Source organism: Schistocerca americana, chromosome X (genome assembly GCF_021461395.2).
Source record: "Schistocerca americana isolate TAMUIC-IGC-003095 chromosome X, iqSchAmer2.1, whole genome shotgun sequence".
In the NCBI taxonomy this organism is placed as follows: domain Eukaryota; kingdom Metazoa; phylum Arthropoda; class Insecta; order Orthoptera; family Acrididae; genus Schistocerca; species Schistocerca americana.
The window spans coordinates 312,948,131-313,020,219 of NC_060130.1; positions in this window are offsets into that span (position 1 = coordinate 312,948,131).

Sequence of the window (72,089 nt, forward strand, 5' to 3'; positions counted from 1 at the left end):
GTGTATCCTTGATGACTGCACGACACAAAGCTTTACGCCACGCCTGGGCCCTTCAACACCGACATTGGTCTGTTGATGACTGGAAACATGTTGCCTGGTCGGACAAGTCTCATTTCAAATTGTATCGAGCGTATAGACGTGTACGGGTATGAAGACTACCTCATGAATCCATGGACCCTGCGTGTCAGCAGAAGACTGTTCAAACTGGTGGAGTCTCTGTAATGGCATGATGCTTGTGCAGTTGGAGTGATACGGGACCACTGATACGTCAAGATGCGACTCTGACAGGTGACACGTTCGTAAGCTTCCTGTCTGATCACCTACACCCATACATGTCCATTGTGCATTCCGACGGACTTGGGCAATTCCAGAAGGACAATGCGACACCCCACACTTCTATAATTGCTACAGAGTGGCTTCAGGAACACTCTTCTGAGTTTAAACACTTCCGCTGTCCACCAAACGCCCCAGACATGAACATTATTGAGCATATCTGCGATGCCTTGCAACGTGCTGTTCAGAAGAGATCTCCACACCCTCGTACTCTAACGGATTTATGGACAGCCCTGCAGAATTCATGGTGTTAATTCCCTCCAGCACTACGTCAGACGTTAGTGGAGTCTATGCCACGTCGTGTTGTGGCACTTCTCCGTGATCGCGGGGGCCCTACACGATATTAGGCAGGGGTAACAGTTTCTTTGGCTCTTTAGTGTATAAACTCTGCTCGATGTATTGCAAGGCTCTCGCCAGTGATTCAGTTTGACATCTCTACAAAAACGTAAAGCAAGAACAAAGCCTTTTGAAGCAATTAAAGTGTTTCAGTCGAAGCACGACATCAAAACACCTCGATTCCAACGACGTTTTTTGCTGAAAAGATGATGTTTTAATTACTATTAACTACCTAAAATGTCGATAAATATCTATCAATAACTTTCGTAATACTTTGGCTAGTCAATGTCTAATATCAGTTTCGTACTCTTCTGATAAAGTGGAATAGTTTGACATACATCGCGATAACATTCTGTTTGGTATTTATTTTGTATTTTTCTAGTTATTGGTGTTTTTCTATGTTTCTAGTCATTAAAATAAAAACAACAGCCTCTGCTGAAGAGGGGGGTAGGGCAGATGGACAGTTGTGATGACTATCTTGACACGATGGCTGGCAGAAGCTTTGACAGCTGCAGAGTTCACGTTGCCGAGATGGTGCTGTGAAGCTGGCAACACTGAGGCAGCGAGATCTGTCAGTGCGTCGTACTCGTGTTGTTATACTGATCAATAATAAACAAATATTACTCAAAGTTTTTGTTTGTTATTTACAAAGGTAAGATCACGTTAGACATACACTCCTGGAAATTGAAATAAGAACACCGTGAATTCATTGTCCCAGGAAGGGGAAACTTTATTGACACATTCCTGGGGGCAGATACATCACATGATCACACTGACAGAACCATAGGCACATAGACACAGGCAACAGAGCATGCACAATGTCGGCACTAGTACAGTGTATATCCACCTTTCACAGCAATGCAGGCTGCTATTCTCCCATGGAGACGATCGTAGAGATGCTGGATGTAGTCCTGTGGAACGGCTTGCCATGCCATTTCCACCTGGCGCCTCAGTTGGACCAGTGTTCGTGCTGGACGTGCAGACCGCGTGAGACGACGCTTCATCCAGTCCCAAACATGCTCAATGGGGGACAGATCCGGAGATCTTGGTGGCCAGGGTAGTTGACTTACACCTTCTAGAGCACGTTGGATGGCACGGGATACATGCAGACGTGCATTGTCCTGTTGGAACAGCAAGTTCCCTTGCCGGTCTAGGAATGGTAGAACGATGGGTTCGATAACGGTTTGGATGTACCGTCCACTATTCAGTGTCCCCTCGACGATCACCAGTGGTGTACGGCCAGTGTAGGAGATCGCTCCCCACACCATGATGCCGGGTGTTGGCCCCGTGTGCCTCGGTCGTATGCAGTCCTGATTGTGGCGCTCACCTGCACGGCGCCAAACACGCATACGACCATCATTGGCACCAAGGCAGAAGCGACTCTCATCGCTGAAGGCGACACGTCTCCATTCGTCCCTCCATTCACGCCTGTCGCGACACCACTGGAGGCGGGCTGCACGATGTTGGGGCGTGAGCGGAAGACAGCCTAACGGTGTGCGGGACCGTAGCCCAGCTTCATGGAGACCGTTGCGAATGGTCCTCGCCGATACCCCAGGAGCAACAGTGTCCCTAATTTGCTGGGAAGTGGCGGTGCGGTCCCCTACGGCACTGCGTAGGATCCTACGGTCTTGGCGTGCATCCGTGCGTCGCTGCGGTCCGGTCCCAGGTCGACGGGCACGTGCACCTTCCGCCGACCACTGGCGACAACATCGATGTACTGTGGAGACCTCACGCCCCACGTGTTGAGCAATTCGGCGGTACGTCCACCCGGCCTCCCGCATGCCCACTATACGCCCTCGCTCAAAGTCCGTCAACTGCACATACGGTTCACGTCCACGCTGTCGCGGCATGCTACCAGTGTTAAAGACTGCGATGGAGCTCCGTATGCCACGGCAAACTGGCTGACACTGACGGCGGCGGTGCACAAATGCTGCGCAGCTAGCGCCATTCGACGGCCAACACCGCGGTTCCTGGTGTGTCCGCTGTGCCGTGCGTGTGATCATTGCTTGTACAGCCCTCTCGCAGTGTCCGGAGCAAGTATGGTGAGTCTGACACACCGGTGTCAATGTGTTCTTTTTTCCATTTCCAGGAGTGTATAATGGAACCGTAGAAAATGGTTCAAATGGCTCTGAGTACTATGGGACTCAACTGCTGAGGTCATTAGTCCCCTAGAACTTAGAACTAGTTAAACCTAACTAACCTAAGGACATCACAAACATCCATGCCCGAGGCAGGATTCGAACCTGCGACCGTAGCGGTCTTACGGTTCCAGACTGCAGCGCCTTTAACCGCACGGCCACTTCGGCCGGCAATGGAACCGTAGACCTGCAACCCTGGACGACCAATGACCACGAAATGTAGTATATCCACAGGAGTTGTGTATTTGAGAATATGCCCTTTAGATGCCACTGTTTCCTCAGCAATGATAAAAAAGAATTAGCCAGGCAGGAAAGTGCTGCTTGATATTTTCTTCTTCTTGATGCCCACACAACGAGGAGGTAGCTAAACTAACGTGACGAAGGTCCTTTCTTAATTGCACGTGACTGAAGCTAAAATTTTTAGTCGTCTCTGTAAAATTTAATGACTGTGACATGTCAATATACTAACAACGCATCGCAAGCGGGTGATATACCGAACGTGTATTGCTACATACGCACATCGTCGGCTAGGCGCAGATACTTAACCGCTCCTTGGCCAAGGCGTCACACTTTTTCGATTGTAGAGTTCCTAGTAATACCACCGTGGATCTTTATCTCATCACGAACTGCCGCTTTCGCCAAAGTGTCTGCCATTTCGTTGTCTGGAATGTCACAATGTGCTGTACTCTAATCACAGCAACGAGGCTCACTTCCTCGTGGTCCAAACTTCCTGAGAAGTACTAGTTAGGTATTGGGCGATTTAGCCCTTCTTGATCCTGAGCGAACATTGTAGTCATTGACAGGTTTTGCCTTCTTGCAAATCGCATTTATATTGTTTCAAGCGTCATAATTCTCATGAAGCCATCACCCTTAATGCGAGGGTTGGAACTTTAATAGTGGCAACTATTTATTTACAGCTCGTACAAAATAGATACGTGTTTCAAAGTTTTACTGATCTTCAGAGTAGTCACCTGTATTGTGTATAGCCCGTTGCCAGCGATGTGGAGGTCGAAGGATACTCTTAGCAGTGCCAGTTGTGTTGAAATTTCGAGAGGCGCGATCTGTTGCCAGCTCCGAAGCGAATGCCGTGAAGTGTTTCCTTCAATTTACAAACCGAGTTGAACTTACGAGGACTTAAGTCAGGGGAGTGCAGTAGATGGTACAGCACTTAGCAGCCCCATCAGTCAAACAAATCAGTAACAGTTGGCGCTGTACGTGCTTGAACATTGTCCTGCAGAATGATGGTCAGGTCCTGCAAAAAGTGTCATCACGTATGTCTCTATGCTGTTCATTTTTGGAACACAACCTGCGACCAGCTTAGAGACAGAAGTGATGACTCTTGAGTGAGGTATGCTCACAAGTCGCAATGGATAAATATTAAGGCTCACACTATACACCACATCTATAACGGAGGACTTTACTCGTTATCCAAGAGCACTTCAGCAGCTGTACGAAAAGGTAACAAAATGTACCACTGTCACGATCGTTGTAGATGTTTAAGATCTCTGCCCGGTCTTGCACAAAACATGATTAATAACGTGTCCTTTCTAGCAACACAATTATATGTGCTTAGCTCAGAGCAGGTCAATAACGGCAAAATAAGATGTCAATGATAATAGATACCAACATTTGCTGCCTCAGTATACATTTTCCTGATCTTACAAAGTACTATTCTTATAGGTGTATCATGTTAGCACGCATGTGTCTTAGCTGGCACGCTGTACTTATCAGAGATCAGTGACTGAATGACAGCAAAAGGAAAAACAGCTGTAAGATAAGATTCAATAGGCCTAAAAACAGCAATAACCTAGAGTCCAAATATTCCAAACTCTCATAAATAAATAAATAAATAAAAGATCACTGACAAGGTCACAACTATAGTGAAATATGTTTGAGTGAAGACAAACACGAACTGCTCAAAAGACATTTTCCACCACCCGCATACCTTGCACTGTCTTTTTTTTTCTTATCTTAAACCTCTTTCTCAGTACTTCTTTGACCACAGGAAATCGTTACATACAACCTCCTGGATTCTCAGTGTAGTGTAGTAGAGCGTACTGTATCTCTAACCGTAAACGGGACACTGTAGCTTGTGTCCACTATTCAGTCTGTCACGTACCGTGAAGATGCATATCAAGCCTATCGTTTAGGGGCATGAACGAATGTCAGCATGAAAAGTTGCCTCCCGGTTCAGAGCACACCACATCGATGTCATTCGAACACTCGGCTACTCTGTTGAGCCACAAAACAACGAACAACTGTCGTGCAGTGTTCGACCGCGGTGGACAACACCAGTTGACATCCTCTACGTAAAAATTATGTCTCCCTGTTACCTCGAGGAGAATGCAACACAACTGCTTGATACCTAGGGCGAGGGGGGGGGGGGGGGGGGGAGGGCGTTGTGTCGACACAGACAGTACGCAACTGTGGAAACACGACCAGTTTGGCCTCTAGGCATCCATTGCGAATGATAATACATCCCCCCATGGCACCGAGCTACACCGAGAAGATAGCCAAGGGAACATCTGGAATCAAACCTGGATTAACGGCGCCTGGTTTTCTTCACCGACGACTGCAGGATTTGTCTGACTCCTCGTATAAAGGTATGGAGTCGACCAGCTATCACTGTATCACTGCACGTCTCAGATGTACAGTACCACGTGTTAAGATGGGAAGTGGGTCAGTGGGTCAGTACTGTTTCGTGCTGCCATCATATACTTATGTCGAGCGCCTCTCATCGCTATCGAGGATAATTTGCGAGATGTGGAGGACAGGGTCTTTCAACCTATTCTCGACCCCTACAGTCAACATTTCGACGATAGGTTCGTCCTTCAAGACGATAATACACCGGCAATAATACAGCAAGCAATGGTCAACTGGATGGAATGGCCTCCAGTATCAGCTGACATGAACACATTTCACTGTGCTTGGGACCAGTTGTAGTGTGTCGTCACAGAACTGTCCTCAAACAATGAGTGGCCTCAGGAGGACCACTGTCAACGAGTGAGTCCGGCTTGTGCAGCAACGTCTCTACCACAGTATGGAATCCACGGCAAGGTGGATCGAAGCATCTCAAAATGCACGGAATGGAGCAACAACACTTTGAATCTTACCAGATAGCAAATTTGATTTCCCAGATGTACAAAGATGAGTACTTCCGAATAAGCTATCTTTGTTTGATTTTTGTTACCCTTGTGGTCTTCAGTCTAAAGACTAGTTTGATGCAGCTCACTAGACTAATCTATTCTGCACAAGCCTGTTCATCTGTGCATAACTACTCCAACCTACATCAGTTTGAACTTGATAACTATATTCGATCCTTTGTCTCCTTCTGCAAATTTTACCCCCCCCCCCCCCCATCCCTCCCTCATCCTACCATTACCGAACTGACTATTCCCGACGCTTTGGGATGTGTTCTATCAATCTATCCCCTTTTTTTGTTGCGTTGTACCATAATATTTTTTCTCCCCAATTCGATTCAGTACCTCCTCATTAGTTGTTCGATCTAAATACCTAATCTTCAGCATTCATCTGTAGCAAACACAATTCAAAAATTCCTATTCTCTTCTTGCCTACGCTGTTAGTCGCCCATGTTCCACGTCCGTACAACACTACACTCCAGACAAATACCTTCAGAAAAGATTTCCTAAAATTTAGATTTGTGTTCAATGTTAACAAATTTCTCTTTTTTCTTACTATTTCCAATCTCCCTAGTTCGGCCAACATCTGTCACTTTGCTGCCTAAATGATAAAACTCATCGACTGCTTATACTGTCTCATTTCCTAATCTAATACCCTCAGCATCGCCAGATTTAATTCCTATACATTCCATTACCACTGTTTTATTTTTTTATGTTCCTCTTATAACCTCATTTAACACTCTATTCATTCCGTTCAACTGCTCTTTCGCGTCCTTTTATATCTCGGATAAAATTGCAATGTCATCCGCAAACCTCAAAGTGGCTATTTCTTTTCCCTAAACTTTAATTGTCTTTCCAAATTTCGCCTTGGTCTCCTTTACTGCTTGCTTTATGTACAAATTGAATAACATCAGGGAAGGACTACAACTCTTCCTTTACTCCCTTCTCAATCACTGCTTGTCTTTCATGACTTCCACTTCTATAACTGCATTCTGGCTACTGTACAAGTTGTAGGCAACCCCTCCGTCCCTGTATTTTATCCCTGGTAGCTCCATAATTTCAGAGAATGTATTATAGTCAAAAATTTCGAAAGCTTTTTCTAAATCTACAAATGTTGACTGCCTTTCTTCAACCTATCTTCTGTGATAAGTCGCAGGATTAGTATTGCCTCACATGTTCCAACATTTCTCTGGAACCCAAACCGATCTTCCCGACGCCAGCTTCCGCCAGTCTTTCCAGTCCTCTGCAAATATTTCGTATCGTAAATTACCAACTATTACTTATGCCTCTATAATAATTACACCTACAAGCACTTGCCTTCACGCTTATTGCGAAGATTAAATTTCGCCTGAAGTCTGTGGGTATTTGGCCTGTCTCATATATCTTTCACGCCAGCTGGGATTATTTTGTCGTAGTTGGGGCTCCCAAGGTTTTCAAAGATTCTAAGGGAATGTCGTCTACTCCAATGGCCTTGATTCGTCTTATGTCTTTCAGTGATTCGGCAAATTCTTCTCACAATATCATATCTCCTATCTCATATTTAGCATTTTATGTCAACCTCATTTTTTAGGCGTACATATAGCCTTCTGTTTGCTTCATTTGTTGCATTTTTAAAGTTTCTTCTTACATCAAATGAATTCAGTATCTCATGTGTCATCCAAGAAATTGTGCTGGGCCTGGTCTTTTTGTCTATTTTATTCTATCGTGCCTTCACGTTTTCATTTCTTAAAGCTACCTACTTGTCTTCAGTTGTATTCATTTCCCCTGTTTCAGACAATCGTTGCCTAATGCTCCCTTTGAAACTCTCAACAAACGCTGTTTGTTTCAACTTATCCAGGTCCCAGCTCATTAATTTCCTAACTTTGTGCAATTCAGCTGTTTTAAACTGCAGTCCATAAGCAATAAATTTTGGTCACAGTCCACATCTGCCCTGGAAGTATTTCGCAATGTACAATCTCATTTCGAAATCTTAGTCTCATCATTATATAAACAATGTGAAACCTTCCCGTGTCTTAAGGTGTTTCCGACGATGAAATTATGCTCTGTGAAAAATTTTACTAGGTAGACACCTCTTTCATTCCTTTCCCCAACTTCTCATACTACATCTCCTTCTCTTTCTTCTCCTAATATCACATTACAGCCTCTCATCACAACGTTTCGTCTCCTTTCACTATCAGAATAATTTGTTTTATCTCATCATGCATTCTGTCAACCTCTTCATCATTTGTCGAGCTAATTGACATATAAACTTGCACTGTGGAGAGTATTGACTTCGTGTCTTCCTCGACTACGATAACACTTTCACTACGCTTTTTATAGTAGCTTTTGACCGGAATTCATTCTGTTCTTATTCATTATCCTGCGTTACCCCTATCTGATTGTGCATTTATAATCATTTTACTCAGCAGAAGCTGAACTTAGTGGTCCAGTAGAAAAGCGCGTGCCTGGAAACCCAGAGGTAGCGAGATCAAATCCCGGTAGGACCACAGAAATTTTCAGTCCACCTTTAAATTATCCTTCTTCTCTCAACGGTGTGAGCAGCCGCTAAAACCTACACGTGGTTTGGATTCCACGTTAATCTGCAGGTCCAATTACCTCGGCTGGATAACTGGGGTAGATTAGGGAGACGCAAGTCGCCGAAGTGGTGTCCAATTGAAAGACTTGCAAACGGCAACTGAGCCATACGAAATTACCTCATCAGAAATGCTGTTCCTCTTGCCACTACACTTTCATTATTATCACTATACACAACTTCAGCCTATCCATTTTCCTTTTTAAGTTCTCTAATCTGTCTGTCTCATGACGGAAACTATTAATTCACGCTCTGACGTGCAAAGCGCCAGTTTTATTTATCCTGATGACAGCATCCTCCTGAGTAGTTCCCCCTCGGAAATCCGAATAAGGGACTATTTTACCTCTGGAAAATTTTTTGCAAGAGGATGCCATCACCATTAAGCCACACAGTAGAGCTGAATACCCTCAGGAAACATAACGTCTGTAGTTAACCTTGCGTTACCCTTGCAACTACTGAAAAGGCTGCTGCCCACTTCAGGAACCACAGGTTAATCTGGCCTCTTCGCATATACCTCTCCGCTGTGATTGCACCTACGGGTCGGCCACCCGTATCGCTGAGGTATGCGAGCCATCTCACCTCGCCGTTGTCTGTAGTTCAAGGAGGGTTGGCTACTTTGGCTATTGTTTTGTTTTTATTTCATAACGAAGTTCTCTTTTACCGTTTCATAAAGCCTGTTATTTCATTTCCAGCTCCTCTTGAATCTAATCCTACATACTTTCGCACATTAGCAGGTTCTGGGGCACTTTCTTTTGCGCAGTTAACATTAAAAATTATTGGTATTGAAATAAACAGTAGATTACAAAAAAATCTTTTGTTGTAGTTTACAGAGTATGTTATGTTACATCAGAACAAACTTCTGTTACGAGTAAATTTATGTTAAAAAGCCAGAGAGCACTTTGTTTGAAGGAGCTTATCAGTTATCGATTGCATGCTTGCTATGAATATTCGAATACGAGAGTTGGAACTTTAATAGTGGCAACTACACTCCTGGAAATTGAAATAAGAACACCGTGAATTCATTGTCCCAGAAAGGGGAAACTTTATTGACACATTCCTGGGGTCAGATACATCACATGATCACACTGACAGAACCACAGGCACATAGACACAGGCAACAGAGCATGCACAATGTCGGCACTAGTACAGTGTATATCCACCTTTCGCAGCAATGCAGGCTGCTATTCTCCCATGGAGACGATCGTAGAGATGCTGGATGTAATCCTGTGGAACGGCTTGCCATGCCATTTCCACCTGGTGCCTCAGTTGGACCAGCGTTCGTGCTGGACGTGCAGACTGCGTGAGACGACGCTTCATCCAGTCCCAAACATGCTCAATGGGGGACAGATCCGGAGATCTTGCTGGCCAGGGTAGTTGACTTACACCTTCTAGAGCATGTTGGGTGGCACGGGATACATGCGGACGTGCACTGTTCTGTTGGAACAGCAAGTTCCCTTGCCGGTCTAGGAATGGTAGAACGATGGGTTCGATGACGGTTTGGATGTACCGTGCACTATTCAGTGTCCCCTCGACGATCACCAGTGGTGTACGGCCAGTGTAGGAGATCGCTCCCCACACCATGATGCCGGGTGTTGGCCCTGTGTGCCTCGGTCGTATGCAGTCCTGATTGTGGCGCTCACCTACACGGCGCCAAACACGCATACGACCATCATTGGCACCAAGGCAGAAGCGACTCTCATCGCTGAAGACGACACGTCTCCATTCGTCCCTCCATTCACGCCTGTCGCGACACCACTGGAGGCGGGCTGCACGATGTTGGGGCGTGAGCGGAAGACGGCCTAACGGTGTGCGGGACCGTAGCCCAGCTTCATGGAGACGGTTGCGAATGGTCCTCGCCGATACCCCAGGAGCAACAGTGTCCCTAATTTGCTGGGAAGTGGCGGTGCGGTCCCCTACGGCACTGCGTAGGATCCTACGGTCTTGGCGTGCATCCGTGCGTCGCTGCGGTCCGGTCCCAGGTCGACGGGCACGTGCACCTTCCGCCGACCACTGGCGACAACATCGATGTACTGTGGAGACCGCACGCCCTACGTGTTGAGCAATTCGGCGGTACGTCCACCCGGCCTCCCGCATGCCCACTATACGCCCTCGCTCAAAGTCCGTCAACTGCACATACGGTTCACGTCCACGCTGTCGCGGCATGCTACCAGTGTTAAAGACTGCGATGGAGCTCCGTATGCCGCGGCAAACTGGCTGACACTGACGGTGGCGGTGCACAAATGCTGCGCAGCTAGCGCCATTCGACGGCCAACACCGCGGTTCCTGGTGTGTCCGCTGTGCCGTGCGTGTGATCATTGCTTGTACAGTCCTCTCGCAGTGTCCGAAGCAAGTATGGTGGGTCTGACACACCGGTGTCAATGTGTTCTTTTTTCCATTTCCAGGAGTGTATTTATTTACAGCTCGTACAAAATAGATACGTGTTTCAAAGTTTTACTGTCCTTCAAAGTAGTCACCAGCAGTGTGTAAAACCCGTTGCCAGCGATGTGGAAGTCGTAAGATACTCTTAGCAGTGCCAGATGAGTTGGCAGTTCGAGCGGCGCGGTCTGTTGCCAGCTCCGAAGCGAATGCCGTGAAGTGTTTCCTTCAATTTAGAAATCGAGTTGAACTTACGAGGGCTTAAGTCAGGGGAGTGCAGTAGGTGGAATAGCACTTAGCAGCCCCACCAGTCAAACAAATCAGTGAGAGCTTGCACTGTACGTGCTTGAGCATTGTCCTGCAAAATGATGGTCAGGTCCTGCAGAAAGTGTTATCACTTCTGTCTCTAAGCTGGTCGTAGGTTGTGTTCCAAAAACGACCAGCATAGAGACATAAGTGATGACACTTTCTGCAGGACCTGACCATTTTGTAATCTCAAGAATTTATCACTGTCAACCTCTTCTATATGTTTGTCCTCATATTTTCATCGTATACGGGTGGGGGGGGGGGGGGGGGCAGGAGGGACTCTTACAAGTTCTGAACAGTGTATAGCGTGTCTTTTCAAAGCTTCGTGACAAAGAATTGGCTATGGCCAATTTATTAATGCCCGTGAAAATTTCATTAGTCGATCTTTCTAAAACTATAATTAGTTTTCTATTTATTGCAATGTTTGTACTATCTTCAAAGAAAACAAATTAGGTATCTGGTAGTGTCGCTGATGAAAGTTTATCGATATACGCAAGAAAAAGTGAGGGACCTGAGATGTAACCTTCTGGGACACCACATGAAGTTAATTCCCATTTGGATGATGACTGATAACTTAATACAGGACTCCTTCCTATTGACATCCTTTGTTTTTTGTCACAGAGATACAATCTGAACCATGTAGCATTTCCTTGCACACCCTTATATTCTAATTTACTTAAAAGAACACAATCAAATGCTTTTGAGAGATTGTGAAATATACCAGTAGCCTATAACTAGTCGAAGATGTGGCACCACGTCGAACGTCTTTGGAAAATCTAGGAAGACTGGATCTATCTACTCACCCGCATATGTTAGTTTTGTATTTCAGCGTGTACAGGATGAACGAGGAATTCATCCCTCGTTTGCACCGGTTGCCAGTACACGTCGGACCTTAGTGAACCTCCCGAACTATACCAGTAATCTAGAGATGAAAGTTGGGATGACCCTCGAGCCCATGCGACACCACAGCGCTGACAAATCTATTGTCTTGGATAGAAAGCACTAAAAGAGATTCCCAACGCCTTGGTTGTCAATTAAAACTATTTCTTCCACTTTGAGTAGAACTGGTCTGAAGGTCAAAGGATTTACATGCACAGAATTAAAACTTCCGTATTAGTATTCATGCCAATATATTGATGCCAATGGGAAAATATTCGCGATATGCATGTGAAAAATTCACGGAAGTCTGGCACACATACTTATCACGAAGATGCCACAGGCGTGGAAGTGTTTCTAAAGCATTCTTGTCGGCTGTCAATCCCTGTTCTTTTCGTCATTTTATAGATTTCTTTCGACTTTTACAGCTTACGTTTCTATAGTCACAGTACCGGGCCACAGCAATCTCGGTTATCCTCGTTGCTGACATTTACTGCTCGTGCCAGGACGGAACGTCTGTGTTCCAAGGTCGTGACGCAACCTACTGTTGATGCTTCTAGCGATTCATTTCCAGTTCAGGGAAAATGTAAATCCTCTCCTCATATTCTGAGATCCTTCTGCAGCTAACACGTGTGAAACACGGGGATCGTTAGCAAAGTAATACGAAGGCTCGACCAAAATAGTTTAATCTGCTTCGATTACTATCAACATGTCGCACAGTTATGACTCTGTATTGGTGAACAGATGCAGATTTTCAGTTGCTTACAAAGGAAGTTTCTTCCCGTTCATCGAGCAGTATAAGGTTTAGGTCTCAACAGATGACAAGAGAGGGAACCTGCGACTCACTTCATACTATAAAGTCATCTGCAGATGTTTTATAATGTTGACGTCAGGTTGTAAACATCTAGTTTTGTCAATAGATGACATGGGAGAAAAACTGCCATCCACTTGCCGCTGTAAAACGACTCACAGAAATTTCATAATGTTGATGTCAAATTGTAAAAGTTACTGCCACGTTGTTGATTTTATCTATTTATTTTAGTTTCTGTAGAGTGTCCTAAGTGTCTTAGAGGATAACATAGGCGCCACCCCACTTCAGCTCTGAACCATAAGTTGGAAATTTCTTCACGCGACCCCACATATCTTATACACAGATCAGCCAGAATGCTATAACCACCTTCCCAATAGCCGGTACGTGCATCTTTGCACGGATAACAGCGGCGACTCGTCGTGGCATGGAAGCAATGAGACCTTTGGTGGTCGCTGGAGGGAACTGGCACCACATCTGCATACACAAGTCACCTAATTACCGTGAAATCCGAGGAGAAGGCGATGAACTCTGATGCCACGTTCAATCGCATCCCAGATGTGTTCGATTGGGTTCAGATCTGGCGAGTTGGAAGGCCAGCACACCAATTGGAACTCGCCATTGTGTTTCTCGAACCACACCGTCACACTTCTGACCCTGTGACGTGGCACATTATATTGCTGAAAGGAGCATGATCGTCATGAGGGTCATGAGAGGCATACCTGGTCTGCAAGCATTATACTATACTCCTTGGCCGTCATGGTCCCTTGCTCGAGCTCCACTGGACCCATGGATACCGACGTGAATGTTCCCCAGAGCATGATGGAGTCACTGCCGTCTTGTCGCCGTCCCGCAGTGCATATGTCGAGGAGCTGTTCCCCTGGACGATTACGGATTCGCGCACTCCCATCGGTTTGATGAATAACGTATCGGGATTCATCAGACTATGCAACGCTCTGCCACTGCGCCTGCGTCCAGTGCCGATGATCATGGGCCCATTTCAGTCGTTGTTGCCGAAGTCGTGGTGCTGACACGTGCACGTGCATGGGTCGTCGATTGCAGAAGTCCATCGTTAGGTGTGTTCGGCGCACTGTGTGTTCAGAAACACTTGTACTCTGCCCAACATTAAAGTCTAATGTTAGTTCCGCTACAGTGCGCCGCTAGTCCTGGTTTACCAGTCTACCCAGTTTATGACGTCCGACATCTGTAATGTGGGGTGCCTACCCAACTCCACGATGCTTGGACGTAGTTTCACCTTGATTTCGTCACGTGTTGAATACACTCACAACAGCACTCCTCGAACACTCGACAAGTCGTGCAGTTTCTGAACTGTTCGTGCCGAGCCTCGGAGACATCACAATCTGTCCTCGGTCAAACTCAGGTAGATCGTGCGCCTTCCCCGTTCTACACACAGACAGCACGCTCACTGATGCTACATCGGCTGTGCGTAGTCAATTCTCGCCAGCTGACGCCGCTGTCGCCTGTACGGGTTTATATCGATAATAGATCGGCGGTCATAATGTTCTGGCTGATCAGGATATGAGAGAAGCTAAGTAAGGTGACGAACGTGATCACCGGTCGTAGCAGAAGCAAACTACCGCACTCTCGTCTATGAGTAGATATGATAAAACGGGCACAACGCCACGCAGGTCACACATATTTCTTCTACATCTAGGAAGAACTACTTATAAATGGTACTGCGGAAGCTGTAATTGATGTAATTTTGTCTTCGTGGTCTTTACGGGAGCAATGCATAGGGGGCGGTAGTATATCCCTACATTCCTCTTTTAATACTGCCTCCTGAAACTATACGTGACGCTCTGTGAGGACCTTCGTAACCTGTGATCATTTGTGAGTCTATTCTTTGTACACATTTAGTATTCTCAAGTAGTTAATTCGGCATGGGTCGCACACTTTTGAGCAATATTCGACGATAGGTCATGTAACGACACAATTAAGTCAAGACGTGAATGTAAGTTTAAAGATACTCACTTTCAGAATATAAAGGAAAAGTGTAATTTTGATTGGTGCATTTATTGATTTTAATTGATAATGTAGTTTGAGTATTTTAAGGTGTGCGCCAATGTTCTGTAAATGTAACAAGTAACGCCACGTTATTAAGTGATTCACTGATATAGTATATTAGGTCAATGCCAAACCTACGTCTACCCCCCTATCGTCGTAAATGTTTTATTTATTTCTGATTTTTAAATTATCAGTATGTGCACATAAAAGTGAAGTATTATTAGAGCGTTTACTTGAAATTTTGCTATAATACGACGTTTGGTAGTCAGATGCATTCACGTAATAATTTTAATAGATCAACACAATTAAATAGTAAATCCCGACTGCCACGGTATACGTGACGATCATAGGGCACGGGACAATACTTAACTTTGTCAGGGACAAGTGATGATGGGACGCAGAAAATTTGAACTGGCAGCGGGTTTCGAGGCGCCCTGTCACGGATTGCGCGACCCCTCCCGCTGGAAGTTCGAATCCTCCCTCGTGCATGGGTGTGTGTGTTGTTCTTATAAAAAAGTATGTTAGTTTAAGTAGTGTTTAAGTCTAGGGACCTATGACCTCAGCAGTTTGGTTCCTTAGGAATCCACACAGATTTGAACATCTTTTGAACCAGTGATGACAATTGTGTCTAGCGTGTTGACAATGGTGTCTCTGCGGAAGAACGGCACAGAAGGAACTGAACAGCTAGATGGGAACTACATACTAATAAATACTGAATTTAAACAGAAGTTGTCGATGAAACAGAAAAGCATACTGAGATAGATTACGAAACAGGTATGCTTGCAGACGTAAAAAGGGAACAGGAGAATCACTATTTTGATCAAGGAGAGGTAAAGTTTTCATTGACGGATCAAAAACGTGAAATTAACGTGAAGCCGGAATTTGAATCGAGCCAAAACAATGAAATCGGTGATCTGGTGAAAGTAATGTTAGCAGTAAGATCTGAGATAAGTAAGAAAATATACACACACAGATCTTAAATGCAATCAGTGAACAGCAATTTACTATCTTTGTTAAACAAAAACACGGAAGTTTTACATGGGGAGAGAGCTACATTAAAGGGAAGTGTGAATAATATGGACGAACGGGTGGACACATTGGGAGAGAGAGTCGATCGCGAAATAAAAGCTGCCGTTGATCGATTGAAAAAAGATAAGAATCGAAGTTCTTACAGTGCTTGTTCAGCCAGTAAACAAATTCCAGAGACAGAATGAGCTGGCTAAAAGTAGTACTAATGAAAGTAAACAGAATTTACAAACGCGAATTAACGAAAAGATAGACAACAAGGCATCTGAAGTTAGAACAGACGTTAATGGGAGAAATAAATCATTGGAGGCTTCCATCAAGAAGCAACTATCCGAACTGAAGGTACAAGAGACAGAAAAATGAAAAACCGTTACTTCAAAAATTTCAGTTAAAGTAGATATCTTAAAGAAATGTCATCAAGGGAAGAGTATTTCTCGGTTTACAGAGGCATGTTATGCGAGTATAGGAATTGATGATGAAAAATTTTGTTCGAAGGGAACCCATCATCATATAGAAAGATGATTCCATAAGCATCTACTGAAGTTGACAAAATCAGAATTGCAAAGCCGAGGCTTACAGGAGATATGCGAAGTTGGGTGATTAAAGCTGTTGTAGGGTATAATACTTTGGAAGAATTTTTGGAAAATTTTTTAGAAAAATTTTAGCCACAGAGTAGGCAAATGGAATTGTGTAGAATATTGCCGTGGGAGAAGGTATATTAGTGTGGGAGATTGTAATTTGGAAATCATTTTGAGAAATGTGGGGGAAAGAGACAGCTGGAACAGAGAAGTGATAGAAATTTACATAGTAATCCAAGGTGGCATAGTCAAGGGAACCAGCACCATAAATATAGTGCACAAATGACAAGGATAGATAGAGGGAGAAGAGGAGGAATAGGTACGAGGCCTTGGAGGGGCACAGATAGACAATTTCATGGTTGAGGTCATGAGAAAACTCTGGCCCAGAACAGTGAGTGGCTTAGCTGGTGCAGGTAATAAGCAGAGTTCCAGTGGTTACAGGTACAGGCAATCAACTGATGATAGTAAAAGGTTTTAAATAAATACTAGATATGAAGGGAACAGTGGGAATAAAGGTGGAAGTTTTCAGTTTGGGATAATAACATAAAAAGTGGCAGTAGCAAACAAAGGATTTATAATTTGAAAAAGATTCAGTCTCCAGTAAGAGAAGATTAAAAGTAGGAAAACAAACAGATTCTGTATTATGGAAGAATGCTGCCAAGTTGATGAGAGAGTTAATCGGCAGGAAGATAGAAGTAGGGAGAATAGATTGGTCTACAGCAATACAGAAAATGAGGATGAAGGTATAATGATTTGCAATCTAGATTAAATAAATAATGATTATGATACAAATGTTTGCAACACCAGTGTAAATATTTCCTCTTATCAGATGGTATGTGATCAGTTTGTGGAAGAGATGAAAAGTAGTGGTCTTAAGGAATATTTGGAAGAAATGGGAGTAGTGACAAAAGGGAGGTTTGAAAGATGTGTAGTGGACAATCGTGAAGGGAATATAGAGAATAAGGTATAGTATAGTGGTCATGATAGTCAGTCGAGTGGCAATTGAGAAGAATAAGAAGATGATGTTGAAGAAGAAGGTGGGAAGGACAGTAACGTTGGGTGTTAGGTTGGCACTGGTGGAAATAGTGAAAGACAGATTACAGCAAATACAAAAGTAGTTCAAGTTGCAAATGAGAGACAGGAAAAAGAGAGCAATCTATTATACGTTATGAAGAGAACAGATGAGTTGGGCACTAAAGATTGTCAGTGTATAGAATCTATGGAAAAGTAGGAAGTGGGAGATGAACCAAGACAAGGGAAACCGACCATATCTCACAGGAAACTGTAAACAATTCTGTGCAAACTAATATTTTAATGAAACCCGATTGGACAGCAGAGGCTATTGAACAAAATTTATTGACAGAAGAAAATGAAGGCGAACTGTATAAAAAGTAGTATACCATGATAATTATTAACATTTATAGCTTAAAGGAAAGGGTTTTGTTGAGCAATAAGAGTGAAATCACGTATTTGTCAGGAGCATATTAAAGCTTTAGGGATGGCTGTATCTGGTGTGAGTGTGGCAGGTTCCACAGGTAGGTTGAGAAAGAAAAATAACGATAATAATAAAACGAATTTTAGTGTTAGCTGTTTTATATTTCATTTGGATCATTGGATTGTACTTTATGAATAGGTGAATGTCAAAATTGATTGTGAAAAGGAGATGATTAAATTTTTGTGCAATGGTGTTGAGGTACTGGTAGGATTCAGTGAAAAAGTGATGGATAAGGATGGTCAAACAGGGTGTATGAGGATGACTATGACACCACTGGATATCTGTTATGATAATAATATATTAGAGCTTATGAAGACTATACTGAATCAAATATTGACAGAATGGAATAGATCAAGAGGAAGTTAGACGAAATTCAATTTATTAGTAAAGGTCAAAGAGTTGAGTTACGTAATACGGTGGTTAACAATAACAAAATTACTTCTGATGAACCAAGAAGAGTGAAGAATTTTGAATATCACCTGAATATAAAACCAAATACTCTATTTTTTGCAAAATGTTACCACATACCTTCGGCTAGAAGGAAAGCTGTAGAAGAATAACTGACTCACGTAGAAGTGTGGGGTATTACTGAAAGGAGCAACGGTGGATATAATAATTCCTTATTGAATGTGGATATGAAGAATGGAAGTGAACGGGTAGTAATAGACACTAGGAAACTGAATAGCATAGTGTGGAGAGAATGTGATAAACCGGAGAGTATAGAAATAGAAGATATAGTACAAGGGTTTGACGGTGTTAAATTTAAGACAAATCTTTACCTAAAGGAAGGTTACTGCTAAATACCATTAGCTAAGGAGTCACGTAAGCACGCCACATTTTTGTTTGCTGGGGAAGGTTACTAGTACTGTGTTGTCCTTTTTGGGGTAAATCTTTTTTTTTTTTTTATTTACACGACAAGTTCCGTAGGACCAAATTGAGGAGCAAATCTCCAAGGTCATGGAACGTATCAGTACATGAAATTACAACATAAAAGTAATAACAGATAAAAATAAAATGTTTATCAACCCGAAAAAGTCAATCCATAAGTTTAAGTAAATGCAGTCAACATTTTAAGGAACTCATGGACAGAATAGAAGGAGTGACCCATGAGGAATCTCTTCAGTTTCGATTTGAAAGTGCGTGGATTACTGCTTAAATTTTTGAATTCGAGTGGCACCTTATTGAAAATGGATGCAGCAGTATACAGCACACCTTTCTGCGCAAGAGTTAAGGAAGTCCGATCCAAATTCAGGATTGATTTCTGCCGAGTATTAACTGAGCGAAAGCTGCTTATTCTTTGGAATAAGCTAATATTGTTAACAAGAAATGACAGTAAGGAATATATATACATTGAGAGGGCAATGTCAAAATACCGAGACTAGTGAACAGGGGTCGACAAGAGGTTCATAAACTTACACCACTTATTGCCCGAACAGCCCGTTTATGAGCCAAAAACATCCTTTCAGAAAGGGAAGAGTTACCCCAAAATATAATACCATACGACATAAGCGAATGAAAATAAGCAAAGTAGATTAATTTTCCCCGTATTCAGTAATGGTCCAACTTCTGGAGCTATATATTGTGATCAACACAACCATATGCCTTAGTTAAGTCCAAAAATATGCCAAGCGTTCAAAACCTTTTGTTTAGCCCATCCAGTACCTCACAGAGAAAAGAGAATATAGCATTTTCAGTTTAAACAATTTCTAAAGCCGAACTGTACATTTGATAGCAAATTGTGTGATATAAAATGATCAATTATCCTTACATACACAGCCTTTTCAATAACTTTTGCAAACACTGATGGCATAGAAATAAGTCTAAAATTATCTACATTATCCCTTTCTCCCTTTTTGATGAAGGAGCTTTACTACTGAATACTTTAATCACTCAGGAAACTGACCATTCCTAAAGGAAAAATTAAAAATATGGCTAACTACAGGGCTAACATGTGCAGCACAGTACTTTAACATTCTGCTAGACACAACATCGTAACCATGAGAGTCCTTAGTCTTCAGTGATTTAATTATTGACTCAGTCTCCCTATTGTCTGTATCACAGAGGAGTATTTCAGACATCAATCTCGGAAAGGTATTTGCCAAGAAAGTTATACGATTTCCTGTAGAAACTAAATTTTTATTTAATTCACCAGCAATGGTCATAAAATGATTGTTAAATACTTTACATATATCTGATTTATCAGTAACAGAAATATTTTTACTGCGAACTGACTTTATATCGTCGACCTTGTGCTGCTGACCAGAAACTTCCTTCACAACTGACCATATGGTTTTAATTTTATCATGTGAATTAACTATTTTTTTGCATACCACATACATTCCTGGGCGCTATATGCATCACCAGTGTGAGGAATAAGTGCTGTGCGTCTCTTCGAAAAACGGAACACCGAGCGAGCTGCTAACCCGTCACTGTGGAAGATGAGGTTAAGTGTGGAGGACAGCTATTTGGAAACGCTCCACAATGCCGCAAACTCTTCCAGTTTCCATATGTGCGATGTCTTCCACAGTTTTGTCAATAAGAAACACCGCCTCTGTGATTTATTTCAACCATCCTGTGTGCTGTGAGAGCAGCATAATTTAACCATGCGGCTTTCTGTGAGAACCTACGGGTGGAAACATGTTACTGTCACAGATCTCGAAGTCATGGCAGAAAAACAAAATGTATGGCTGGGTACACAGCTGTAGTCATACGCTACTTCGATGTGTTACAGCAAAACACAATGTATCAGATACAAGAAACCTCTCCTTGTGATTAATAGTCTGTAGGATATAGTCTTCCTGCAGTACAGGCAACGAACTTTACAGAAGCGACTTCGATCACTGGCCACCTTCAACGTGACGGTATTTCGCGAGAAGTAGCAGGAGTTTGTGACTTGGCTTGGCGTATCACTTCTTCCTGCTCTGGCAAACTCCGACTATTGTGAAAGAATGTACGGAACTTCAGACGCCATACACCCATAAATGATAGTCAGAAATGTTATGCTGGTTCAACATAAAGCTACTGTGGCTTGTGTTCCGACATACCACCAGACGTCTGTTGGAAGCGATCAGACAACTGTTCATTTAAAAAAATCACGTATGTCTAGTCGTAAATGGGAGGATAGATTTGATATAGGGAACTGTGATTTCAACGCATTGACGAGTACATGCGACCCCTAAGGGGTGACAGATTCATTTTGTAAACACCTGCACAACACGCCAATGCAAGGGTTCAACTGAATCTGCTATAGAGTACAAACAGGATGGGCAATAGGACTTTAACAAAACAGACACACAGAACGTCAGAAGTGGGACAACCTGCATGTCACCCCACTCTGAATTGTTGCCAAATTTATTCAAGACGGCGGATCCAAGATGGCGGCGATATATGTGGGAACATCGCAATGACGTCATGGTGAGAAGTTCATATTTTGGCTGGAAAATAGGTCAATTGGGTTACCTCCACTAATCTAACCCACTCCTCCCCCCTCCCCCAGAAAATGGCGAGAAGCTCAAATTTTGGTGGAAAAAAGGTCACTTGGGCTACCTTTACTAACCTAAGTCATCCAACCGCCACCTCTTCCTTGGAATTGGCAGGGAAAGGACTCAACCTGCGCTGGGCTGCTGGATAGGATGGACATAAGTCTTTCTTTTGCAGGCAGTCTTTATTTAAACAATTTGAGGCAGTAGCTCCATCCGCTGTGTTCACTACGAGGTCCGGAATCCAACTGACCTAGTACACAGTACCGCCACCAGAGGGCACTGTTGTCCTATGGCGGTCTTGGGGGGGGGGGGGGGAGGCGGGGAAATGGGGAAATGGTGGGGAAAGCACTCAGCCTGTGCTGGGCTGGTGGAGAGAGGATGGAGTGTACTTTATTTATTTTCGAACAATTTATTTAGGGATGGATTTCACGTAGTTTACTTATTACACTGATTCAAAACACTCGCCTTGATGTGCTTGGGATCATGCTACATAGCCTACAGACCTGCAAAATACTCGTAAATTATCGAAATAATGCAGTTCACTGATATACAGACAAGCAAACAACTCGTAAACTACCGAAATAATGCATTGAACACCCTACAGAGCTGCAAACTACTCGTAGATCACCGAAATAGTGCGTGTGAAACGCTCTGCAGACACGCTCATTGTCGAAATAATGCATTGCAAAGTCTACAGACATGAAAACAACTCGAAAATTATCAAAAATAATGCATGTAAAAGGCTCTGCAAACATGCTCACAACGCTTAAACAACCGAAAGTAATGGAGTGTACAAACACTCATTGCACAAAAAAAACGCTTTTGAACTATCGTCAACTGCAATGTATCAGAGGCTACAATGTGTGCACGCGACGATGCCACAGCGAGCCACCGCCAGACAGACGAATGCAGGAGTGCGATCTATTGCTCTCAGGCAGCTACTACATACAGCTAGTAGGTGAAAGTCATGTCTATTTTCGGGTATACAGTTAGAATTCTTCGAGTGTGTTACTGGCATCACATGTCTATGTAAATAAGAGTCAAGTCACCCTCTCGACGCACAGGTATTTACTGTTGCTGGCGCGAATCCTCTCTACCTGCGGTCTAGTGAAGACCTAACTGCCGAGTGACTCACCCTTCTAGACACAGCTAAAAGGTTGGCAATGTTATACTGACATCACAGGTCGCGGTATAGAAATCTGATGCAATGCTTCCCAGAATAGCACAGGGTGCATTGTTTCTAGCAACCCTAACAGGACATGTGAGATGCCTCCAGACATGCACATGTTTACTGTGACTGACATGAATCTGCAAGTCCAGTTTCAAGCGAGAGATGTCTGCATAGTGGCTCACCTGCACAGGCACAGCTAAATGGTTCTCAATGTTATACTAATGTCACATGTCTATGTAAATAAAAGCCAAGTCTACCTCTTGGAAATAGTAAAGTGCTGCAGAAATAGTTAACAGCCGCTTTTGTAGGAGCTTTTGTGATGTCTCAGCTTGTCTGCATGGAAATACTTGTCCTAACAGGAGCTGTTTACGAAAATAGCCCATAATAATACCTGTTGAATTCTTCTTGATGGTCCTAATTAGGCACCCCATCCATCACGTGTTACTCTTTCTTCCTGGAAACAATGCTTTCAACATACATCTCAGAAATGGTAAACGTTCTCGCTGCCATGTAGAGGGTCTTATGTCCCAGCACAAAGGAGTCTTGTGAATGAATGGGGCATTCTAATCGGCTCTTACTGAATTTACCCTCAAAATTACTGATGCTGCCAGTGCGGAAGCACTGTGTGCATTTTTCTTTCTTTCTGCAGGCGAGACTTTCAGTGCCAACACTATTTTGCACAGATCGCCATATTGCACAGACAGTTAAACCCTGAAAAAGTGTCCTAAAGTGTCCTACAGATCATCAAATATGGAAAGACACTTGCTCAATTACGCTTCTCTGCCACTGAGACCAGAAGCTTGAATATTAGAGCATGAAACCAATCTCCAACCCGGCAATATATCACCATGTACGGTGTCGACGTAGCAAACTTACAATTTGTATCCTGCGCCATACAAAATCGCCCCTTTTGCATCAAGCATATAGCTATCGACCGCTAGACACTCCTACATAAGCCGCGAAGACAGACAGCATAAGCACATGCTCTGTAGGTATACTCCTCACTGCACTAGATACTTCCCGCAAGCCGGCCGAAGTGGCCGAGCTTTCTAGGCACTTCAGTCTGGAACCGCACAACCGCTACAGTCGCAGGTTCGAATCCTGCCTCGATCATGGATGTGTGTGATGTCCTTAGGTTAGTTAGGTTTAAGTAGTTCTAAGTTCTAGAGGACTGATGACCTCAGAAGTTAGTCCCATAGTCCTCAGAGCAATTTGAACATGTGTTTTCACATGGTTTGCCAGAACATTATACCATTCACGTAATACTTCTTGATATCAAGCACACAACAATATTGCTTGCATATTTCTCTAGAAACCCAAAACTTTAGCGAGGTGCATCATGCTGTAAACCACTGAGTAACTAGAAACTTATCCCATCTGCGAAGACCTTTACATGAAAACTCGAAAAAAATTAGAGGAAACTGATATTTCCACTCGCGAATACTGATGTTGGTGATGTACCAGATTCCAAATCATTCCTATGATTTACAAAGTCAGCTAAGGTGTTTCTCATGTCTAGAGAAACAGCAAACATGTCTTACACCTCTCTTTCACCTGCTAGATGCGCACACCACAATCGATGTTCTCACAACTAAATGAAGACGGAAATGTGAAGAAGCAGTCAATGGGACAATTTACACGGAAGGGGATAATGGTCAAGTGCAAACACATGTCCATATTGAATATTCTCAAATTTCCGCGTGATGACGAAAGCTGTCCAACACACACTAAGTATTAGTTCGCTATTCGGCTGTCTAGAGAACGACACGCTTAAGTCAGCTACATTCCTGTATCCCAACAGGCCTCTCTATTCGGACAGCTCCTACCGTTGGCTGAAACATGAATCATGCCACCGCCAACACGCCACACACCCCTAGACAGAATTATCCTTGGAAACCAGTCGCATACATATTTGATCGCTATACTTTCAATTAAATGTTACGATCAGTGTCTCAATTGGACGACATTCGACAATAAGTGAAGTATCAGAAATACACCCTGCTGACAGCTGTGGTCCTGGAAATAGAAATATCTGTACCATTCTTATGACCTGACATACTTTTCCCTTTGCTATAACAGTATTTCACATTAAATCCATACCTTCATTACGACTGGACAGAGTCATTTCCTTTGCACATATCGGTACACGCTCGCACACACACACACAGGCACACACACACACTCAAACACACACACACACACACATTTTATAAGCCTGATTCTCAAGGCGAACCTATCACACACCCCCTACTACTAAGTGTAATACTTCGTCAATAACTGATTCCCAGCGATACGAAAAAATATTGACCGAAAATCGGCGATGGGTGGACAAGTGTCATAAGTTTTTCTTGCTAGTGGTACCACTGTGTCTTAGAAAGAGAGGCATAATCGTCTTACAAACCGCCAGATGTTAAAAAAAAAATACGATCGCAACGACCATATTACTATCACAGTCGGTCTTGGTTCTACAGGTGCACTCAAGTATCTGTGTTAAAAGCTATACCAGATTTATAAATCGAGGTATGGCATTACCTCCGAATGAAGTGGTTTTTTCCAGACAAATACCGCAACATTGAATATAGACGGTGATCGCCTTAGTGTATATTATCAGACCAACAGTGTGGTTACACGTCGCCAAAGGTGCAACCTCGTGATAAAATCACCGAATTCAGAAAGTGATTTGGCTAAGGAACATGGTATGAAGCCTCACGCCGCCGCTAGATATTTGTCCAGTATTTTTAATGCACTCTGTCTCGATGCCACGTCAGAGCTTCAGTGATATATCGACTGGGTTGTAGGCGATGGTTGATTGAGAAGGATCCAAACAGTAGATGGTGTGCTGATTGGGGTCGTAAGAAATGTACACTAGCTTTTCAGATCTCTAGTGCTACGCTTTATAGTAGAAATAATGTCTATGATTTGGAATCAAGTCTTTCCACTCAACCACATATCTGCGTTGTATCCAATGGAGAAGTCCTTTAATGATTACAGCCACTAGTGAATCATATTTCTGGCACTCTCATATCTCGAAACGAGTCACTTTTTTAGAACCTATCTGCTACAGCAAAATTTCAGATAGTTCCTATGCTTCTTGCAACTGCTGTCATTTCTGCAGATTTGAGCATGTGATCGTTCCAATTTAAGTAGAAACTGAGCAGAAGTCGGAGAGAGCCGTATCTACCACCTTCTGCAACCCATGTAGAAACAGAGTGACCTGAGTTAGTGCGACAGGACTGTGTTTTGACCATCCGCTGGAAATGGGAACAAGTTGTTGTAGCTCCACCAACAGTGTACGGTATGTAAGGTCAGCGCCAAACGAAGCCTGCTCCTGCAACATGAGGTAGTAGAAAAAACAGTACAGGAACTGGGCAAAGGACGAGATTTTGCTACAGCATTGTGGTACGTCCCCAAACTGCATACAGGTACTGTTGTCCAAAGCATATCTGCGTCCCTCAGGGCCCATTAATGCCTATCACCCCAACATGCTATCATCATTATTCTGAACCATCCAACAGAGAAAAATTACAAACTATAAAAGCTTCACTAACTTCATCCAATAGAACACTCGATAAGATTTTTTCAGCATCTCTCTCATCCCATATATCGAAAACAAATACCATTTGCATGCAGGCATCGAGCACATGTGACGATCCTATTGAATATACAGGTATTGATCCATTGCACAGACCAGTGTAAAGTTGCATCGCCTGTGCCGTAGGAGGATGACCGCATCCTTCAAACTCTACTGTAAGGCACAATAGATGCTCCCTGTGACCATGTGTCGTGGTTTGAAACATCGTTTTTTCTGCTGAACATCTTCACAGCTGATAGTGCGAACAATTTTAGCAATTTTACAGTAATTTCAACACCGACCAATGATGCAACAGCATGTTTCCCAATTGCAGTATCATAGCTGAACCGGCCCTTCTCTACTTTGCGAGTACTTGTGCAGTACATTCATTCAGTGTTAATTCTGGAACACATACATCATCAAAGTATGCCAGACAGCGCTCTGCATATTTCTAGCACCTCGAGCATAGTGCATAATTTTCGATCTATCTCTATGCAGATGGGAGTCTAAGAGCATTCTCGCAGTCTTAGGATAAAATTAGAGACTGAAAGACCCCTTCGCACTATCTTTGACCAGCCCGCCCTGCACCACCGATTTAATATGCAGCTGACCAGAAGTAGACCGCTATATTCCGCGTGTCGTGAATGAATGCAGCTAGACGAGTCCAAGTCCATCGCAGTACACAAGATTTCTGCAGATGCACTCATGTCGAAGAGGTTAGCACCCCTTATCGGTGTATAGTAACATATTTGAAAGTGTTGTGATGTAATAGCAGACGGTTAAGAATAACAAGAAACGGCTGGTTTGGTAATTCATTTACTGTTTTCGTGGTGTCAAGTAGTGTGTACCCATATTATCCTGAATAGCTTTTATAAGTGCTAAAAATGTTATTTTGAATTGTGTAAGTACATTTTTCGTTTAGGATACGAAAGGTTATATTTAATCGTGTTTTAGGGCGCACAACAACGAGGTTATCCGCGTTATATTTAATTTTTTTATTTAATCCAAGTAAATGTTTCTGTTCCCTCAGTACTCCAATAATTTCCTCTTTTGGTTTGTTAATTTGAGAGATCGTTATTGCCAAGAACAAACGCTTTCAGCACAATTTCATTTCCACGCGGCCTGTGTTAACATTAAAGATGATTACGGGATGATACAGCAGTGTAGGAGCGTCGTATTCTCCGACGAGTGAGTTATTGATGCCTTATTTTTTCATTTCTCAACTTTTGAGTTGTTCCGAAAAGTACTACAGAAAACGGAGGTGAATTTCGTGTTACATTAAATGTGAAGTGAACAGTAAGAATCAGTTTATATCTGGATCATTACGGGACTAGCAACTGGAAATAAAAAAAGCATTTCAGTCTGTTGACGAGAAGTTGCGGCATATGTAATGTGAACTATTGCTGTCTTTGTTGGTTAATAAGTATTTTATTTGACTAATTTGTACGAGTGGACTTAAAAAGTAAATTACATATTATTATGGCAGGCGAAGTAACTTTTATCGAAAGTATACAACACTTTAAAGAAACAAAGACACATGACACTCTCTTTCAACATAGTCACTGTGAATAACAGACGGACTGTTCTACCAATCGTTAGATTTCTCGACGACTGAAATCCGCTCATCGGTAACGGAGCCATTCGAGAACCGCCGTGTGAACGTCATCGTAGTTTAAAAATCTGCGATTGCTACGAATCAGTTCCCCGACTATCTGGACATTGTTGTCTGTGGACGATGTGATGGCCATCCTTCCAATCAGCATCACCCACGTCTTTGCGGCCTTAGACACATTGTTGGAACCACTTCACTGCGGCTGGAAGGGACGTAGCATTTGGTCCATATACCGCCAGAATTCCTCCGTGATCTGTGTGCAATTTAGACGTTTTGCTCATAAGAATCATACTGTCCCTCTCACTACAACTTTGGAGTACGTTTTCAGCTATCTCATCATTTCATTCACATAGTGTGGTGCACCGTACTGCAGCACCAATTTCTCTGCAGGAAACCCAGAACATGTACTCTCTTCTGAGAGGTGCCACGCTTGTTGTGCAATGGTCAATGGTCTTAGCGTGGGACGACATGTTTAACTTACTTTTTGCAATCCACTCTTATTCTCATATTTACACCATCTATAAACTGACAGTTTAACGTCGATGTTAAAAACATCGATGTTTTGGGGTCGAGCATTATTGGCTATCGATACCAAGACGTCTATGATGAAAAGGAAATCAGCATCGATGATTTGCCAACATCGCACGTCTCTACAGTCAGGCAATGGATAACATCATCGCTGTCTAATTGCGTCCAAATTCTTAGAAGAACGCTCCTCGTCTGAAAAAGTGCTTCATGGGGATTATACCACGATACGTCCTCGTTGTCATCAGAGCGAAAGCTCTTACTGCGCGATAGTAGGTTCTGAGACACAGGTTAGTCATTGGCTACTGAATCCTCTACTGTACATTTGTCCTCCTACATTCACGGCACAAATGGGTCCCTAACGCCTCAGATTCAAGTCGCCACCGATCTGACTCCGAGCGAGTAGAATGAAGTAAACTGTCGATCGCCTCGTATGACAGCGGAGGGACGTGGCGTCGTTTCGTCAAACTTCTGTGGTCGACCTTTGCAGCGCTTTACGCGTGTGGATACATTTCTACCATACTGAAGATACACCCTAGTAGCTGTTGTCCTTGGGTAACAGGATTCCTCGGTGATCTTCGATATGTTATGACAAAGCGGTTCACTTGCGACGTGCTGCCATATCACCATACCCCTGTCGACCGGTCAGTCGTCCTGTATACTCTCGCGCCATACGCCGCTTCTAGCCGCAACATTCGGCCGTCGTACACGGTACATCTTCAAAGGGGACAACCCTTTCCATGATATTTGGTCACTCAATCTAAGTATCGCTGATATAGTCAATCACAAGTGTATCTACAGGCTTCTATTCCATAGTGACTTGTCGAGACAAAGCACCCCTGTGCTGTGTTCTTGTTAGTGGAAATCTGATGGCCTTCTCTGCTACTAAACTGCCGGAAAAAAATGCGACACCCTCAAGGACAAGGTCATTTTACTGACAAGTGAGGTGTCAGGTAATTCACGGTTGTAGGAATATATGATAATAAATTCAGACCAAATGAAATACATATGTCACAGTAAACGGTGCCCAGACAGTTGCATCGTTACACAGTTTATCCCACTCTGGCTGCAGTATAGGTGTGTATTCTCGCATGCAAACGATCATAAAGATGCAGAATGGCATCCTGCGATAGGTTGTCCCTAGCACCTTGGGCGTTTTGTTTCATTTCAGTAATATTTATTGCAGGCCCTGGAGAACGAGTAAGTTCCCCCTTCATCATGTCTCATTTGGCGAGAGAGCTAGTGATCTTGCTGACCAGGGTAGTTGTTGTACACCACGAAGAGCATGTGCAGCCGCAGCAGCTATATGTGGATGTGCGTTGTCCTCCTGAAAAGCGCATCATCTTCCTGTCGAAGAAAGGCGAGTAGCACGGGGATAACAGCCTGTGCACTGTAGCGGACACTGGTTACTTTACCTTGCAGAAACACCAGATTTGGCCGTGAGTTGTAACTGATGGCCACCACACCACGAAACCTGGGATGAGATCTATGTGTCGTGGGCGAATGCATTCTGGAAAAGGCAGCTGACCAGGTCTGCGCCATACAAGTGTTCGTCCTTCACTCGCAGAGAGGCAGAACCTGCTCTCATCACTGAACACAACAGAGCGATATTCCACTTTCCACTCAACTCTTTGATGACACCAGAGTAGTCATGATTGGCGGTGTTGGAGTGTCGATGGTGACCTGGCCAGACTCACACGTGCTCTTAGTCCTGCTGCAAGCAGATGGTCCCTGATGGCACAGCGGGTGCAACATGTGCCCAGATTTTGTCCTTGGATGATGTTCGGTCGATCAGCGCTGCTCGTAACATCGCGTCGATTTTGACGTGCGTCTGTACTAATTGGACGTCCAGAATCTGGTCTATAGCTATGGGAATGTTCAAGAGGCCACTGTTGAAAACAACGACACATCAACGATACAGCGTACGCAGTACACAGGGTGTTACAAAAAGATACGGTCAAACATTCAGGAAACATTCCTCACACACAAAGAAAGAAAATATGTTATGTGGACATGTGTCCGGAAACGCTTACTCTCCATGTTAGAGCTCATTTTATTACTTCTCTTCAAACCACATTAATCATGGAATGGAAACACACAGCAACAGAACGTACCAGCGTGACTTCAAACACTTTGTTACAGGAAATGTTCAAAATGTCCTCCGTTAGCGAGGATACATGCATCCACCCTCCGTCGCATGGAATCCCTGATGGGCTGGGGCAGCCCCGGAGAATGGCGTATTGGATCACAGCCGTCCACAATACGAGTACGAAGAGCCTCTACATTTGGTACTGGGGTTGCGTAGACAAGAGCTTTCAAATGCCCCCATAAATGAAAGTCAAGAGGGTTGAGGTCAGGAGAGCGTGGAGGCCATGGAATTGGTCCGCCTCTACCAATCCATCGGTCACCGAACCTGTTGTTGAGAAGCGTACGAACACTTCGACTGAAATGTGCAGGAGCTCCATCGTGCATGAACCACATGTTGTGCCGTACTTGTAAAGGCACATGTTCTAGCAGCACAGGTAGAGTATCCCGTATGAAATCGTGATGACGTGCTCCATTGATCGTAGGTGGAAGAACATGGGGCCCAATCAAGACATCACCAACAATGCCTGCCCAAACGTTCACAGAAAATTTGTGTTGATGACGTGATTGCACAATTGCGTGCGGATTCTCGTCAGCCCACACATGTTGATTGTGAAAATTTACAATTTGATCACGTTGGAATGAAGCCTCATCCGTAAAGAGAACATTTGCACTGAAATGAGGATTGACACATTGTTGGATGAACCATTCGCAGAAGTGTACCCGTGGAGGCCAATCAGCTGCTGATAGTGCCTGCACACGCTGTACATGGTACGGAAACAACTGGTTCTCTCGTAGCACTCTCCATACAGTGACGTGGTCAACGTTACCTTGTACAGCAGCAACTTCTCTGACGCTGACCTTAGGGTTATCGTCAACTGCACGAAGAATTGCGTCGTCCATTGCAGGTGTCCTCGTCGTTCTAGGTCTTCCTCAGTCGCGAGTCATAGGCTGGAATGTTCCGTGCTCCCTAAGACGCCGATCAATTGCTTCGAACGTCTTCCTGTCGGGACACCTTCGTTCTGGAAATCTGTCTCGATACAAACGTACCGCGCCACGGCTATTGCCCCGTGCTAATCCATACATCAAATGGGCATCTGCCAACTCCGCATTTGTACACATTGCACTGATTGCAAAACCACGTTCGTGATGAACACTAACCTGTTGATGCTACGTACTAATGTGCTTGATGCTAGTACTGTAGAGCAATGAGTCACATGTCAACAAAAGCACCGAAGTCAATATTACCTTCCTTCAATTGGGCCAACTGGCGGTGAATCGAGGAAGTACAGTACATACTGACGAAACTAAAATGGGCTCTAACATGGAAATTAAGCGTTTCCGGACACATGTCCATATAACATCTTTTCTTTATTTGTGTATGAGGAATGTTTCCTGAAAGTTTGGCCGTACCTTTTTGTAACACCCTGTATACAGCAATCCATCGATATATCCATCCAGCTTCCCGCAGGCTCACAATGCGACCATGTTCAAATGAATGAAGCTGTTCAACAGGAGTATGAATTCGTCGGTGGGGCATGGTTGTACCCTAGAATGAATGTTTCAAACACCATTCACCTCAAAGCAGAATATGCACAAACAGACCTCCTGGGCACTCTTTGATCGCCAATGACCGTAAGAAATGAATCAGTAACACTGAAACCCCTCAGTATGCACGTATAATTACCCTGGTGCCACTGAACACAGACTTTCAATGTGTTGCATTTTTATCCGGTAGTATATGTTGTCTGAAATGCACGAAATGAGTACGTGCTGTACTCTCGGAATGAGCCTCGTAGTCGTAACATGATGATGTCATGCCAGCTAATACGCCTTTCTATTGTCTCACAGAATTCTCGATAGCCGTCCTCCGTCATCGGTCACGTTCGTGGAGCAGGTGTGAGCAATCCTTGCGTCGCCCACGGCGCGTTTCAGCATCTTCCTCCTTCGTTGTAGTATTCCCAGTAAACACTCGGGACTATGCAGCGGCCACTGTCAAACGTTGGCACTCACACTTGGCCCGTATCCGTTCACTAATTTCACGTAGTCTCTTAGAACTTACTAATTGATGATTCGTTGTATGTAACCACTATTTAGCCCACACATGAAACTGAAATTAATTTGAAGTTCCACTTTTTTCAAGATGACTGTTACGGAATATTATAAATTTTATTATTAGGGTGTACCTTCTTACAAGCGCACTGAACATCAAGAACCTCACACGTAACGTTGCCAAAAGAAATCATGTAATTGCTATCTGTCTTATCTAAAAGAATAAAGAAGAAAGTATCTCACAATATTTAACACTGCTAAAATAATAAAAAAATCATGTGGATACTATCATGAATAAGGCACTAGGTGCCACAGAGTCAGTGAGTTTTTTCATGAATACATTAAAGATACGAAACCTAACTACATAAACATCTTCTGTGTCCTTTTTGATCTGCTCTAACTACTCTACTCACTTGCAACTGTTGTAACTGCATGACTCGTACAAGCGTCCTCCAGTAACACAAACCACAATGTTTAGAAATTATGTCTTTTTCAGACATTAATAATTAAATGAAGAAAGAAGAGATGCTTCCATTTACAATGATTCAAAAAGATTAAACTTTATAGTTGAATGATTAACGGGATTGTCAAGGAGAAGTGATGTAGCCAACACCGAAACGGTTTTGTTAATATCAATATATTTAATAACATCCTACGCAATATCACTGATGGTACGTGGATCTCTTGACCACAAACCCTGAGACCGACGGTACTAGTAACATGTTACAGTGCTGCAGAGTATGCGTGCCCAGTCTGGTGCAAATCTACGCACTCAAACAAAATTGACAAGAGACTGAACGAAACGTATATTCTTACTACAGCAGGTTTGAAACCTACGCCACTTGCAAAGCTCTATCAGCTCACAGGCTTAGCGCCACCTGATATTCGTCGTAAAGTAGCTGCCCATGCGGAGAGAACAAATCAGACTTAGCTGGAAAACCATTCATCATATGGGCAGATTACAGAAGCCCTAAGGTTCAGGTCCAGAGAAGTTTCCTCAAGAACATTTCGGAGTGGCCAACAACACCCAGTGTGGCCAACAACAGCAGCTACAGCAACGAAACAACTATGGATTTCCCGACTTGAGAATACCTCTACTTGGCCACCCCTGTCGGAAACCCTCTCATCTGGGCAGAATTGGATAGTGTCGAGATCACAGCCGATTTCTATCTGGAGTTGGAATATTCAGGAGCAACATCCAGAAATGGCACTTCGCTGTGGATATCACCAACCGTGACTGCAGAGAACTCGCCATGGAACACCTACGGGTATGTCAACTGTGGTGTCACTACCAGACACCACACTTGCTAGGTAGTAGCCTTTAAATCGGCCGCGGCCCGTTAGTATACGTCGGACCCGCGTGTAGCCACTATCAGAGATCGCAGACCGAGCGCCGCCACACGGCAGGTCTAATCTAGGGCGACTCCCTAACACTCGCCCCAGTGGTACAGCCGACTTTGCTAGCGATGGTTTACTGACTACCTACGTTCTCATTTGCCGAGAAGACAGTTTAGCATAGCCTTCAGCTACGTCATTTGCTACGACCTAGCTAGGCGCCATATTCAGTTACTATTCTGAACAGATAATATTGTGAATCATGTACCGTCAAGAGCGACGTTCATCATTAATGGATTGAAGTTAAGTATCAACTAATGACGTCCGCTTTCTGAATTCTAATTCCTTGTCGTGTTCCAGACCTCACGTCAGTATAGTTCTTCCCTTCTCACGCCAGCCTGCGTGAGCTAAAACGCGTGCATTTCGGCCTCCTCTAGTAACACGGTGTTGGCTCTTCAGCCAACACAACATCAACTGTCCTTGCATCTTGCGCAGAAGGACTTATGCTCGCGACTCTGAGCGCAATTGATGTTACAAGATTTTGGGCAACAGTAGTGTAGCTTAATAATGCTTTCTCTGTTTTGTTTTTAATGGTAATTACCACGCACTGTATTTGCTTCTTGTGACTCGATGAAATACGTTATCAATATGTTCAATAAACCAGCCAAGGTTCTTAGACAAAGTGATTTCACAAAATGACTTTTCCGTAACTGAAAACAAATGCGAACTGTACAGACGTTAAATACAGTATCTCAACGTCATCTGGACACTTGGAGGGGCAAGAGGTCTTATTCATCCACAGTTCTGCAAAACTACCAAAATTGCTCAACGGCCGATTTGCTATTGTGAAACAAATCTACGCTTACTTAGAAAGAGGAGCCATTCATTGCCCACAAGTTTCAAATATGCAAACCGAATAGACGAGGGCTAAGTGGAACGCAGTCTATAGCTCACGAGAAACAGAAAGTCCTGTTTCATGAGCTCCCCTTTTCTCTGAAATGTTTAGAGCAGGTATTGGGAACATAGTGTCAATGGGCATCTAATACGTGCACATGATACAGTGCCCGCCGATTCTAGACAAGGATCACGTGAATGTACGCAAAGAAGCTCAAAAATAACTCCGATGTCGAATATGTAACGTAACTTTACGCAGCATTAAAGAAGATAGTAAAAACAGTGACGTTACAGTGTGTAGTATTAATCAAAAGTTGAAATAATAGGAAGTTTAACTATTCATTCGACTGAAAGGGGGAAAACCATGTTTAGAATTTGCACGATTATTTACTTTGAAAAGATAATTAAAAATATTATAGCACAGGAAATTGATCAGTGCGAAATGTGATAAACAGATTTTAAACTCCTCTACGGCGCAAGCTATGCCGCATTGGAGCGATCAAGTTGACAACCTAGCACCTCTCGGACGAATGCCACGAAACGACTTCTGCCCGGCCGGAGAGCGTTCCCTCACTCTCACATTCAAAGCGCCTGGTATAAGAGTACCCAACATACCTGAAGCATAACTTAATGTGAACAACAAGCCACTCTGTCTTGATTGTTTCTGCTATTTGGCATTATTTAGCCACAGCCGGACACCTTTGACAGATGTCGGTTACGGCGCTTATGCCAAACTAAAGCGCGCGAGCTTTGAACAATCACCTGCTTGAATCTGACGTTCTTTCTTAACTCTTTGAGTACCAGTGGTTTCTGCATGAAACCACGATTTTACTATTTTTTTGTTTGAAACCACCGATGCTATTAGAAGACAGAGACATCTAATGATACATTGAGTTATTTGTAAAGGTACGTTTACACTGAGAGACACTGAGAGACATGTATCACAACTTGTATGAACGTCATGTCAGTCTGACATGTCGTCATACATCATCTCGTACAAAAGTTAACTCAACTTGTATGCCGACCTTCCCGCGTATACAAGTCGCATAGGCCTATATATTTTGTACTTAGATTTTTCACGATATACTCGACAATCCGCAGAAGTTGAGTTTGTACAATACCATTCTTGGCGCCAGCCGGAGTGGCCGTGCGGTTCTAGGCGCTACAGTCTGGAGCCGAGCGACCGCTACGGTCGCAGGTTCGAATCCTGCCTCGGGCATGGATGTGTGTGAAGTCCTTAGGTTAGTTAGGTTTAATTAGTTCTAAGTTCTAGGCGACTGATGACCTCAGAAGTTAAGTCGCATAGTGCTCAGAGCCATTTTTGAGCCATTCTTGGCGCCTTGCCGCCATGTTTGTTTAAAAACGTCTATTTCATCTTGAGTGTTCTATGCAATCCGCTATTGTATTCTTCGGGTTTTGGGGGCTATGCTTTCTTCATTCAAAAGGGCGAGTGCACAAGCACATAAAAATGTAAAGTCTTGGGAAGCCCTTGCGAATTCAGAACAGCTTTGCATGACCGGACGCACCGATGTTGAACACCAGATGTAAACGCAGATCATACATGTATGACTTGCAAGTAGTGCTCTCCTACAAGTCGCGATACATGTGCCAGATATGTGTATAAATGGCGCGCATACTGGTGCCGATACAAATGCCGGATGTAAATGTATCTTTAGAATGTAGTGCAATGGAGCAATCAGTTAAAACAGCTTTCAAAGCAACCGTTGACGCGGAGTTGTGCTACGTGATTGTAGAATGTGGCATGTGGCTTCCTTTTTTTGCTTTTCTTTTTTCTTTTTTTTCATACTGAAGAGATAACTGACGCTGAAAGTAAGTATATCTAAAGTTATTGTAACGTGAATCTGAGTTTGTACTAGTGCTGTTATGAGTGGTTTCGAAATGAAACCACTGGGGTAGTATGTGCTTTTGACAAAATTTAAATTTTAGACTCATTTTTGATTATTATTTAGGAATATAATTTGCTTTAGGCAAAGTTGATGGTAGTTCTGAGCTGTGGAATTGCGCCGAGGAAAATTGCGAAATTGCTTTCAAATATATCTCATGGAATGATGGGAGGTTGAAAACTTTATGTCCCAAATGGTTCCAAAATGAAACTGCAGCTTTAAAACGATCGGCTGCTTATTTTTTGCCACTTTTTTCTTGTATTTGTTACTTACGAAGATAATAACGGTTAATTTTGTGAAAAATACTAAAATTGTATTTCAAAGTGAATCCACATCGTTACAACAATTAATTGTTTATTGAAACTTCCTGGCAGATTAAAACTGTGTGCCCGACCGAGACTCGAACTCGGGACCTTTGCCTATCGCGGGCAAGTGCTCTGCCATCTGAGCTACCGAAGCACGACTCACGCCCGGCACTCACAGCTACTTCTGCCAGTATCTCGTCTCCTACCTTCCAAACTTTACAGAAGCTCTCCTGCGAACCTTGCAGAACTAGCACTCCTGAAAGAAAGGATATAGCGGAGACATGGCTTAGCCACAGCCTGGGGGATGTTTCCAGAATGAAATTTTCACTCTGCAGCGGAGTGTACGCTGATATGAAAGGTCCCGAGTTCGAGTCTCGGTCGGGCACACAGTTTTAATCTGCCAGGAAGTTTCATATCAGCGCACACTCCGCTGCAGAGTGAAAATTTCATTCTGGAATTGTTTATTGTTTTACAATTTTTTTCATGTACTCGTTGCTTTTTACGACGATAAAGGTCAATTTTGTGAAAAATTTTTAATTTTTTTATGTTGGGGCTCCATGGTTTAATCTTACGTCAATATGGCATACAAAGCTTAACTATTTTGATGAGAAGCAGGTGATGTGTTGGACCCTTTCACTCTCCATAAATACTGAGTACCGTCATGGAATGCTTGAGGCACTGTCTTCGTATTAAAAGGTACAGGGTTCAAATCTCTGTCTGGCGATCCAGATTTTGATTTGCTGTAGCTCACTGGAGTAGCAGGAAGGTTCTTACGACAAAGCCATCGTCGATTCGTTCCAGAGAGCTAGTGTTCCGTCTCTAATAACATTACTGAAGATTAGATGGTCGACAGTCATTTCTTTCTCCCTAAAAATCTAGAGGTAGCCCATGTCGTCTCGGAGAAACGTCAGTGCTACTTAAAGCGGAGGGTGCCTGCGAATGCTTTTGTGTTTTAAATGCGTCGCAACTACCAGGACTATTTTTTCAACCTGCGATCGGTTGCAAAATAAAAAACCAAAGCGAAAATACGGTGAAGCTTTGCGAAAATGTATTAGACAGTGTCTCTAGGATGCCCGTCTATCGCGTCACGTCGTATTTCGTCCGCAGCTCGTGGTCGTGCTGTAGCGTCCTCGCTTTCCACGTCCGGGTTCCCGGGTTCGATTCCCGGGGTCAGTGATTTTTTCTGCCTCGTGATGACTGGGTGTTGTGTGATGTCCTTAGGTTAGTTAGGTTTAAGTAGCTCTAAGTTATAGGGGACTGACGACCGTCGATGTTAAGTCCCATAGTGCTCAGAGCCATTTAAAATAAACAAAAAAACGTCGTATTTCTCAGTTCTGAGGCACAGCGAGCACATAAAACGTCTAGAAAAGTAGTGTCTCCCATCAGGTGTGATGTACCTAGTGAGGGGTTTCGCCTGATTTCATGCAGTCCACGTAACATAAATGCCATGTGCTTCCATCTTGGCAGCATACTGCAGGTGCAATGACGACGCTCCTGTAGCGTTTTAGATGTTTCGTTGTGCGGACACAACGTTAGTGCAAGGATTCTTAAAGGGCCGTACATGATTGTAGTGATTATAGAGCATTCCATTTTTGGTGAAACAGGTTTCATTTAATGAAAGCAAATACGCAAGAACGTGAAGCTCGATCAAACAACACTGCATCACTCATTGGTTCATCGTTACATGTGGTGCGTAGAGATATTTACATTGTGAGAATGGTACAATGTGCAGCCGCTGCCCACGTATTATTTTCCGCACAAAGTCTAGTGTCCGTACAGATAATTGCCCGTTGTACTACGGTACAATCTGCCCTTTCTCTGTTACACGTCGGAAGTCTTGGAAACTTGTGTTGTGTTTCTCCTACTTGGTTACTTGATTCAAAACAGCTTGTCACCATCCCTGCAGTTTCCAGTTCTTTGTCCCTGCTCAAAATCATATCTGATAATTCCATAACCGGGACGACGTCATTTCTCAGTCTAGCAGTTTCACTTCGGGAAACGAGTATCCACATAAAATAAGTTTATTCTTTTGCGTGTGAGGCACTAACAAGCTAAGCGATGAGTTAAGAAGACAAATAATGCTTTTTATTAAAACACTTACTAAGGAGCTATTGCACGCCCTATCTCTACCGGATAGATACGTACAAGGCTGAAAAATATTCGTGATTCCTGCCCTGAAAATCGGCTCTTAATGTTTTATAAGCAGGCTTTCGCAAAATATACGACTTCTTTCTTCGAATTTTGCCAGATAAGTTTCTTCAAGATTTCTGTTACCCTTTCTTGCCTAGTCAATTGTGCATTTGACCGTTCCACACCGCATTTCTCTGAATACACCCTACGTCTTCTGATAGTCCGGCATTGTACAGGTCCCACAGAAATGAGCAGTATTCAAGTCCGGGCCATAGAAGTTTTTTATCCAGGCTCTTTTCCGTTTTGTCGACAGACTGCATTTTCCCAGTACTCTACCGATAAATCGTCGTCTGAAACGTGTTTTACCACAACATCTTAACTGAGTCTGTCTCACTGTTACTACCAATTATTTGTACGGCGTGACTCGCTCTAGTTGTGGCTCATTAATTTTGTAGTCAACGATACCACTTTTCTTAAAGTGAATAGCTTTGTATGTTTCTGCGTTAAGACCTGATTGCCACTCCTTGCACCAGACTGATATTCTGTCGACATCTCACTGGATATAACTGCAATATTTATCGAATAGAATTTCGTCATGGATAATTGCATCATCTGCGACAAGCTTGAGATTTGCAACTGATTCTATCCGCTAAGTCATTTAAGGATAACATGAACAGCAACAGTCATATCACGTTGTCCTTGGCCACAACAAACATTACTTCAGGGCCTGCAGACGACTCTCCATCCCATGTAGCGTTTTGCGAGCTGCTTCGAGGGAAATTTATGATTCATTTGCAATCTTGGTTACATATCTCAAAGGGACGTACTTTTTTAGTCGTCGTCAGCGTGGTTTCCAATAAAAAAAAAGTTCGAGAATCGAGATACTTCATAATATGGTCGGTATGACCTTGCACAGGGCAACACTGTCAAGATTCCTGTATTATTATTGCAGTTCATACGGCTGACTTATGCAATCTTAATGATCAGTTTCAGATGGCTGCTGATTCAGAATGTAAATGTATTCTCTAACTACAAGGAATTTCGCTTTATCTGACATTGCTTACGATTCACAACGAACTTGTTACATCAGATATGAGATTAACAGTGACATGTGTTGTAAGGATTGACATGCAGTAAAATGCAAATGGTTGCGAAAGAGCTCTACGTCCTTACTTGCGTGGGGCTCGCGTGCTCGTTCACAGACACGATCTAAGTTGCCAGAGAGGTGACTCACGACGTTACCTACTCATTATTTCTCTCACATGCAAGTGTTTTCCGCCCAGGAAACCATTGTTTCAGTTCAGTTTGTAACTAATCAGCAGAATAAAGGAAAACTTTTCAACAACGCACGCTTTTAGAACTGTGGTCAAATGCGTGCAACTTAATTATTCCAGAATGAATCATTCACTCATCAGCAAAGTGTATGTTGGTTTGAACCTTTTTGGCAGGTTAAAACTCTGTGCCAGACCGGGACTCGAACTCAAAACATTGCATGTAATGCGAAGTTGTCTTACCGACTGAGCGCTCTAGTCAGTTTCAAGCAAATATTTCTGTATACCTTGCTAGACTAGCGAGTCGTGATCTGGCACACAATTTTAATCTGGTAGGAAGAACAACGCGCACTCAGCTGGAGAATGAAAAAATCTATTTTGGAAACAATCCCCTAGGCTGTGGCTAAGCCAAGTTCTCCGCAGTGTGCTTTCTTCCATGAGTGCTAGTCCAGGAAGTACTTAATCTACGCTTACACTCGGAAAGCCACCTTACTATGCGTGACGGAGGGTACTTCTGGTACAATTGTCGTTTTCCCACTGTCCTTGATCTATTCACAAATAGTGCGTGGGAAGAATAACTGTCGGTAAAACTACATATGATATCTAATTCTCTGACATTTCGCGAGACGTACATGGGTGGAAGCAATATGTTGCCCGACTCTTCTCCGAATGCAAGCTCTCAAAATTTCAACAGCAAACTTCTTCGTGATGCACAACACCTGTCTTATAGCACCTGCTATTGATTGGAGTTTATTGAGTATCTCCGGAATACTCTCGCGCCGACGAAATGCGCCGCTCTTCGTTGGATCTTCTATCTCTCTCTTCCATTATTTGTGATTCATAGGGGTTGCAGACTGATGGACAGTACTCACGAATCGGTCGAACGTTCATTTTCTGCGCCACTTCTTTCGTGGATGAATTACATTTCTTTAAGATACTCTCCGTGATACTCATTCTGACATCCGCTTTTCCTGTTTGTTTGGAGTGGTCATCCCTCTGCAGATCGCTCCGGATCTACATTTACATCTACATCTAAATCATCGTTATCTACCGCATGGCGCATGGTGGAGAGTATCATGTAGCATTACCAGTCATTTCCTTTCCTAGTCCACTCGCAAATGGACCAAGGGAAAAACAATTATCTATATGTCTCTGTTCGAGCGCTGACAAGATAATCTTGTCTTCGCGGTTCTTATGCGAAATGTACGTTGGTCGTAATAGAATCGTTCTCCAATCAGATGTAAATGCATTTTCTCCAAACATTTTCAAGAGTATTTCACGAAAAGAACGTTGCCTTCCTCCAGGGATTCTCAGTGGAGTTCACGAAACATCCACGTAACACTCACATGTTAATTGAACCTACCGGCAACAAACCTAGCAGCGCGCTTCTGAATTAGTTCGATGTCAGTCTTTAATCCGAGCTGGTGGCGTTCCCAAATACTCAAGCAGTACTCAGGAATGGTTTGCAGAGAAATGTTCTACAACACGCGGTTTCTTTGTAGATGAGCTACACACTCTGAAAACTCTCCCAATAAACCAAAGTCGGCCATTCACATTTCCTACTACCATCCTTACGCGCCTGTTCCACTTCATATCGTTTTGCAACGTTATACCTCGATTCACTGAAGAGCCAAAGAAACTGCCCAATATTGTGTAGCCCCCCCCCCCCCCCCCGAGAGCACGCAGAAATGCCGCAGCACGATGTGGCATGGACTCGACTAATGTCTGAAGTAGTGCTGGAGGGAACTGACACCATCATTCCTTCAGGACTGTCAATAAATCCACAAGAGTACGAGGGGGTGGAGACCTCTTCTGAACAGCACGTTGCAAGGCATTCCAGATTTGCTCAATAATGTTCTTGTCTATGCTTATGTACATGTCACCTGTCAGAGTCGTACTAGATGTATCAGGTGTTGCATATCATTTCAACTGCACACACCCCACACCACTGCAGAGACTCCGCCAGCTTGAACAGTCCCCTGCTGACATGCACGGTCCATGGATTGATGAGGTTGTCTCCATACTCGTACGCGTCCATCTGCTCGATGCAGTTTGAACCGAGACTCGTCCGACCAGGCAACACGTTTCTAGTCATCAACAGTCCAATGTCAGTGTTGAAGGGCCCAGGCGAGGCGTAAAGCTTTGTGTCGTGCAGTCATTAAGGGTACACGAGTGGACCTTCGGCTCAGATAGCCCATACCGCTGATGTTTCGTTGAATGGTTCGCACGCTGACACTTGTTGATAGCCCAGCATTGAAATCTGCAGCAATTTGCGGAAGAGCTGCACTTCTGTCACGCTGAACCATTCTCTTCAGTCGTCGTTGGTCCCGTTCTTTAAAGATCTTTTTCCGGCCGCAGCGATGTCGAAGATTTAATGTTTTACCGGATTCCTGATATTCAATGGTGTACGGGAAAATCCCCACTTTATCGCTACCTCGGAGATGCTGTGTCCCATCACTCGTGTACCGACTATACTACCACTTTCAAACTCACTTAAATCTTGATAACCTGCCATTGTAGCCGACCGGGGTGGCCGTGCGGTTCTAGGCGCTACAGTCTGGAACCGCAGGACCGCTACGGTCGCAGGTTCGAATCCTGCCTCGGGCAAGGCTGTGCGTGATGTCCTTAGGTTAGTTTGGTTTAAGTAGTTCTAAGTTCTAGGGGACTGATGACCTCAGAAGTTAAGTCCCATAGTGCTCAGATCCATTTGAACCTGCCATTGTAGCGGCAGTAGGCGATCTAACAACTGCGCCAGACGCTGGTTGTCTTATATAGGCGCTGCCGATCGCAGCGCCATATTCTGCCTGTTTACATATCTCCGTATTTGAATACGCATGCCTTAGCAATTTCTTTGGCGCCTCAGTGTATTTAATCGACGTGAGTGTGTCAAGCAGCGCATCGCTAACACTGTTTTCGGACGTTACAGGATTGTTTTTCCTACCCTTCTGCACTGTCTTACATTTTTTCACATTTACAGCAAGCTGCCGCTCGTCACACCAAATAGAAATTCTGCCCAAGTGAACCTGTACGCTTCTGCAGTCACTCAACGACGACACTTTCGCGTACAATAATGGTTCAAATGGATCTGACCACTATAGGACTTAACATCTGAGGTCATCAGTCCCCTAGAACTTAGAACTACTTAAACCTAATTAACCTAAGGACATTACATACATCCACGCCCGAGGCAGGATTCGAACCTGCGACTGTAGCAGTCGCGCGGTTCCGGACTGAAGCGCCTAGAACCGCTCGACCACAGGGGCCGGCTTCTCGTGTACACTACAGCGTCATCAGCAAACAGTCGCAGACTGATACTCATTCTATCTGTCAGGTCATTTATCAGAGGGGGCTCGTTCTTAAGGTCTGGAGGGGCCCAGTCCCACCAGAAATTTTGTGACGTAATTTTATTCGCTTTATTTCTTCAGTTATTTCGCAGAACATGAATAATACACGATTTTATGTGGTACAAATGACAGAATGTATATGTAATCAGGTCCAATTTCCACTGCTCCGCTACAGAGATACGATGTTACTCTGCGCTGTCGGTAGCCGGGCCAAGCCTCGCTGCTACCTCTCTCTCTCTCTCTCTCTCTCTCTCTCCCTCCCCAAAGAGTATTCCTCCACAGTGCCGAAATTGTTTTCCTTTCCCCACCCCATTCGTCGAGCACCACCGGCTTGCGTCAGATAGCCCCCACTCCCTCCGCACCCCGGGCTCGTAAAACGGAAGTCACAGTGATGTGGCCAAGCAGTTTCCCTTTCTCAATTCGCTCCTCGCCGTAGCATGGAGTAGGGCCAGCTCGGACCACAGAGCATTCTTCTATGCTCTGTGGGTCGGACGGGCCCGCTGGGCGGATCAGGTCACGCACCCTATCGGACCCTGCTGCCTTTTACCCCTCCTGGGCCACCCGTCCGCTCGTCTACACAACGTTTCAGTCCATGCAAATAGGGCCCGTAGCCAGATCCATGCCACTGGCAGAAATTCCAAAACTTCTCGCCCCCCCCCCCCCCCACACCCGAGAAAACTACGTTTGTGCAATTTTTTCTAAGCAGATATAGGAAATTTTGAAATTTAAAGGAAGACTTAATAAAAATCAAGCGTTACTGGAAAAATGTTACTTGCATGAGCTATATTGACGATAAATATTTCACACAACAAATTAAATGTATCATCGCAGTAAATAAATTGCAAATTGTACAAACTTTCTAAAATAATTGAAAGTGAAACGAAATCTATGTCTCATTGTTTGTGGCAGTTACTGTACTTTGATTTTATTGCGATGTATAATCAAGGACAGATTTTATTTACTCGCATTAAATTATCAATAGCTTACAAATCATAATAGGAAATAAAAGAAAAGAGCTGTAATTAGGTGTTGAGAAGACATTCCGTTCCGAGAACTGTATTCTTATTATAATTTTACTTTTCATTTCCGGGCTTTGAGCGCAGCAAACTCATTGATAATATCATTGAAGTCAAATTTAGCAGCTGTGTCATGTTCCATCGACAAGACAACTGAATTTGACAGTCTGCTTCACCTACACTTGAGCATAAATAATTTTTTTATCATTTTTAATTTGCTGGAACTGCGTTGAAATGGTCATAAATATCCTCAAATCTATTTCTATGTTTGGATAAGCATCTCGTAGCCTACACATCAAAAATAAAAAATTACAAATATTCATATGAGAATCTGTCTCAGCACTCTTTCGACTATTTCGGCTGTAATTTGAAAGCAGCTACTTCGTTAGCTAGCTCTTCTGTGTCGATATTTCTGTTATATTTGGGCCCAAAATCTGCTGCATAGTTTTCAAAATAAGTTACAGAGCTCTCATTTAACGCTTTCCTGGCAGAAAATGAAAGTGAGATGAAATGGTGTGTTTTATTGAGCTCTGTTTCCCGTTTCGCTTACTACTGTATCGAATATTTTGAAGCAGTTTAGCTTAAATAGTTTCACTCCAGTCCACAGTTAGCAGAAATCGGCAAGAATAAGAAGACGGTGGTTAAACTGCATATTTTTTGTTTCATGACCCGGTGCCCAACTTTAGAGATCCAACAATACTGTAGCGAAGTACCAGCAAAAACTCCATTGTTGAAATGAGCTAACTGTGTTTGCAGCAGATGTATGAATTAATTGCACAGTTGACACATAACCCTCTCCGCCCCCCCCCCTCTTGTCCATAGCCTCTCCTACCGCCCTTCGTCAACAGAAAAGGTTGCAAACAGCAAACGGGACATATCTCAGTAGTGTTTCATATTCTGGAGCTCTGTGGTTGCAACTCGAGTATTCTTACAGTGATTTTAAAATGAATTCTTACAGTGATTTTAAAATGAATAAAGTAAATTGTTTGCTAAAAACGGCCTTTAATTTATGAAATATGGAAGAGGAGCTAGAAATCAAGCGGCTAGGCGCAATTACAATATTACACACACAACACATAAAAACAACTTCAGTTCACTTCTGTATATACTTTATTATTAACTACAGTATTTCTTGGATTAGCCCTACATTCATATCTGTATAATTACCAGTTTTACTATTTTTCTAGGGTTTTCAAGCAGTAAGTCGTAAACAAATGTTATATAACAAACAGTTTGGAGCAATTCGCTAGTAAAATTTATTGGCCCCACCAACGAAAGTGAGCACCAGCCGCCACTGTTATTAACGCATACAGAGAATAACAATGGTGTTATCACACTTCTCTGGGGAATTCCTGACGATACCATTGGAGTTGATGAACTCTCGCCGAGGATCCCATTCCTCCTAAAACAAGGTAGATTAGCGGGTAACAGTACCCACTCCTCCCGAACTAGCCTAGCGACCTGCAGGTAATAGCCCAGAGGCTTTTCAGCAGTTTGCGAGCTCATGTTGCAGCAGCTTTATTGAAATTGTTTCTACTGAAGAGCTAGATGCTGTAGGGATTGAAGAAGTCCACATTCACGCAAAAATTACCTTGTCACAAAATTCAGAGTCTAAACAAACTGGCACTCTCAACATGGATTTTTGAAACGATGTTCGTTTTTAAGAACATGAGCTACTTCACAAGAATTAGCAGCTTTCATTCAATTAATATTAGACAGAAATTCAGTCTACATGTGGATCATACCTCCCAGAGAAGAGAAGTTGCAGCATTAGAAAATTGCAGCGAAATGCAGGAAGATCTGCAGCGAATAGGCACTTGGTGCGGGGAGTGGCAAATGACCCTTAACATAGACAAATGTAATGTATTGCGAATACATAGAAAGAAGGAGCCTTTATTGTATGATTATATGATAGCGGAACAAACACTGGTAGCAGTTACTTCTGTAAAATATCTGGGACTATGCGTACGGAACGATTTGAAATGGAATGATCATATAAAATTAATTGTTGGTAAGGCGGGTGCCAGGTTGAAATTCATTGGGAGAGTCCTTAGAAAATGTAGTCCATCAACAAACGGGGTGGCTTTCAAAACACTCGTTCGACCTATACTTGAGTATTGCTCATCAGTGTGGGATCCATACCAGGTCGGGTTGACAGAGGAGATAGAGAAGATCCAAAGAAGAGCGGCGCGTTTCATCACAGGGTTATTTGGTAAGCGGGATAGCGTTACGGAGATGTTTAGCAAACTCAAGTGGTAGACTCTGCAAGAGAGGCCCTCTGCATCGCGGTATAGCTTGCTGTCCAGGTTTCGAGAGGATGTGTTTCTGGATGAGGTATCGAATATATTGCTTCCCCCTACTTATGCCTCCCGAGCAGATAACGAATGTAAAATTAGAGAGATTCGAGCGCGCACGGAGGCTTTCCGGCAGTCGTTCTTCCCGCGAACCATACGCGACTGGAACAGGAAAGGGAGGTAATGACAGTGACACACCGTTGGATGACTTGCGGAGTATAAATGTAGATGTAGATGTAGACTCTTGTGCATAAGGCGTATAGTATTCTCCTGCATCCCTTTTCGGTAAGCTACCGCGAGGTGTCAAAGATCTTAGCGGTGATTCTCGCACCTAAATTGAAGAATCTCCTGCTGGCACACTCCTTCTATTACGCCTAATAGTTCCTTGGAGATATTTCAGCCAGTTTCTGTGTTTCATTGCTATTGTGCTAGTTTATATTCAGCCGTTATACTGACTTTTTGCGGTCTAACGGAACTTGACGAATAGAAAAATGAAGTCCCCACGTCACATTTAACCATATTCATGATAAACGCGGAAAACTTTTACAGCTTCTACTATAAGTACATATGCTAGAAAGCTTTGCTTGCTTGGAGTATTCATAAAGTTTGGACTGAAGAATGGGCCGGGATGAGTGGCCAGAAACGGCAGAAAAAACCCGCGCGAGAACGCTAACGGTTCTTCAGGCTGGTCACACACTCCGACCTCATCTCTCGATGCGCTGCAGGACCGTCACCAGCTGCGAAAGACACGTCTACCTGCTTTAAACGGGAGTAATGGCTCCCATCCTTTTCCGGACCCTTGCGGGCTCGGGAGGAACGTGTCCTATTTTTCTGACCTCGAGACGAATGGGTCCTGCGCCCCTCGCCGTTGAGGTAGAGGGGTAACGTACACGACACGGGCCCGCCTGCAGAAATAAAAATCCTGCCCCCCTGTAATGAAATGTAGCCTATAACTGATCAGTAACTAATATACGATCTAACGGAACTTGACGAATAGAAAAATGAAGTCCCCACTTCACATTTAACCATATTCATGATAAACGTAGGTAGAAGTAGAAATTTAATGCAATGTGTTGCATAATCCCATGTAATATAAACAAAGCGATTATTTGTTCACTATTTTCAAAGTATTAAACAAAATTTTTGATACTGTTAAATGTTATTAATAACATCACTTTACTAGCCTTAATCTGTAGTGAAACAGGACCATGCTGCGAGCTTTCTGTGATGCGAAGATATTATTTTACTGACATCAATGGACCCAGCGATTTCACTTTAAATACTGAGGAGGCTGAGTTCACTAAGTCCATTTTGGGTCATAGAATTCCCGCGACACTTCTTTATAAGTCTGAGCTTCGAAAATGAGGGCTCAGCCGAACAAACAGTACCAGGAATAGTGAAAAAAGATAAAATGCTGTACATTAATCTGGAACGCTAGCTGCTACGATTGAATTCCCTATTACTAATAATTTTGTTAAGTCAGCTGCAGAGGTTAATTAGGCCATTTCTTTTATCAGAGTGTTTCTGGAACCTATTACCTGGTCTGGGACTTTATTGGATAAATCCTTCTCATATTCGTTTTGAAGAATCAATGCTGCATCGTGAAACTCTTCGGCAGAAGCAGACTTAGAAATTTTGGGACAATAATTTTGAAGAAATAGTTAACATTGCGCATACCCGCAAATATGCTTTTTAACTGGGCTACAATAATGTCCAAACAGCCATTCAAAACCATGGTTCTGAAATACATGTTTTGATCCACTAGCCACACGTCCTGATACAATTCATGAAACTGTTTTTTTTTTCTTTTCGAATTCTTTTAATTTAAAATTATGGTGAATTGCTTCATTTCTTTGTTAACGATGTAGCTGACGACGCTGCTTCTTCAGAAATGTTTCCATGGCAAGATAAATTATCAGCTGCTTTCTAAAAGAGAGAACACGCTTTATCAAGCTCAACATTTCCCGATTGCATTGTTTGAGATGTTAAATTAGTACATTCTAGAATCTTTAATTGCAACACTATCTGAGAAATGAATTCAAATTTCTCTAATTAGTTCTTCAACACAACAGTTTCTTCTCCTTTCTCCCTTTGTTTATATATAAATATTATTTTGGACAGAGCCGTAATACATCAACATAAACGTAACAAAGGGCTTTAATTGGCTGGTATATCAAAGACCAAAGTTGTGGGCAAAGTTTTTTTAAGGTAAAATAAGATGCCAGAAGTTCCCATTTTTTGATACAATGGCTGAAGAAAAGATACAACGTTTCTACGGTGTCATAAGAGGATCTGCCTTGTTGAACTCCACATGCAGCATCGTTAAGTATTAGATTTAAATTATGCGCTACACAATGCTCATATTTTGCAGTTCTTTGTCTTTGTTGAATTCTCCTGCTAACACCTTTGTACATGCATGACATACTGGCACAACCGTCATAACCTTGACCACGGCGTTTAGTCAACAAAAGCCCCTTTTCTTCTATTGTACTTAGTATTTCATTTTTTTATTTCTAACGCACATTGACCTTTTACTTCATGAAAACCTAGAAAGCTTTCATTTATCTTCTCGTCCCAATGTTTTTCAGTGACATCATGTGAAACTGTAACATACCGAAATGTCTGAGTTAGTTAATCTATTTTTGTAATTTCCTACGTTGTATCTGCGATAACAGAAAAGTATGGGGCAGATTTAATGTCATTAATAGTTTCTTTTTCAGCTGCACGGGATAGGACATTCGCTACCTGGTTTTCAGTTGAAGGGCTAAGGTACTTTCGGTACATTTATTAGATCACGTAATACTGGATCCTACTTTGCTACAAGTTCGATAATTGTCAAAACTTTTCCATGTTTGATTTTCTAGTGCCTCCCTATGTTTCCGAAAATCTGTGTTATTGGATGCTAGTGTTAACGACACATATACAATATCCTCAAGGACCTGTTTACGTTTGCTCTCAGTTTTCTTCACTCCTGAATTCACAACCACATAACTGTGTTTTTCTTACGCCATGAATTGAAAACAACTCATGCGTTAGATGTGCATACCTAGTTTCGTGTCACATTATACTTCAATCTCGAACCCTTTTCCTCCAAGGTGAAGGCAATTTCTGTCCTCCAAAGAGCCAACACGGTTTGCAGTAAACGGGTCAGATTTAGATGAATAACACAACCATTCTCTTCAAGTTCTTCGTCCTGTCAATGTGAATTTTCGTTATATTTAATCGAGTACAACCAGGTTTCCTGCTTAGCATCTTTGACGAATGGAGCCACTGACCGATAAGGGTTTTGTCTGGCAAAGAACTTTTTAGTTTCATCATATACATCTAACTAATAATTTGTACGATCATTTCAATAGTAAGTGATATTAATGGGCCTAATTATATTTATTGCGATTTTCTTACAGTCTTCTTTTTCGGCTTCACAACTGCTGTTATCAGTTTTCACATCAGTAGCGCACTCACCTGTTACACTGCAAACTTTTGTAACCGTTGAGCTAGCACTACCACCAGGAAGAGAAAAGAAAGTAGTTACTTTTATTTTCGCTAATTTGTTTGTTTCTTTTTTCTAATGCTTGCTTCTTCTTTCTTTTGTGCACCGCTTATATGTCCGTACTTAACTATGAAAAAACATTAAACCTGAAAATGTTCAAGAGAATTTTAAAAAAATCACACTACTTAACGATACACCTATTATTAACTTCCAGCGAAGAAAACTCATCTGAAACTGAGTTGGCTGTTGGCTGATCGTTCCTACACCACAACACCTTAGTGGATAACTAACATTGTTATCGCATAAAGGTGTGACAAAAGTTAAATGTTTAAAAAAATGTGCATAATACAATCTCAGTTACGCCACGAACAACAAGCCTTTTCCCGCTTCTTCTACGGGGTCGGTTATGTGGGTTGAGGCAATTTTCTTCTTCTATTTTCGCTTGTGCCCTATCCCACAGTTTTGGCAGGATCGGCATTGTTACAATCAGATTTGGCATGGTTAATTGTAAGGGGTGGCTGGATCCCCTTCCTGCCGCCACCCCGTAACCCCTCCCCCCCCCCGCCCCCCCCCCCCCCCAGGGCGGAATCAGTGTACCCCAGCTGTCTGCGTCTAGTGTAAATCATGAAACAGTGCGAATGTGTTACAAATGCTGCGAGTCGTGTTACTGAGGCGGGATGTAGGGACCAGCCCGGTATTCACCTAGTGAGATGTGGAAACCGCCTAAAAACCATACCCAGGCGGATTCGATCCGGGGCCGGCGCGCCTACCCGAGTCCAGAAAGCAGCGCAGGAGAGCTCTCGTCTAATCTGGCGGATATGTGGGTTGAGGCAGTGTTAGTGGTAAATCCATAGGCTCATCCGGCGTAATAAGTCTTGAAAGTCTCCCTGGATTTGCTGAGGGGTCCTGAAATCAACATGATTCAGTATTTCGGCAATCCAACTGTCCTCCATCTTCAGGAGAACGCTGCTGTTGCTGAGTCCCATTGAGTGCCGCTAAGCAGCAACGTTCTTCTGAAGATGGTGCACAACTGGATCGTCGAAATATTGAATTACGTTGGTTTCAGACCCCGGCAGCGAACCTAGGGAGACTTTTAATGCTAGACGGAGCTGGCAGCCGGATATCTTTTCTGATGCCACCACTCCCCATGGGACGCAATCTGTACACTCCATCTGTATGCGTCTAGCGTAAATCTACGTTCAAGTATGAGAACGTTTCCTAAATGTTTGCGTAGCGTGCGCCTGAGGCGGAATGTGAGTACCAGGCCAGCATTTATTATATAGTTTGATGTGGGAAACCGCTACACACCACATTCAGGCTGGTCAGTTTCACCAGCTCTCTCGTCATTAACCTGCGACGGTGGTTCGATCTGGGAAAGGCTCCCCATCCCCCCCCCCTCCCCCTCCCCCCCCCCCCCCCGAATCCCGAAAGCGGAGCTTTAACGCGATCGGCTACCCGGGTGAGTCTTCTTGAAGAGGGAATTATCTGCGCTTTATTCCATCGCTAGATACCCTTCATTGTCACAATGACATGCAGTAAACTACTGCTAAAAGAGAAGCAGTTTCTTTCAATTAATCTCTGTAGAGCTTGAAAGGTATCTCGTTCGGTCCTACTGCCTTTCTTCTGTTGAGCAGTTTTAGTTGATTCTCTATTCCGCGATCGCTTATGTGAACATCTGCTATTCCGACATTCTTACTACGGTTTTAGTGAGGGATCGTATTACGATCTTTGTAATGCAGATGAGCTTATGCGATAAAAAATAATCATTATCATTCACGTCAGATATCGACGGAGCATGATCATTTCGTGAACCACGATCTACTGAAGGGTCAAGTACTGAGCAATGTGGCAACTCACTGGACTCCTGTTGGGGAGGCCATGATCGAAATCTGAGTCCGCCCATCCAGATTTAGGTTATGTGTGAAACTGAAGGTGAATGTCAGTACTGATTCTTTCAAAGGGCACTGCTCTTTCCCTTCCCTATCCTACCCCGAATGCAGCTTCGTCTCTAATGACTTCATCGGTGACAGGAAGTTAAGTATAGTTACACGTTAATCTTCCTTTCTTTCTATGAATTTTGGAAAGCAGGAGTGAGATTCTGGCAGAAGTGAAGCTGCGAGAGTTGGTCGTGAGTCGTGCTTGGGCTTAAATATTCTGGAGTGTAAGCGAAACACAATGGAGTACAGGCGACCAGTAACGTAATGTGCAACGTTTACCCCCCCCCCCCCCCAAAAAAAATATCACCTTTCCTCCCCCCCTCCCCCACCCGAATGGGCATGTGCCAGACGATGTCTAAAGTCAATGATAATAACGCGTTATCAACAAGAGAAGATGATTTAGATGACGAATTTTTTCGTCTCACTGTTATAGTAATTAACAAGTAATTTTGTGAAAAGGCAAACTGAAACACCAGTTTCCCAGAAAAATCATCTTTATCCTCACAGAAAGAAATGTAGAAACTTTCAAAATAGTCATGAACTTTAGAGATAATAACCTACAAATATAATTAACAGCTACTACGTACTCTGCATGTACTAACATAAAAATGTTGTAACCGTCGGATTACTTATATATGACGGCGTGCTGAAAAGAAATGACTCCAAATTTTTTATTCTGTTCTCAGTATCAGTTGAGGTATTACAAGTTATACTTATTATTCAGGCGACTTTCCCACTTCGCTGAAGCAAGTTGCAACACTCTGCCGGTAGAGAGCTGTAGCGCCTAATATAGCGGTGTGTAACATAACTATTTCTGTGCGTGAGAAATAGCGTGCTGTAAGAGTAACAGCGTGCTGTAATCGAGTATCTTACCGTACAAAACGTCCACACATGGAGCACAATGTCAGATCACACACCAGAGCTGACACGTCTGCAACTGTCCGACGCGTTGGGTTCACTGTCTTCGATCATCCCCCATATGGTCCCGACTTGGTCCTATTCGATTTTCACGTGTTTCCAAAACTGCGCAAGCAGAGGTAAGGTTGTGACTCTGACAACAAAGCCAAACATTCTACAGCGACGGTACCAACAAACAGGTCTCTCGTTGGGAAAAGTGTGTTCGTCGTCAGGGTAACTATGTTGAGAAATAAATACGTAGACATGAAGAATAAAGATGTAGTGTTAATGAGGTTCATTTCATTTAAAAAAATTTAAGAGCTTTCATGGAAAAAGGTTGGAGGAATTATTTTTCAGAACGCCATCGTAATAAGGCGCAGACGGCAAGTTATGTAACGAACACCAATGAAATTAAATTAAAAATGTCCCAAGCAATTCATGGGGGTAAAACAAAACATAGGGTTATAGACAGAGAGATGCTACAAGAAGCTCGTTCGGTTGTCTAGACGGTAATGCGCGAAGCCTTCAAAAACTGCCATAGCAGGCCAGCCTGGTTGGCCGAGTGGTTCTAGGCGCTACAGTTTGGAACCGCGCGATCGCTACGGTCACAGGTTCGAATCCTGGCTCGGGCATGGGTGTGTGTGATGTCCTTAGGTTAGTTAGGTTTAAGTAGTTCTAAGTTCTAGGGGACTGATGACCTCAGAAGCTAAGTCCCATAGTGCTCAGAGCCATTTGAACATACCATAGCAGAGTATTATCGCAAGATCTCTCACAGAGGACGAGGAAATTCTTTGCTACCTAGTTTCTGTCTCGAACATGAGTGTGCCACTGACAGCCGTCATATATGTGGGCTGATACCAAAGTTAGTGGTTCAGATGGCTCTGAGCACTATGGGACTTAACATCTGAGGCCAACAGTCCCCTAGAACTTAGAACTACTTAAACCTAACTAACCTAAGGATATCACACACATCCATGCCCGAGGCAGGATTCGAACCTGCGACCGTAGCTGTCGCGTGGTTCCAGACTGTAGCGCCTAGAACCGCTCGGTCACAACGGCCGGCCAAAGTTAGTGTCTCCGCATTCATGTTCGGGATAGGAACTGAAATTGAGGCTAGCAAAGCAGTTTCCAGTTGTTCCTTCGCAATGGAAAATCCAGGTGTATTGCCCAATTTAATTCTCGTACCACTGCAATGATGAGTGAAGTAGATATTAGTGTCAGTGACAGTGAGAAATAGTTAATAACTGAACAAAGTTTCATGGCCCAATAAACCCCTGTCAAATTATGTACCGAATTATCTGAGTTATCACCTCTTTTAATCATAATATTGAGGGGCAGGGGTGGCACTGGTGCATAGAGAGTGGCGTAGTGGTTAGCCTCACTGGGCAGGTCGTCAGTTCAAACCTGACTAACAGAAATTATTTATTTATTAGTATTTATCCTTTCTGGAAAGTTCCTGAAATATATAAGGTTTGGAATGTTCATAAATTCTGGATTATTCGATATTTGTATAAATAGCTACACTCTCCGTCCAGAAGGTCAGTTCAGTTCAAATGGTTCAAATGGCTCTGAGCACTATGGGACTTAACTTCTAAGGTCATCAGTCGCCTAGAACATAGAACTACTTAAACCTAACTAACCTAAGGACGTCACACACATCCATGCCCGAGGCAGGATTCGTACCTGCGACCGTATCGGTCGCGCGATTCCAGACTGTAGCGTCTAGAACCGCTCGGCCACCCCGGCCGGCTCAGTTCAGTTCCAACAGTACGTTGGTGCCACTAGTAAACGTGCTTTCAGTTCTATGTGTTGTGCTTCTCTGATGACCCTCCCTTCGGATTTGGACTTCATTGTGTGTTCGACGTAACGTTGTTTGGAGGAGGCGCCGGATACTTCAAAACATCTGCGTCACAGTCGCTCCATTTTGGTATTGTAAAAGTCGTCGTCCGAATACAAGCAGTATATCGTTGTTAAGATCCGTATATTCAAGAAACAGGTGGATTCTAAAACGGCCGGCCGGAGTGGCAGAGCGGTTGTAGGCGCTACAGTCTGGAACCGCGACACCGCTACGGTCGCAGGTACGAATCCTGCCTCGGGCAGGGATGTGTGTGATGTCCTTAGGTTAGTTAGGTTTAAGTAGTTCTAAGTTCTAGGGGACTGATGACCTCAGAAGTTAAGTCCCATAGTGCTCAGAGGCATTTGAACCATTTGATTCCAAAACAGCAGTAAATCATCTGCACATCAGACAACTATCATTGTTTTCCGGATACGCTGGTCAGGAACCGACGAAATGCCTGAAAAGATTCGACAGTCACCAAATCCAACGGGTGGGATGACATGATGATAGCCCAGCAGTGGTTCGAGAACAACGAAGAGCCGCACGGGATTAGCCGAGCGGTCTCGGCGCTGCAGTCATGGACTGTGCTGCTGGTCCCGGCGGAGGTTCGAGTCCTCCCTCGGGCATGGATGTGTGTGTTTGTCCTTAGGATAATTTAGGTTAAGTAGTGTGTAAGCTTAGGGACTGATGACCTTCGCAATTAAGTCCATTAAGATTTCACACACATTTGAACATTTTTGAACAACGAAGAGACGCTGAGTAGCTGCGAAAAATTCCAGCCAGAACTTAAAAAAACATTTGGTGACAATCAACACAAGTCCGCTTAGTAGAAGAGCGACTGAAGAGTAAGGCGCAACGTCCTGGCAAAACGACAGAGTTATACGTACAGAATGTGTTGGCCCTGTGCACATTGTGAATCCGAATATGACAAGCCGACAAAATTTCACAACTGATGAAAGGAATCGCTGAAGACGTGTACCAAGCTTTTCTCGTAAAGGATGTCACAACGCCAGAATAATTTGTGAAATGGTGCCAGCGCATCGAGAATATGCAACAGAAAGAGTCGGGCGAAAGTTTTGCCTGTGGCAGTTGTGGAGGACCACCGTGACCTTGTTTCTCTTAAACATCAGTTTATAAGAGAAGGACCGAGCGGTTCTAGGCGCTTAAGTCTGGAACCGCGCGCCCGTTACGGTCGCAGGTTCGAATCCTGCCTCGGGCATGGATGTGTGTGATGTCCTTAGGTTAGGTTTAAGTGGTTCTAAGTTCTAGGGGACTGATGACCTCAGATGTTAAGTCCCATAGTACTCAGAGCCATTTTTTTTTTGTAAGAGAAGAGATACAGCATTTTATGGCAGCCTGAACTGTCGGCCGAGTACAGAAGAGATAGCAGCCATGAAGATCGACACAATACATAAGAGTGTAATACGGAATGTCGAAGAAGAGGTATATCAAACTTTACAGCGACTAGTCGAACGCGTCATGAAAAAAGGAATCCGCCAACTCATAAGTGGACCATAGGGCAATCGGATTTTTGTAATTTTATTTAAATGTTGTGGCACGTGAAGTTTATAACTTTAATATGCCCCTCGCAACGCAATTCGATGCATCTCTCAAAAATTGTCGAGATAATGGACTTCGAAGTTTTCCAGCCATATTTAATATGTTAAATTTAGGAACAAATATTTCTACAAGCAATGTGGCACTGTGGTCAGGTGCTCTCTCGCTGCGGGGTGGGGAGAAGTGGGGCTGAGTTCGATTCCAGATAGCATCAATTTTTTTTAAAAAGGTGCATGTTCTGAGTATTTCCGTGAAGTGCAGAATACACAAGGTGCACGAGACTAACAATCGCTACATTGAGTCTCGTTTCTGTCATTAAGTTTTCCTTTTTTTCATTCGATTCGAATACCTACGTAATTTTAGTATAAAATTCATCAAATAAATGCTAATTTACGCGTCTAATAGTTATTTTTATGGAAAATGTAAATCTTCTTATGTCTAATTATATAATGCACACGAAAATCCGGTTCATATACAAACAACAATTCTTAGTGCCGATACTGTATAAAAGGTAGTTAATCAAAATTGTATAATTAAAAAAATTACTTCTCATATTTTTTCTATCTTTTTTGTATTTTACATTTCACGTAAATACTCATAAAACATGCACCTTTATTTACTAATTTGGAAGGAAGACGACTGTGCATCTGTGATTTCTGAATTTTCTTGCAGAGTGTCTGTGTTGGTTGTACGTCTTGTTCAACGTCCTGCATTTTTCAATATGGCAAAGCGTGCGTGTACTGCTCGCATTTTCAGAATTCCTCACCATTTTAAGTCAGTCATGTGAGGCGTGGCTGTAGCGACATCACAAACATACCAGTGGTGGAAATATGAACTACTATCCCTTTCGCATTAGACTGCAAATCAGCAATACGCATTCCGCAGTTCCCGCTAGTGCGACGGCGATGCTGAGGGCGGCAGCGAGTGAGGCTGAGATGGCGGCGTCAGCATGAGTGAGTAGCCTGCACTTGGCATGATGCGAGATCTGAGGGGCTTCTCCTCAGCGTGGTAGACGTTTAAATAAAGTCAAACATTCCTATCCTATCTCAGCATTCATTTGAGCATAGTATAAGTGGTCTTTAACTTAGGGCAACTGAATTGTGAAGTCACGATAGTGGGTGAGCCAACGATTGTTTTAATTTCCCGCCACTGACACTTAGCACAACTGACCTGGCACCCATGAAACCTGTGCTCGTATCTCCAGCACAGCCATCTTAGTCTGTGACGCTATAGGTTTGGAAAACTCAGGAAAACTGACAACCATGTTGCTTTTGAATACATTGTGGGAGTGAACAGTGATCAATGTTGTGAGCGTGGGGTTGCTATTCTGTCATTCTGCTCAACGGATTAATCTGAGATGTACCCTTTACCCTGTGGCTCCTGCAAGATGCAATTTCCACCCACACACTACTACAGAAGTCAGACAGATGCTCCTAACGTTCTAAAGAGAAATGCCTGAAAAACTTTGAGCAAGAAATATCTTCTGGAGTCGTCCGCTGTAAGGAAATTTCTTACGTAACTAGTGGGATACTTGGGTACTGGAGTAGTGCTAGTTAGTGTAAGAAAAACATGAAACTAACGAAAATTATTATTTATTTTGTAAAATTCTGAGAAACCACAATGGCACTTTTAGTTATGAATTGAACAAGTTATATCCTGGTTCTTTTCGGAATGTGAAGTTACCTCTTAAGGATAGGATTCGCTAATGAAATTTCTATACGAAGTTTAAGATTGTTGTTGACTTGGCAGAATGGCTGAGAGCCGCGCCTACTCAACTTGACCAATTATCCGTTAGAATGTTGCTAGGTACGGTCTAGGCTGTTGGTGTGAAATGCCGTGAAGGGTACTGTTGTGGAGGAAATATGGGGCTCGCAATAGCTGTAGCGCACAATACCGTAAGCTGCGATGACTGCTGTCTGCGCCACTCGCTGCTGACAAATAAGATAACTCTCGTTATTTCTGGATTGACCTTCGCCAATCAAACTCTCCCTACGCCTTGATGAAGTCAAGGACTCCTATTCGCCCTTAGTCTAACTATTGGCGTGGTACACTGGTCAGATAACCAGTCCACTGTGATGCCGCTCAAAAATTCGCTCGCAGGTGTTTAACTATAACTCTGTCCGTTCACACCGCACAATAAGTGTGGCGACCAACACAGTGAACAACGTTTAATTCCAAGGACTCAATATAGAGTCGCACTTCAATTCGCTCTTGACAGAGGTGCTCTCCCAGTGAAGTACTGAGGAGAGACTTGTTCCTCGCTCTCTGAGTACATGTACGAGCGCGCACGCGCTCGTTACATGTTCTCGCTCCAAGAGTGACAACGGAACCACCCCTCTCCACGCCAGACATGAAGGGGTATATCTTTCGGTCTCTTCCATTACTCCTTCAGCTCAAGGTATCAGAAATATCGTCTGCCAATCAGCATTGCTCTTCTAAAACGGGAGAATGACGTTTCGTTAAAGGCGACCAATCCAGAAATCTGTAGCATTGGCGTTTGGCGTTTTCTGTCTCCCTGTGAAAATCTCTGAAACTGCGTGCTGTATTTGTAAAGAATGCATAGGTTGGTCGCTCCCACACAATGTAGCGGAATTTGCTATTAAGCCAAACACGGGGTCGATCCCCCTTTAACTCGGGCACACACTGTCCGCTCCACGGGTGGCCGCCGGCCGACGTAGATAGCTCCCTGTGAAAACCTCTGAAGGGACCGGCGTCCTGGCGCGTGGTGTTTGCCTCTCCCGAACTAAAAGCTTTTGTGACCGTCGTGTCTTGAATGTGTGTGTGTATGCCAGCCTCGAGTATTTCAACCACTGTGAGCACTTACGATTTATTAGTTATTTGCATACTGTTTACATGAATTCATACACCATTGACTTTATCTTATCGAGTTTGGGTTCGAATGAAGCATCTTGATGTGCGGAATATGATTGTGAAGGCGGAATATGTAAGCAATGAGGGTCAGGAGACCACGACGTCTTACAATGTGTTACAAATATTTATTATCAAAAACAGTCTTGATCACAATTTACTTATTACGGTGACCGGTTTCGACCACTACTGTGGTCATGTTCACACCAATGAGTAAGAACCTCCTCCTGGTGGTAATAGATGCGATTTACCGCCAGAAGGAAGTTCTTACTCATTGGGCTGAAGATGACCACAATAGTGGTCGAAACTGATCACCATAATAAATAAATTGTGATCAAAACTGTCTTTGATAGTAAATATTTGACAACCATGTTGCCTATGCTCGTATTCCCAGGTCAGCCAGTTTGAATAGCAACATCAGAGAGCCTGTGATTCTATTCCCAGATCCGCGATCTTGGATTATGACGCCACAGGGCTATTATGAGTCCATAGGGCTCTGCTCGTATTCCAAGATCGCCACCTTGGTATATGACGTCATAGATGCTATGCACATATTCCCAGGTCAGCCATCTTGAACTGTGACTTTATAGAGTCTATGCTCATATTCCCAGGTGCGCCATCTTGGATCACCATCTTTGATACTGATTTCATATTTCTGTGCTCGTATTCCCAGGTCGGATATCTTGGATTTTCAACCAGCAGAACAATGCACCATCTTGGATTCCCCACCAATTAACACTTACAACTGAGATCTGAGCTGTAACCACATAGGTGTCGGGGAGAATGCTGCAGCACAGTCGAGCCATTTTGGATTTCTTGTCAACTTTTCAGTTCCCTGCCATTTTATACATAGGGCAATTGGTCTGTGTCAGAGGAGGGAGATCTGACAACAATGCATGATATCATTGATGATGTTATAGGGGAGGGGAATGGGGGGTGGGGTGGGGAAATCTAGTAACAATGCAGGCAGTGCTCGAGCCAGCCCAGCTATACTACTACCCCTTGCTGCTGATGTACTCCTATATTCATTATCTTGCAGACAGTTATAGTAACTTGAGAGTTTCGCAGGTGATACAATTATCTATAACGAACTATGTATGGCAAAAGATGCAAAAAATATACAGTTGGACCTTGATAAGATTTCAAAATGGTACAAAGTGTGGAAACTTCTTTTAAATATTCGCCGCCCGGTGTGGCCGAGCGGTTTTAGGCGCTACAGTCTGGAACCACGCGACAGCTACGGTCGCAGGTTCGAATCCTGCCTCGGGCATGAATGTGTGTGATATCATTAGGTTAGTTAGGTTTAAGTAGTTCTAAATTCTAGGGGACTGATGACCTCAGATGTTAAGTCGCATAGTGCTCAGAGCCATTTGAACCATTCTGATTTATGTTGGAGGAGGAAGGCGGACATCTTGTCCTCACATTTTCCTGTTTTACAGTCGGCGAGGCAGTGGTAGAATTCAATTTGGAGGCGCTTCATGCAATGCTTATCCCTAGGGTCATGAAACTGCCACCACTGCCTGAGGTAGTGGTTCTTCTGAATTGTGAGTTTGCGGAAGAGGGGAGGCAAGTCATCCGGTGGGGTTAAGCCCTTGGGACAATGGAAGTAGAGGCCTTCATCGCCTTCTGGATTTTCGTAGTTAGGTAATCAACAGCACTAGCCAGATCGGCAGGCATTGTCAGGTCAAGGTGTTCCCGAGTGGTGTTGTTGATGATACTGGAAAATTTGTCCCAACTCGTGATAGTCAAGGTAGAACAGACGTCTAAAGACAGATAGACGTTGTTCAAGGTGTTCCTGAGTGGTGTTGTTGAGGATACTGCAAAAATTTTTCCCAATCCGTGATGGTCAAGGTAGAACAGAGTCTAAAGACAGAGGAACGTTGGTAAGGTGCAGGAGTACGGGGTTGTGGTTAGAGACCAGTTCATGAAGCGTTTCCAACGAAAACTGCGATGCAATGTTCTTGAAAATGGCCACATCCAGAACATCTGGCTGGTACTTGGAGCAGACTTGTATATGGTAAGGAGTGTGTGGACCATAGACAGACAGCGCTAGAGGACCTTCCAGGTCAAGGAGTCTGCCCTTGGGATTAGCAATGCGAGAATGCCAAGCTGGATCCTTGGCATTGAGATCTGCCCCAACAATGAATTTGTCAAATGATGTCAAGGTACAGAGATCCACTTCAAGAAATGGTGGGTTAGGGCTCAAATACGCCACAGAGAAAGTTATAGTACCAAGGCAGGTAGAAAGAGTGACAGCTGTAGCCTCTGTATGTTCTAGTGGCTGGAGTGCCTGGTGATTATGGATGAGTGTTTTATGTAGGAACACTGCCGTGCCCCCACCTTAGCGATGGAGTCGGTCAGTGCGATAGCAAACTATGTTGCGAAGACGAAAATCGTTGGTGGGTATCAGGTGGGTTTCTGAGGCAAGTAATATGTCCACATGGTCATAGAGGAAGGTGCTCAGTTCAGTCTTCATACGTTTAATGCCATTAGCATTAAAAATACAGACAACCACATCCTGAAGTAGCTGATGGTTGTGCGGTGGGCGATTCGCCATTATAACAAAATCTGGTTGAGCCCGTCAACAAGGGTGATGACCTTGATGAGGCCATCCTCCAACCAACGGTTCTTTTGAGTTGTTTCACCATTGGTGGGATATCCCAGGTGGGCTACTTGACCCTGCAGAGGGCAGCGGTGGGCGTGGTGACTAGTGGAGAAGGTGCCACAATGGAGGGCTGTAGCACTTCTACAGGTGGGCATGAGGAGGCTGCAGACAGTCTTTCAGTTTGGTGGGCGTTGGTATTCGTCACAGAAGTCGGATGAGCAGGAGGAGACTGAGCTGCAGCAGCGAATATGGTCGTAGGGGATGGAGGTGGAGGGGGGCTCCTTCCTGAGCATCAGTAGCGGTCCCGCGATGGCGGGGATGGCCCATTAGTCCTTAGTTTCTTTCTTGGAGGGCGTAAGACTTCATTGCCTTCTGGTATTTATGGCAACGCATCCAGGAAGCCAGATGGTGGGGATCGCGAGGTGCCCAAACAGCAGGCACACATGGGATTTTCCGAGGCCAGGAGTTTGCGGCCCTCTGACGCGTGCGAGCCAGTACACTTGACACACCGAAAAGGCAGTGAGCAGTAATTGCCGGTGTGTCGCTAACGTTGACACCTACGGTAGATGGAGGGGCCATTGCTACCTTCATATGATTCAGGATGCACCTTGGTGCACAGGTGATACCTGATTAGGTAAACGTGTTCAACGTCCTGTCTCCTAAGAAGGGAGACAACATGGGTGGGCATAGGGATTTCATTTCCGGTTCTTAAGGTCCCTATTGTTGTACTGGTGGACCAAACGGTCTGGGAACTTGACACTCAACATGGGTGGGCATAGGGATTTCATTTCCGGTTCTTAAGGTCCCTATTGTTGTACTGGTGGACCAAAGGGTCTGGGAACTTGACACTCAGTAATTCATCCCTGATGTCTGTTTCTGTAACTTGAAACACGTATGTTGTGTGGCGGCGATGGCGAGGCATTGCAGAGTCTCTGACCAGAGAGCCATTTATCGTGGCTAGTCTGCGCTTGACCGCGCGAGAGTTGCGAGCGGTACTCTGTCAGTAGTAGTCGTGCAGTACAGGTGCGAGCAGTAGTCAGTGGGCAGTCTGTGAGCAGTGCAGTCTGTCGGTAGTAGCAGCCCAGTGCAGTTGTGTGTGAGGAGTCGGCGGGCGTCGACATGGCACTCTGGTCAAGATTCAGGATGAGGTATATTATTTTTAAATGCGCTCAGCTAATAATGTAAATTAACTGTAACTAATTTGTGCAATAATCGCCCCAATAATAATTTTGGTTTTCAAAGCAATATTTTTAACAAAAGAACTATTTAATTGAACGAACGATTTCCTTCCATTTCCTTTAAAGAAAAGTTTCAATTAAATTTAAAAAAAAAATATTAAAGAAAATAATACTTGCAATGCATTTCCTCCAAGCCGTGGCCAAGAATAAGAGCAGAACTTTGACATGCAGTTTCGAATGAGGTAAGAAATTAATTATGATTTTTTGCACAGGGCCAAAGACCGATATTTTGGTTTAATTGAGTTTAGATTGTCAATGAAGTCTCATTAGCATTGAATTGTTTTTCATTATTTTCGTGACAGCTTACACCTTGAGTCAGATTGCGATTCTCATTTTTTATTGTCATTAAATTTAATTGCTAGGGAGGTTACGCTTGGCTCCATGTCTATTAAATATTGTCATTTTAAATTTTTTGTGGGGAGGTTACACTTGGCGACACCCAGTCCAGGATCGTATTTCGTTGAGAATCTTTTGAAAAACAGTCAGATATCTGCTCTTATTTGCTTAGATATAATTAGGATTTGGCGCAACGCTTTTACTAATATTGTGACTTTCTTTCTACAGGTCAACGGCAATTCGTTGCTCTGTTGTATTTGTGTGTTGTTTTTGCATTGTGCTTATTTGTTTTGTGAATAATTGTGACTATTGCAAAAATGCCGCGAAAGACTGTGAATAGTGTATCGCGAGGTATTATGAATGAAATTACCGACTCAAACAACTTTACCGATAGGACTTGTGACACGCAGTGTCATGATGACAATCCTGCGTTCACTGACAATCAGTGCATTCCAACCAGTAATGATGACTTTTACCTTAATAATGAACAAACGAACTCAATTGCCTCTTCTGTTAATTTGACGACAATTGATGACGCGGGACGCTCTATTGTAATGAGCGCTGCCCAGCTTAACACACCCGGTTCGGAATATTCAAGTGATGTACAGACAAATTTTTCTAATGAAAGTGATCAGGATACTCAAAGTAGGACGGATCTATTTAATTCCGGAACAATGGCTGATAGTGTACATTCGACTGACAAATCTTTTTGTAAATTACAGAATGACCAAATGGTTACAGAAAGTGAGATAATTCCAGATCCACCACTAAACAGCACAGATAATAGAGTAGATAATGTTACATTGGGTCAAATTATGGCAATATTGCTACAAAATAGTAAAAAACTAGACAGTACTGATGAAAAATTCAAACAACTTAGTGAACAGAACAAACAAGATAACGAAAATCTCAAACAACACTTAAATGATAAATTAGACAACAGTTCCAAACAGCTAAATGATAAATTAGACAACAGTTCCAGACAGCTTAGTGAACAAATTAGAGACGTTGCCGCACAATGTCATGACACTAAGGAACAGTTGCGCGTGGAAATTGAGGCTTGTTCAAAAAAAAGTAGCGAAGAAATTAGGTCTGTTGCTCAGGAATTAAGGGAAATGCAAACAGCTGCAACAGAAACACTCAGAGACGAAATTAGCGGAGTCGCTAAACAATGCTCTGAAAAAGCTACACAATTACGGGACGAGTTTAAAGCAATGACGGTAGAACTTTCGCGCACAATGGACGCAAAGATAGACGCGAAATTCGACCAACAGAACACTCAGATTGACGAACGCTTTAATCACCATATACAAAACAGTGATACGCGTTTCCGCAAATTTATTCAGGATCAAAATAAAGTCAAACGTCAAGTAATGGAAACAATCACTGCTCAGAGACAAGAAGAGAAACGTAAATTGTTCGCGAAAGCGAAGACATATGTAGACAACAATATTGCTACAGTGTCCGACGAAATTAATTCCATCAAACAGTCGAACACAGAATTACGTGACGAAATTTCGGATCTTAAATCGAAAACAGACACATACACAACCGATTTTCAAACAGTGACAGACAGATTCGAACAATTAGAACTAACACAGGATTGCGATGTCATCAAAGCTGATGTTAAAAAACTGAACGAAACTACATGTAAGTTGCAAAAACAGATTAATGCGTCCGATTCTAAAACCGATGATCAGGCAAAAATACTGACTGAAAAACATGATGAATTAGCCAGTCGTATTGATGCTATTGAAAGTAATAATGATAATAAATCAGACGATACTGCACCGATTTCATTTAACCAAACACCTGAATTTCAAAATTTACAGCAGACAATTAATGAGATCGATTCGTCTAATAACACGTTGCGTAGAAAATTGTCAAGTTTACAGCAAGAAGTAACAGAGATGAAAAACATTTCAGTTAATAACATAACACAGCAGACGCCACTTTACGAACATTTGTCAGACTTACGAAGTGCGTATAATTTGAGCAATTTACAGCAACCACGCGACTTAAAATCTGAAAAGCTACGCAACTTGAAATCCGAAATGACACAGACGAACAGATTCACACACAAACCTGAACGTGTTATCAAATTCAGTGACGAGAACGTTGATTATAAGCAATTTGCATTTGTAAGAAAATGTAAGGAATTTAATAATGGCAGAACACAGATACACGATTTGCACTGTATACGACAATTTATTTTTGTACTTTCACCGCTATTACCTGTAATGGAGAAACTAGCTTTGAACCTGAGGCGACAATTTGCTATTGTATTTTCATCAGCATTGCCTATAATGCAGAAATTGGAATTAACATGGATACAACTATTTGCTTTTGAATTTATACCGCTATTGCCTGTAACGCAAAAGCTAAAATTTATTTGCAGTGCGTAATAGACCTCAGGGGATTCATTACGCTTTAATGAATATGTGCCGTAGCGTGCATAGGGCCCCGAGCTGTAGTAGTGCTGTTTCATCTTTAGTTTTCTGCACTGCTGCCTTCTCTTCTACTATCCTTTATATCTATCAAAACAGCTCTTTAACTATTGCTCTATCTAGAACTAAGAATATGTAATGAAAACCCGATATGACAAATCTTTTACCGAATGTGACAATTTTCAGTAGGCACTCCCGTAATGACAACTACCGCCGTAATTTTAATAACAGGTAAAAATCGTAATCATCAGTATGTGTAAAATTAACAGCAAACGCATTTTTTGGTAACAATAGACGTTTTTCACTACAACAGCATGAAAGTCAGCCGCTTAGCATACCTAACCAACAATGCAGTCTACAAGGTCAACCAAACTTTAATGTTTCGCCGCGTGCACGTATAGTCCCTGATACAACAAATAGTAACGCACAGCAGCAAGGAAATAACCACGTACAGAAAACACAGTATTTCAATTCCTATCACAATGCACCGTATAGGAATGACTATTACGACAGACGTAAAAATAATGAGCACAATTATCAGCGTACATTTAATAACAGTCTATCTTATCAGCAGCAAGAACATTAGTAACAACAAATAATCATGAATGAACCAGGCAATAGGTGTCATCTATAGCGTAACACGTCAGTAAGAAATAACAGAGCAGTCCAAATAGTCGAAATGCCACAGCATCCTCCCGTAAATAATAGCACGTACGACAGAATTTGACCAGACACAGTACAGGTTGCATATTCCAGTAACATAAGCAATAATTTAGACACGCAGAATCTTGTTCACGAAAATGTTATTAATTTTGACGCCATCCGACACACGTTTACATTAAAGACAGAATCACGACGTACGTAGAAGACATTCTCATTGCAGAAGCTAACTGGTCTGAACACAATGTGATTTTAGAACAACTGTTGCAAACTTTTCATGCACAAGGACTCACAGTTACCCTCAGTAAATCGCACTTTGGCAAAACTTCTATAAAATTTCTTGGACACGTAATTTCAGCAGAAGGCATTGCGCCAGATCCGGAAAAACTTCAAGCTCTACGTGACATTACTGTTCCTACGACAAAAAAAAAAAAAAAAAAAAAAAAAATTACGCAGTTTTTTGGGCTTAATTAACTTTTTTCGTAAAATTATTCATCACTCTGCTTTAGACACACCCAGATTATGCCAATTAACAGGTAAAAACAGTATTTGGTCTTGGGATAAGCAAGCACATTCTGAATTCGTGAACCTGAAACATGCTTTGTTGAATGCTCCACTTTTATCGCACCCAGATCTTACCAGAAATTTTTCCATTGCCACCGACAGTTCTAACACCGCTTTAGGCGTACACATTTTCCAGGAAATAGAAGAAGATGGCTCTACAGTAATTAAAAACATCGCATTTGCAAGTCGCATTTTGTCACCTGCTGAACGAAATTATTCCGTTACAGAATTGGAAACATTATGTGTTGTATGGGCTTTTACGATATTTCGGCACTTTCTTTATGGCAGACATACCACCGTCTACACAGACCACAGAGCGATACAATTTTTACTTTCGGCTAAATTCACACACGACAGATTAAGCAGATGGAAACTTTATTTGCAGGGATTTAATTTTACAATAGTTCACATTCCCGGCACACAAAATGTTATATCAGACGCACTATCGCGTTCTCTGAGGAACAATCAGCAAGACGTAGCAACCAACTTCTGCAAAGCAAATTTCAGTGTCATGTACATTCAACAAGTTGCATTTGAAAATTTTATTTCGTCGTCATTACAGGACATAGCACAAGAACAAAATAAAGACAACGTGTGGAAAGAAATTAAACACCTTTGGCAAGATAGGAATAATGTTACGATTAGAAACCATTACACTGTACGCAATGACATTCTGTTTCGCCGCTCTCATCCTGACAGCAACAACTGGTTATTATGCATTCCTGACGAACTGGTTAACAAATTAATCTGGTGCACTCATTTAAGTTACGCACATTACGGAGCACGAAAATGTTTTCTTATACTGAGACAGAACTGTTATTTTACCAACATGGAGAAACGTATACGACGAGTTTTAGCGTCTTGTAAAATTTGCCAGAAAGCTAAGTCAGACACCACTTCACATGTTCCTCCTTTATATCCCATTCTACCTGTTAAATTAAGACACATGGCCGCTGTAGACATTTTTGGTCCAATTCCGAGAACTAACAGAGGTTTTTGCTACATATTTGTCGCTGTTGAGCTCACTTCAAAATTTGTTACTTTCACTCCGTTACGCAAAGCTACTGCTAAAGCCGTTTCGAAAGCATTTGTAAAACATTTTCTATTTCATGTAGGGCATGTATTGAAAGTAATTTCCGATAATGGATCACAATTTCGTTCTGCTACATGGACACGTATGTTACGAGCTAGAAACATTCCTCCGATTTATATATCCAAGTACCATGCTTCTTCGAACCCCTGTGAAAGATTAATGAAAGAAATTGGTAAACTGTGTAGAATATATTGCCACAAAAGACACATTGATTGGGACACACACATATTCTCATTCCAAGATGTAATTAATTCCATTCCAAATGAATCCACTATGCTATCTCCGTCTGTTATACTGAAAAACATTGAACCACCAAACAAAATTAAAGAATTAGTAAACTTCCCTACCTGTCGTCGAATAATACACCACGAAATAATTGACATTGCGCTGAACAACATCAAACGTGCCGCAGAGCGCCGGAGAAGACAGCAAAAACAGGTTTGTAGACGCCGAGACTTTCACGTTGGACAGAAGATATTAGTACGTACACACTATTTATCCAGCAGAATAAAAGGTAAGTGCAGTAAATTTGAACTTCTATACGCAGGACCATATCGGATTCGCAGCGTCCCTCACCCCAATGTTGTACACGTCGAAACTTTGAGAACCAGAAAATCGAAAGGCAACCACCATTGGTCAAATATTAAACCCTTCATTGAATGAAGTCACTGTATGATTCAACACACTATGATGCCATTTACTAATGCAATTATATTCACATGACTAATTATTGATGATTATCGTATTTTTTCTTGGCAAGTGCCCGGCAAGGTAAGGTTAGCAGGTCGCTCTTCTTGTCGTTACACATCAGACCGTGCACATTTTCCATTTTTTTGTGTGTATGATTGTACTCCAGTTTTGTTTGTATGCACTGTGAAATAGTTAAGATATAACACACACCAGTTGACTTTGACATTTTTGTTGCCCTATGACATCTCAAGATCGTGACTGTTTTACATTTTTTGCTGCTGCATTGTATTATTCTCTGTACATTTTGCCTTTGAACACTGTCTATGCTTTTGACATATTACGTTTTCTGTCATGTTATGCTGTATGCTTAATTGTGTCGCCATTCACCAGTCATTATTTAATGGGTATATGATTTAAAGGCAAGACATTAATCTTTGTTCATCAATTTCAGAAAGAAATGATGTGTGTAAGAAATACACTCCTGGAAATTGAAATAAGAACACCGTGAATTCATTGTCCCAGGAAGGGGAAACTTTATTGACACGTTCCTGGGGTCAGATACATCACATGATCACACTGACAGAACCACAGGCACATAGACACAGGCAACAGAGCATGCACAATGTCGGCACTAGTACAGTGTATATCCACCTTTCGCAGCAATGCAGGCTGCTATTCTCCCATGGAGACGATCGTAGAGATGCTGGATGTAGTCCTGTGGAACGGCTTGCCATGCCATTTCCACCTGGCGCCTCAGTTGGACCAGCGTTCGTGCTGGACGTGCAGACCGCGTGAGACGACGCTTCATCCAGTCCCAAACATGCTCAATGGGGGACAGATCCGGAGATCTTGCTGGCCAGGGTAGTTGACTTACACCTTCTAGAGCACGTTGGGTGGCACGGGATACATGCGGACGTGCATTGTCCTGTTGGAACAGCAAGTTCCCTTGCCGGTCTAGGAATGGTAGAACGATGGGTTCGATGACGGTTTGGATGTACCGTGCACTATTCAGTGTCCCCTCGACGATCACCAGTGGTGTACGGCCAGTGTAGGAGATCGCTCCCCACACCATGATGCCGGGTGTTGGCCCTGTGTGCCTCGGTCGTATGCAGTCCTGATTGTGGCGCTCACCTGGACGGCGCCAAACACGCATACGACCATCATTGGCACCAAGGCAGAAGCGACTCTCATCGCTGAAGACGACACGTCTCCATTCGTCCCTCCATTCACGCCTGTCGCGACACCACTGGAGGCGGGCTGCACGATGTTGGGGCGTGAGCGGAAGACGGCCTAACGGTGTGCGGGACCGTAGCCCAGCTTCATGGAGACGGTTGCGAATGGTCCTCGCCGATACCCCAGGAGCAACAGTGTCCCTAATTTGCTGAGAAGTGGCGGTGCGGTCCCCTACGGCACTGCGTAGGATCCTACGGTCTTGGCGTGCATCCGTGCGTCGCTGCGGTCCGGTCCCAGGTCGACGGGCACGTGCACCTTCCGCCGACCACTGGCGACAACATCGATGTACTGTGGAGACCTCACGCCCCACGTGTTGAGCAATTCGGCGGTACGTCCACCCGGCCTCCCACATGCCCACTATACGCCCTCGCTCAAAGTCCGTCAACTGCACATACGGTTCACGTCCACGCTGTCGCGGCATGCAACCAGTGCTAAAGACTGCGATGGAGCTCCGTATGCCACGGCAAACTGGCTGACACTGACGGCGGCGGTGCACAAATGCTGCGCAGCTAGCGCCATTCGACGGCCAACACCGCGGTTCCTGGTGTGTCCGCTGTGCCGTGCGTGTGATCATTGCTTGTACAGCCCTCTCGCAGTGTCCGGAGCAAGTATGGTGGGTCTGACACACCGGTGTCAATGTGTTCTTTTTTCCATTTCCAGGAGTGTAAATTCAACAGAAATGGGAATTTCACCTACGGAACAAACGAAAGAAGATGCAATAACTTTATGAGGAAGAGGAAATGGATCAGGATTAACAAGCATTAACAAGCATATACTATACTCATCGTAGAATAGCAGCCTTAACTAATTTTTTCTTTCAGAATACAAGGTGATTGATGCAGGCTGTCAAACAGAACTACACATCTTAGTTTTAGTGATGAAATATGCTAGAGATAAAGAATAGTTGTGTAATGAGTAATGGAGTGATTTTTTTGCGGATGATAATGAATGCTGATGAATAATGATGAAGAATATGCTACTATGAATGATGAAGTTTTTCTTTACAGGTGATGATGATAATGGAGTTCTTGATGATATGGATAATGAAGTTTTCTTTGCAGATGAGGATGATGTTGAAGTTATATTTAGGCTATGTAGTTATTTAAGTATTTGTTGCAGTTCGTTTTGACAGCAAGTGTTATATTGCACAGTATAATGACTGAAGGTTTTGGAAAGGACAGCTATGGAACACATTTTTATACACATTTCACTACCTGTTAATTCGAAGTTCACTACTTTTCAGCATAAAATGCATTTCTCTTTTCAGCTTAATAATCCATTTTTATATATTTTTTGCAGGAGAAATTATTTATGAGATTAATGTGCTATAAGCAGTTGTTCATTAAATCTATGAATGTGATTACATATACTCTACTTGTTTCATAATCCTACCACAGCTGACTTATGGCGGATGACGTTACACATTTTCATTTATACCAACAAACCAGAAACAAATTTTTTTCTTCTTGCTTTCCCTTATAATTACCCAAAGCAATGCATTGCTAGCACAAAAACAAAATGTATTACCAGTCCCAAATAATGTTACTAGTTTAAGAGAATTCTGAATAATACTGATCAGCTCTGAATAGTATGTCACTTCAGTAATGACTTCTTAATGATACAAAAAAAAATACAAT